The sequence below is a fragment of the Taurulus bubalis genome (assembly GCF_910589615.1).
Source record: "Taurulus bubalis genome assembly, chromosome: 2".
NCBI classification, from domain to species: domain Eukaryota; kingdom Metazoa; phylum Chordata; class Actinopteri; order Perciformes; family Cottidae; genus Taurulus; species Taurulus bubalis.
The window spans coordinates 1,022,044-1,094,132 of record NC_136590.1 but is presented as its reverse complement, the minus strand read 5'-3'; the positions used below and the strand labels follow the sequence as shown (position 1 = coordinate 1,094,132).

At 42.8% G+C, this 72,089-nt stretch overlaps 2 protein-coding genes and 1 long non-coding RNA gene across 3 annotated transcripts; 2 read left to right on the top strand and 1 right to left on the bottom strand.

The window, feature by feature from the left end:
• Window positions 1-17,665: 17,665 nt before the first annotated feature.
• Window positions 17,666-25,423, top strand: LOC306750807. Its single transcript, XR_013771202.1, has 6 exons — window positions 17,666-17,738; window positions 17,826-17,885; window positions 18,039-18,098; window positions 18,199-18,227; window positions 24,522-24,629; window positions 24,902-25,423. It is a non-coding gene; the product is annotated as an uncharacterized lncRNA (long non-coding RNA).
• A 292-nt stretch (window positions 25,424-25,715) lies between these two features.
• On the bottom strand, window positions 25,716-45,619 carry nup98 (nucleoporin 98 and 96 precursor; the record flags this gene model as incomplete). The annotated part of the gene is made up of 33 exons (XM_079237294.1): window positions 25,716-27,013; window positions 27,868-27,979; window positions 31,171-31,325; window positions 31,791-32,032; window positions 32,827-33,048; window positions 33,463-33,617; window positions 33,691-33,831; window positions 34,225-34,382; window positions 34,462-34,737; window positions 35,359-35,609; window positions 35,724-35,905; window positions 36,616-36,833; window positions 36,917-37,046; window positions 37,175-37,393; window positions 38,679-38,810; window positions 39,268-39,584; window positions 39,672-39,785; window positions 40,243-40,354; window positions 40,438-40,621; window positions 40,763-40,879; window positions 41,264-41,448; window positions 42,521-42,654; window positions 42,763-42,906; window positions 43,051-43,143; window positions 43,227-43,362; window positions 43,469-43,606; window positions 43,709-43,875; window positions 43,980-44,163; window positions 44,336-44,443; window positions 44,619-44,770; window positions 45,039-45,227; window positions 45,332-45,427; window positions 45,541-45,619. The coding sequence occupies 33 exons, from the start codon at window positions 45,617-45,619 to the stop codon at window positions 26,814-26,816; spliced, it is 5,442 nt and encodes a 1,813-aa protein (XP_079093420.1). The 3' UTR covers window positions 25,716-26,813.
• A 21,647-nt stretch (window positions 45,620-67,266) lies between these two features.
• LOC306753263 (odorant receptor 131-2-like) lies at window positions 67,267-68,217 on the top strand (the record flags this gene model as incomplete). The annotated part of the gene is made up of 1 exon (XM_079237130.1): window positions 67,267-68,217. The coding sequence occupies one exon, from the start codon at window positions 67,267-67,269 to the stop codon at window positions 68,215-68,217; it is 951 nt and encodes a 316-aa protein (XP_079093256.1).
• Window positions 68,218-72,089: the final 3,872 nt, after the last annotated feature.

Genomic DNA, 72,089 nt, shown 5'->3' with positions numbered 1-72,089 from the left:
CAGCAGGTCTCTTATGTCCAGAGAGCAAAAACAAATTTGAAAAATTGAGTTTATCACGCAGAACAGATTTAACCAGCGAGTTGAACAAAAAAGCTGAGTCATTTACGTTATATTCTCACACCGCCCCCTGCCGGCCTCGCCGTCGTCCAGTGTAGAGCCACGGGTCTCACACCGCCCAGCACCCCCTGTGGCGGACCACAGGCTCCCCACCTTCCCTTTGGCTCCAGTAATCTGTTTTACCAGATACTCATACTCTCATGTGGTCTGCATTTGGGTCCGCAACATTGTCCTCCCGTGACAGGTTCACACAAACACTCTCCATCCATCTGATACTGGCCCGCCCGTGTGTCAATTTTTTTTATTCAATGTGGCCCCTGAGCCAAAAAGTTTGCCCACCCCTGCTCTAAACCGTACCAGTCGGCCATTTTGGTTTTCTTCGTTAATTTTTTCCTATTTCTAGTTCAAATTGCCATAGTTTCCCAGTAGGTGGCGCTCTGACTATGAGTTAATATTGACATGCAGAAGTCTTCCAGCCATGCCTCTCATAAAGCATGTTAACTTTGGCCGTTCCATGAAACCTCAAGCTTTTGATCACTTTTCATACATATTTTTATCTGTATATATATTTATATACACATATATATAAATATGTGTGTATATATGTGTGCGTGTGTGTGTATATATATATATATATATATATATATATATATATATATATATATATATATATATATATATATATATATGTGTGTGCGCTATTTTTTAGGAAGTCTTTAAATGTTTAAAATAATTAAACACCTTCTTTAAGCAGCTGATATTTCAGACACTTTGAAATGTATATATATGTATATGTGTGTATGTCTTCCTCCTCTGACTGATGCTAAAGGATCAGCTCAACAACTGCCTTCAAGAAAATGTGCAGTTCATTTTGTATTTTTCCACACATGAAACTGAAAGTATGAGTTGTGTTCTCACTCGTGGGTTAAACCATTGTTCTCTAAAGGGGGGGGGGGGGGGGGGGGGGGGACTGTACTTTAGAAACTGGGAGTTTGATTGATCAACAGTCAAAGTTAAGTAAACATAAAAGCTGATGATGATAAATCCACATATATTGTAGGATAATTTGCAGACGAGGAGGGAAGTAAACAGGAAGTAAAACAGGCAGGAAGTTGGTTTCTGCCACATGAGTTCAGACTTTGTGTCTTCTGGTTACTAAAAACTGGTTAGCGGACAAAGAAGAGGAGAAGGTGAGCATTAATTAGAGGCTTTGCTGCTTATTTATTTATAGGTTTCTTCAATAACATTCCTTACAAAACTAAACGCTTCGATCAAAGGAAAAGGTAACGAATCCCAGAGGAGAGAAGCCACATGTTGTGTTTGTGCTTTCTATACATTTAACAAAGTGTTTATTTACTTGTTTAGTTGCGAAGTAGACCGTTGTTGATTAAAATAAGAGAATACTTCCTGAAATGTTTGTGCAGCTTTGTTCTTCCTTTTAGCCAAATATTGTTTCTATCTTCCTGTAAATTGTTCTGTGAGTTAAATTCATTGTATTTGTTCACATAAAGATGATTCTGATCCGAACAAAGCCTCAGAAATGGATTATATTTATATTGTCTTAAAGAATGTGAAGCTGGTTTATAGTTTTTTCTAAACTATATATCAGTTCACCAGTAAATATAAAGTATAACACGTTGTTATACATTCAATAAACGTGAAATGAATATCCGTTCATTTCTGCTTTCTTTGTACTTTTAGGGCGCTCTCAGCACCGATACCGAAAGTGCGCGAATAGATGCACAACAATCAGACCCCGACCCATCGTCCCGAGTCCGAACCCTCGCCCAGACCCCGACAACTTATCACCCCTACCTCTCGTTCTGACCCAGCTCCTCATCCAGACCCCGACCCAAACCATGGTCCCAATCCGACCCAACTCCTCGTCCCGACCCTTTGGCCCGACCCCTCGTCCCATCCAGAACCCCTTGTTCTGACCCCGACCCATCGTCCCGACATCTCGTCCCAACCCGACTCAACCCATCATCCCAACCCCGATCCCTTGCACCGACCCGACGCCTCGTCCAGACCCTGACCCAACCCATCATCCTGATCCGACCCCTCATGCCGACATTGTCCCGTCCCAACCAATCATCCCGACCCTACTCCTCGTCAAGATCCTTTTCCCCGACCCATCGTCCCGATTTGAACCCTTTGATCCCAGACCCCGAGTCCATACCCTACTCCTCGTCCAGACTCTGACCCATCATCCCGACCCAACCCCTCGTCCTGACCCCTCGTCCTGACCCCTTTTCCCATCCTGAGTCCAAACCCGACTCGCCTTGTCGCCCTCACTAGAACATTCATTGTTAATCATTAGTGAAAAATATCTTGATAAACTAAACCTGGAAGAATCATAAACGATTATTTTCTGCAGTAATCCAAAATCTCTTTGTTTACAGATGTCATTGCTGGCTTTAGAGACCAAGTGGAAAACAGTCCTGACCTCCATCCTGGAGGAGCTGACCCCATATCAAGTCAGGAAGTTGCTGTTCAAACTGGAAAAAATCCCTCAAGGTCTGAGGACTGAGAGGCACAGAGAAGAACTCCCTGATCTGATCATCCAGCACTACGGGACACAAGGGTCCATCTCTGTGATCGATAAAGAAATGAAGGTCTTAACGAGGAATGACGCTAAAGTCCAGGAGCCGCTGCAAAGCATTGTGGTTAAAATGAAAGAACTGAAGAAACGACAGGAAGCAAAGGGTGAGTTAATTTAGATCATCTCCTCCCTTGCTGGATTATTTTAACATGAAGTGAATAAAAGAGAATAAAAACATAATTGACTTCCAGAAACGGCAAAACAACCTGCAACTGCCTCAGGATCAGGGAAAAAGACAAAACCTGCAACTGGTACATATACACATATTCACGTACACATATATATACACACAAATACAACACACACACACACACAAATGTAATATATATATATATATATATATATATATATATATATATATATATATATAAAGTGTTGTACTTTTCAGGGACGACGAGCAAACCAGCATCTGCCTCTGGATCAGTGAAGACGCCAAAACCTGCAGCTGGTAGGTCAAAACAAACGAATGCAGAACAGTCAAAAAGTAAGAAATGTTTATGTGTTACCTGAAAACCATTAACAGTGTTTGTTTCTTTGTTTTTTTAAAGGTCAACCGAAGAGCTGCCAACCTTACATGGTGAGAATCAAAAGAGTTAACGATAAGCGCCCAAGTCTCGCCGTAACCGACTCTTATCTCTCGCTACAAGCGTCTTGGCGTTAACAACTCTTGCATTTAGCCGTAACCGACTCCTACGTCTCGCCGCAACCGACTCCTACGTCTCGCCGCAACCGACTCCTACGTCTCGCCGCAACCGACTCCTACGTCTCGCCGCAACCGACTCCTACGTCTCGCCGCAACCAACTCCTACGTCTCGCCGCAACCGACTCCTACGTCTCGCCGCAACCGACTCCTACGTCTCGCCGTCACCGACTCTCGTGTCTCGCCGCAACCGACTCCCGCGTCTCGCCGTAACCGACTCCCACGTCTCGCCGTAACCGACTCATACGTCTCGCCGTAACCGACTCCCACGTCTCGCCTTAACCAACTCCTATGTCTCGCCGTAAACGACTCTCGCTTCTCGACGTAACCGACTCCCACGTCTCGCCTTAACCAACTCCTACGTCTCGCCGTAAGCGACTCTCGCTTCTCGACGTAACCGACTCTCACGTCTCGCCGTAACCGACTCCTACGTCTCGCCGTAACAGACTCCTGCTTCTCGCCGTAACTGACTCCCACGTCTCGCTGTAACCAACTCCTACGTCTCGCCGTATCCGACTCCCACGTCTCGCCTTAACCGACTCCTACGTCTTGCCGTAACCGACTCCCACGTCTCGCCGTAACCGACTCCTACGTCTTGCCGTAACCGACTCCCACGTCTCGCCTTAACCAACTCCTACGTCTCGCCGTAACCGACTCCTACGTCTCGCCGTAACCGACTCCTACGTCTAGCCGTAAGCGACTCTCGCTTCTCGGCGTAACCGACTCTCACGTCTCTCCGTAGCTGACTCCTACGTCTAGCCGTAACCGACTCCTACGTCTAGCCGTAAGCGACTCTCGCTTCTCGGCGTAACCGACTCCTACGTCTCGCCGTAACAAATTTCCGCCTCGCGGCGTAACCGACTCCCGCGTCTCGCCGTAACCGACTCCCACGTCTTGCTGTAACCAACTCCTACGTCTCGCCGTAACCGACTCCCACGTCTCGCCGTCACCGACTCCTACATCTCGGCGTAACCGACTCCCACGTCTCGCCGTAACCGACTCCCAGGTCTCGTCGTACCCGACTCCTACGTCTTGCCGTAACCGATTCTCGCTTCTCGGCGTAACCGACTCTCACGTCTCGCCGTAGCTGACTCCTACGTCTAGCCGTAACCGACTCCCGCGTCTCGCCGTAACCGACTCCCACGTCTCGCTGTAACTAACTCCTACGTCTCGCCGTATCCGACTCCCACGTCTCGCCTTAACCGACTCCTACGTCTTGCCGTAACCGACTCCCACGTCTCGCCGTAACCGACTCCTACGTCTTGCCGTAACCGACTCCCACGTCTCGCCTTAACCAACTCCTACGTCTCGCCGTAACCGACTCCTACGTCTCGCCGTAACCGACTCCTACGTCTCGCCGTAAGCGACTCTCGCTTCTCGGCGTAACCGACTCTCACGTCTCGCCGTATCCGACTCCCACGTATCGCCGTAACAGACTCCTGCTTCTCGCCGTAACTGACTCCCACGTCTCGCTGTAACCAACTCCTACGTCTCGCCGTAACCGACTCCCACGTCTCGCCATAACCGACTCCCACGTCTCGCCATAACCGACTCCCACGTCTCGCCATAACCGACTCTCGCTTCTCGGCGTAACTGACTCCTACGTCTCGCCGTAACCGACTCCCACGTCTCGCCGTAACCGACTCCAAGTCTTGCCGTAACCGACTCCTATGTCTTGCCGTAACCGACTCCGACGTCTAGCCGTAACCGACTCCTACGTCTAGCCGTAAGCGACTCCTACGTCTAGCCGTAAGCGACTCTCGCTTCTCGGCGTAACCGACTCTCACGTCTCTCCGTAGCTGACTCCTACGTCTAGCCGTAACCGACTCCGACGTCTAGCCGTAACCGACTCCGACGTCTAGCCGTAACCGACTCCTACGTCTAGCCGTAAGCGACTCTCGCTTCTCGGCGTAACCGACTCTCACGTCTCTCCGTAGCTGACTCCTACGTCTAGCCGTAACCGACTCCTACGTCTAGCCGTAAGCGACTCTCGCTTCTCGGCGTAACCGACTCCTACGTCTCGCCGTAACAAATTTCCGCCTCGCGGCGTAACCGACTCCCGCGTCTCGCCGTAACCGACTCCCACGTCTCGCTGTAACCAACTCCTACGTCTCGCCGTAACCGACTCCCACGTCTCGCCGTCACCGACTCCTACATCTCGGCGTAACCGACTCCCACGTCTCGCCGTAACCGACTCCCAGGTCTCGTCGTACCCGACTCCTACGTCTTGCCGTAACCGATTCTCGCTTCTCGGCGTAACCGACTCTCACGTCTCGCCGTAACCGACTCCCACGTCTTGCTGTAACCGATTCTCGCCGTAACCGACTCTCACGTCTCGCCGTAACCGACTCCTACGTCTCGCCGTAGCAAATTTCCGCCTCTTGGCGTAACCGACTCCCGCGTCTCGCCGTAACCGACTCCCACGTCTCGCTGTAACCGATTCTCGCGTCTCGCCGTAACCGACTCCCACGTCTCGCCGTAACCAACTCCTACGTCTCGCCGTAACCGACTCTCGTTTCTCGGCGTCTACGACTCTCACGTCTCTCACGTCTCACCGTAACAAACTCCCACGTCTCGCCGTAACAAACTCCTACCTCTCGCCGTAACCGACTCCCACGTCTCGCCTTAACCAACTCCCACGTCTCGCCATAACCGACTCCTACGTCTCGCCGTAAAAAACTCCCGCCTCTCGGCGTAACTGACTCTCGCTTCTTGCTGTAACCGACTCCTACGTCTCGGCGTAACCGACTCCCACGTCTCGCTGTAACCAACTCCTACGTCTTGCCGTAACCGACTCTCGCTTCTCGGTGTAACCGACTCTCACGTCTCGCCGTAACTGACTCTCGCTTCTCGGCGTAAACAACTCTCACGTCTCGCCGTAACAAACTCCTACGTCTCGCCGTAACAAACTCCCGCCTCTCGCCGTAACCGACTCCCGCCTCTCGGCGTAACCGACTCTCACGTCTCGCCGTAACCGACTCCTAAGTCTTGCCGTAACCGACTCCCACGTCTCGCCTTAACCAACTCCTACGTCTCGCCGTAACCGACTCCCGCCTCTCGGCGTAACCGACTCCTACGTCTTGCCGTAACCGACTCCCGCTTCTTGCCATAACCGACTCCCACGTCTCGCCGTAACCGACTCCTACGTCTCGCCGTAACTGACTCCCGCCTCTCGGCGTAACCGACTCCTACGTCTTGCCGTAACCGACTCTCGCTTCTCGCCTTATCCGACTCCTACGTCTCGCCGTAAGCGACTCTCGCTTCTCGCCGTAACCGACTCCCACATCTCGCCGTAACCGACTCCTACGTCTTGCCGTAACCGACTCTCGCTTGTCGGCGTAACCCACTCCTACGTCTCGCCATAACCGACTCCTACGTGTCGCCGTAAAAAACTCCCGCCTCTCGGCGTAACTGACTCTCGCTTCTTGCTGTAACCGACTCCTACGTCTCGGCGTAACCGACTCCCACGTCTCGCTGTAACCAACTCCTACGTCTCGCTGTAACCGACTCCCACGTCTCACCGTAACCGACTCCTACGTCTTGCCGTAACCGACTCTCGCTTCTCGGTGTAACCGACTCTCACGTCTCGCCGTAACTGACTCTCGCTTCTCGGCGTAAACAACTCTCACGTCTCGCCGTAACCAACCCCTACGTCTCGCCGTAACAAACTCCTACGTCTCGCCGTAACAAACTCCCGCCTCTCGCCGTAGCCGACTCCCGCCTCTCGGCGTAACCGACTCTCACGTCTCGCCGTAACCGACTCCTAAGTCTTGCCATAACCGACTCCCACGTCTCGCCTTAACCAACTCCTACGTCTCGCCGTAACCGACTCCCGCCTCTCGGCGTAACCGACTCCTACGTCTTGCCGTAACCGACTCCCGCTTCTTGCCATAACCGACTCCCACGTCTCGCCGTAACCGACTCCTACGTCTCGCCGTAACTGACTCCTGCCTCTCGGCGTAACCGACTCCTACGTCTTGCCGTAACCGACTCTCGCTTCTCGCCTTAACCAACTCCTACGTCTCGCCTTATCCGACTCCTACGTCTCGCCGTAAGCGACTCTCGCTTCTCGCCGTAACCGACTCCCACATCTTGCCGTAACCGACTCCTACGTCTTGCCGTAACCGACTCTCGCTTGTCGGCGTAACCGACTCCCGCATCTCGCCGTAACCGACTCCCACGTCTTGCCGTAACCGACTTCTACGTCTTGCCGTAACCGACTCACACGTCTCGCCGTAAACGACTCCCACGTCTCGCCTTAACCAACTCCCGCCTCTCGCCGTAATCGACTCTCGCTTCTCGGCTTAACCGACTCCCACGTATTCGTCGTAACTGACTCCCGCCTCTCGCCGTAACCGACTCCCGTCTCTCGCCGTAACCGACTCCTACGTCTCGTCGTAACTGACTCCCGCCTCTCGCCGTAACAAACTTCCGCATCTCGCCGTAACCGACTCCTGCCTCTCGGCGTTACCGACTCTCACGTCTCGCCGTAACCGACTCCCACGTCTCGCCGTAACCGACTATCACGTCTCGCTGTAACCAACTCCTACGTCTCGCCGTAACCGACTCCCACGTCTCGCCGTAGCCGACTCCCACGTTTCGCCGTAACCGACTCCCGCTTCTTGCCATTACCGACTCTCACGTCTCGCCGTAACCGACTCCTACGTCTCGCCGTAACCGACTCCCACGTCTCGCCTTAACCAACTCTGTCTTGCCGTAACCGACTCTCGCTTGTTGGCGTAACCGACCCCCGCGTCTTGCCGTAGCCGACTCCTACGTCTCGCCGTAACCGACTCCCACGTCTCGCCTTAACCAACTCCCGCCTCTTGCCGTAACCGACTCTCGCTTTTCGGCGTAGCCGACTCCCACGTCTCGTCGTAACTGACTCCCGCCTCTCGCCGTAACCGACTCCTACGTCTCGTCGTCACTGACTCCCGCCTCTCGCCGTAACCGACTCCCACGTCTCGCCTTTACCAACTCCCGCCTCTTGCCGTAACCGACTCTCACGTCTCGCCGTAACCGACTCCCACCGTAACTACAGCGTCTCGCTGTAACCGACTTGACGTCGTCGTCTTTCTGAAATTTCCCCTAAACCATCCAAAATATTTTACAGACTTGATCATGATTCAGACCTCCAGATTATCTCCAACAGTGTTCATTAAGTATTTAAATACACACTTAGATGTAGTAGTTAAATAGTTCAGTGCTTATCAGAGTTCTGGTCCTAAACTCCACTATGAATGTCCATCTCTCTTTATTCAGGTTCCCAGTACAGCGGTCCAGACTGGGAGGATTAAAATAACGGGAATCAAATCGTCCAATAAGAGGAACACTCACCTGGAGGTCGAGTTCAACGGCGGGCTGCAGACGTTTTATGTGACAACTCGACTTCTTGCAGAGGCATTTGGCCTCAAAGCGGAGGATTTTACAGAAACGTTCTTTCTGTCAATCAAAGCAGACGCAAAAATACAAGGAAATAAGATTATAGAAATTAAAAAGTTATAACAAAAGAAATTACACTGTTTTGTGTAAGTCGAACGCCGTTGACGGCGGAGTGGACGGTGTGGTTGGTGGTTGTCTTTTTGCATTATCTTATTAATACATTCATTTGTTAATTACTTTAATGTTGCAGCTGATATAGGGCTTCGTTATTAATTCATTTTTACTCATCTCTTGCTCAGCTTGTGAATTCCACCGGGGATCAAAGTTATTTTAAATCTATTATACATGCTAATTTGTTTGTTGATTGTATTTTGGAGTTGAAGTATAAAGTATCAGATAACCATTGTTCTCTAAAGGGGAGGGGGGAGGCTGTACTTTAGAAACTGGGAGTTTGATTGATCAACAGTCAAAGTTAAGTAAACATAAATCCTGCTGATGATAAATCCACATATATTTTAAAATAACTTGCAGACGAGGAGAGAAGTAAACAGGAAGTAAAACAGGCTGGAAGTTGGTTTCTGCCATAAGCAAATTCAGAATTGTTTTCTGTTTACCGAACAGGAAAAACAGGTTAGCGGACGAAGAAGAGGAGAAGGTGAGCTTGAGGCTTTGCTGCTTTTTTCTTTATACGATTATTTAATAACATTCATTATAAAACAAAATGTTTCAATCAAAGGAAAAGATAACGAATCCCAGAGGAGACAAATGTTGTGTTTGTGATTCGGTTTCTATGGTGACGAATGCTTACTAGTCCTGTGGAAGCTTTTACCACTAAAGCAATTGCGTTCTGTGCATTTAACAAACTACACAACATGTTTGTTGTTTACTTGTTTTGTTGAGAAATATACCATTTTTAATTTGTTTGAATAGAAGAGGGACGTCCTGAAATGTTTGTGCAGCTTTGTTCTTCCTTTCAGCCAAATGTTGTTTCTATCTTCCTGTAAATTGTTCTGTGAGTTAAATTCATTGTATTTGTTCACATAAAGATGATTGTGATCCGAACAAAGCCTCAGAAATGGATTATATTCATAATGTCTTAAAGATTAGACGAATGCCTCAAAACCCATCAGTCTGCAGCAAACTGCCGGTGCCTTGTGGACACAGAACAGCACAAGGTTAGCACAGCAGCTATGAGTCGCCTTTTGGTTTAACCTCTCTCTGTGAATCAGCTTTTCTGACATGAACTTCAAGAAGAACAAACACAGAACGCCTCAGTACCATGGGTGCCCGAGCCTTCAGCTGCTCAGCACCCAGGCTCTGGAACTCCCTCCCCCCACACATAAGACAATCAGACTCCATCACATCATTCAAGTCTCAACTCAAAACTCATCTGTTCAAACTGGCATACACACTATAACTCTGAGGGGGCGGGGTTTATATCATATTGTATATAGTTTTTATTATATAGTTTATATTATATAGTTAATGTCATATTGTATATAGTTTATATTATATAGTTTATATTATATAGTTAATGTCATATTGTATATAGTTTATATTATATCGTTTATATTATATAGTTTATGTCATATATTATATAGTTTACGTCATATATTATATAGTTTGTGGTTAATGTCATATATGATATAGTTTACGTGGTATATTATATAGTTTATGTGGTATATTATATAGTTTATGTGGCATATTATATAGTTTATGTGGTATATTATATAGTTTATGTGGTATATTATATAGTTTACGTGGTATATTATATAGTTTATGTGGTATATTATATAGTTTATGTGGTATATTATATAGTTTATGTGGTACATTATATAGTTTACGTGGTATATTATATAGTTTATGTGGCATATTATATAGTTTACGTGGTATATTATATAGTTTACGTGGCATATTATATAGTTTATGTGGTATATTATATAGTTTATGTGGCATATTATATAGTTTATGTGGCATATTATATAGTTTATGTGGTATATTATATAGTTTATGTGGTATATTATATAGTTTACGTGGTATATTATATAGTTTATGTGGTATATTATATAGTTTATGTGGTACATTATATAGTTTATGTGGTACATTATATAGTTTACGTGGTATATTATATAGTTTATGTGGCATATTATATAGTTTACGTGGTATATTATATAGTTTACGTGGCATATTATATAGTTTATGTGGTATATTATATAGTTTATGTGGTATATTATATAGTTTACGTGGTATATTATATAGTTTATGTGGCATATTATATAGTTTACGTGGTATATTATATAGTTTACGTGGCATATTATATAGTTTATGTGGTATATTATATAGTTTATGTGGCATATTATATAGTTTATGTGGTATATTATATAGTTTATGTGGTATATTATATAGTTTATGTGGTATATTATATAGTTTACGTGGTATATTATATAGTTTACGTGGTATATTATATAGTTTATGTGGTATATTATATAGTTTACGTGGCATATTATATAGTTTACGTGGTATATTATATAGTTTACGTGGTATATTATATAGTTTACGTGGCATATTATATAGTTTACGTGGTATATTATATAGTTTACGTGGTATATTATATAGTTTACGTGGCATATTATATAGTTTACGTGGTATATTATATAGTTTATGTGGTATATTATATAGTTTACGTGGTATATTATATAGTTTACGTGGTATATTATATAGTTTACGTGGCATATTATATAGTTTATGTGGTATATTATATAGTTTATGTGGCATATTATATAGTTTATGTGGTATATTATATAGTTTATGTGGTATATTATATAGTTTATGTGGTATATTATATAGTTTACGTGGTATATTATATAGTTTACGTGGTATATTATATAGTTTATGTGGTATATTATATAGTTTACGTGGCATATTATATAGTTTACGTGGTATATTATATAGTTTACGTGGTATATTATATAGTTTATGTGGTATATTATATAGTTTACGTGGCATGTTATATAGTTTACGTGGTATATTATATAGTTTACGTGGTATATTATATAGTTTACGTGGCATATTATATAGTTTACGTGGTATATTATATAGTTTACGTGGTATATTATATAGTTTACGTGGCATATTATATAGTTTATGTGGTATATTATATAGTTTATGTGGTATATTATATAGTTTACGTGGTATATTATATAGTTTATGTGGTATATTATATAGTTTACGTGGTATATTATATAGTTTACGTGGTATATTATATAGTTTACGTGGCATATTATATAGTTTATGTGGTATATTATATAGTTTATGTGGCATATTATATAGTTTATGTGGTATATTATATAGTTTATGTGGTATATTATATAGTTTATGTGGTATATTATATAGTTTACGTGGTATATTATATAGTTTACGTGGTATATTATATAGTTTATGTGGTATATTATATAGTTTACGTGGCATATTATATAGTTTACGTGGTATATTATATAGTTTACGTGGTATATTATATAGTTTATGTGGTATATTATATAGTTTACGTGGCATGTTATATAGTTTACGTGGTATATTATATAGTTTACGTGGTATATTATATAGTTTACGTGGCATATTATATAGTTTACGTGGTATATTATATAGTTTACGTGGTATATTTTGTTGGTTCTTGGTGTTCATGAAGTGCAACAATGAGCTCAGAGCTGTTAGGAAGTTAAACATCATAATTAATCTGAGACGTATCGCTCAACTCAACCGCAGACACCAGATTTATCAAGGTGATCTCCAAGCCACACGTCGGCCATGTTTATAGTTCAGTATGTGTAAGGCCGTCAAGTGTTAAAAGGTAATTAATTTTTTCTGTCTTCATGCAGCTTCAAAGTGTCGGTGTCCAGACGTTGAGCATTGAGATTATAGGAATCAAGAAAGCCACAATGAAGGAGATCCAGCTGGAGGCCGAAGTCCAGCAACAGCTAGTGATGAGTCCTTTCGTGTCGAGGCTTCGATGCGCGTGACGAGTAACCAGGTAGATTTTGGTGAAGCGTATCGAGGCTTGTCTCGATGACGTATGTGGTGACGTTGGAAGCCTCTGAGCCGGCCGCACCACGTGACTGATTCAGAAAATGGTTCGTGGGTTTGCCGTGAGATTTGAAATATAAGAGGCAGAGAAACTCAATGGATTCCCTTCCTCTCTGTACAGCTTCATGTGTGTCTGTGAAAGGGTATTTTATAAAGCAGGAGAAATAGTCTCAAAAAGCCCAGCACTGTGGAAAAGTTCTTATTCTTACTTTAAAAAAATTGGACACATCAACAAGCGGAGCTGAGGCTCGAACCACCGATGCTCTGACTGAAAGTCATATTCTAACCACTGACCCACAGTCACATCACAACCCTCTCCCAATTTGTTTCGAGTTTTGATTTTGACCCCGCTAATATATCATAAAGATAGACACAATATTAATAAGTTAATAATTGATGTATTGGCATCACAAACATAATTTATTCAATTTAAAGCTTCACACACCAAAGCCATGGTGTCGTTATGATCACTCTGCCTGTTTTACATCTATTGTCCACTTGGTGGCGCAGCAGAGCAGATGAAGCTCCGTGAAGCTCCATGAAGCTCAATGAAGCTCAATGAAGCTTCGGTACATGAGCGAACCGATTGGATGGAAAGCTTCAAAGCTTCAGGAAGCTTCATCTCGCCATCACTAATATATATATATATATATATATATATATATATATATATATATATATATATATATATAGTTATATAAATAGTTAATTTCTGCACCAATAGAGGCACAACAAACACCAGCTCACTTGAGCCAATCCGGAGAAAGGACCCCTACGCCGACCCCTCACATATACATGTATATATACATACATGCATACATTTATTTATACATATACATATATATGTATAAATATAAATATATATATATATATATATATACATATACATACATAAATGTATGTCTTCCACCTCTGACTGATGCTAAAGGATCAGCTCAACAACTGCCTTCAAGAAAATGTGCAGTTCATTTTGTATTTTTCCACACATGAAACTGAAAGTATGAGTTGTGTTCTCACTCGTGGGTTAAACCATTGTTCTCTAAAGGGGGGGGGGGGGGGGGGGGGACTGTACTTTAGAAACTGGGAGTTTGATTGATCAACAGTCAAAGTTAAGTAAACATAAAAGCTGATGATGATAAATCCACATATATTGTAGGATAATTTGCAGACGAGGAGGGAAGTAAACAGGAAGTAAAACAGGCAGGAAGTTGGTTTCTGCCACATGAGTTCAGACTTTGTGTCTTCTGGTTACTAAAAACTGGTTAGCGGACAAAGAAGAGGAGAAGGTGAGCATTAATTAGAGGCTTTGCTGCTTATTTATTTATAGGTTTCTTCAATAACATTCCTTACAAAACTAAACGCTTCGATCAAAGGAAAAGGTAACGAAGGAGGGAAGTAAACAGGAAGTAAAACAGGCGGGAAGTTGGTTTCTGCCATAAGCAAATTCAGACTTCAGGCCTCTGTTTACCGAACAGGAAAAACATAATAACATAACATAAAGCGGACAAAGAAGAGGAGAAGGTGAACATTGATTATAGCAGGCCTGGCCAACCCGCGGCTCCCGAGCCGCATGCGGCTCTTTGCCTGGTTTCATGCGGCTCTTTGCCTGGTTTCATGCGGCTCTTTGCCTGGTTTCATGCGGCTCTTTGCCTGGTTTCATGCGGCTCTTTGCCTGGTTTCATGCGGCTCTTTGCCTGGTTTCATGCGGCTCTTTGCCTGGTTTCATGCGGCTCTTTGCCTGGTTTCATGCGGCTCTTGCATTCATATCGAAGTTTGTGTTTGTGTTTTTTTTTTTTTTTTTTTTAAATCTTTTTATTGATTTTGCAAATACTTTAGACCACTGGTGTCAAACTCAAGGCGCGACGGCTTGAAAGCCATGAAATCGTCTTTCGCGACCCGTTTTCAGTCCGTCAGGACGGTCATTTTACATGGCAAAAAAAACTGTCCTTTTATTTTGAAGGGATTTTTTAATGCGGCAGAGTGCAATTTATTCAATTTCAGTCATATTGAAGTAATGTGCTGTAACTCTGTTACGTTGTTCATTCTGGTCACATGACATCTATTCTTCTGTCCATCCAGGAGAGGGATCCTCCTCTGTTGCTCTGTGAAGGTTCTTCCTGTTTTCCCTGTGAAATGGTTTTTACTATCTTTATTTGGGGAGTTGTTCCTGATCTGATGTGAGGTCCCGGGACAGGATGTTATGTTACAGATTGCACATTTTAATTTGTGATTTTGGGCTATATAAAATGAACTGAATTGAATTGAATATTCACACACTCCTCAATGCTGCGTTCACAACACTTTACTTGCGTGAGTTTACACATCGGACTATTTGTGATAGTTTGCTTCATTCCCAACCTTTTTTTTGTTATGTTCAAAAAGGCTGAAGTTATAACATTATTATGTGTGTTGTATTACCTTGTATCCTTAAGAAGCACTTTTGGGTTTTTAATTGAGTGTGAAAGGGAATATTTCTGTTTGGCATACTGTGATACTATCTCAGGTTCAAACCTAGGCGCCATATTTTCATTAAATCAAATTGAGAAGTTGAAAATGTTCCTCGCTTTGGTCGCGGCTTGTCATTCAGGGAGATGGTGGGTCCTGCAGCCAGACCAGTTAAACCACTGCCCCAGACCACATGCATGTTCTTAGAGTTATGTCCTTCTCAACTGTGACAAAAAAGCTTTGAACAAAGTTAATATAATAACGTGTGTTTAATCTTTGACTTTGTTATTTTCATCTGTTTCATCTGGGGGGGAGAGGGGGGGGGATGATGTGGCTCTTAGTCTCTGACTGGTTGGTCACCCCTGGATTAGAGGCTTTGCTGCTTATTTATAAGATTATTCAATAACATTAATAAAAAAAAACCAACTAAACGCTTCGATCAAAGGAAAAGGTAACGAATCCCAGAGGAGAGAAGCAATATTCCCTCTAATTTTTTTCAGCACTGAGCAAATTTTTTTTTTCTGAGCGCACATTTCAGCACTGTGAGCAATTCTCAACCACGGGACCTGCTGAAAATAAACCACAAGCCTGCGTTAGCCATAGGGGATTCAAAGAGATGACAGCAAATGCATCAATATGTATACAAGGTTGATATTTATTCAATATCCTTTATAATGGCTGGACTTTGGGAACATTTTAATGATGGTGTTTTACCAGTCAGTTTAGTTGAACTTAAAGGATCTTTGTTGAACTTCAATAAGGGGAGGTTATGACTGGTTCACTGGTTATGACTGATAATGATATATTGTGGTGACCCACATACGGACTGTGAGAGACATTCACCTAAGGGCTACTGTGCCTTTAAGAGCTGGTGGGGTTTCCGGGGTCGGGGTTGGTGTTGTGGTTTTGGGTTTCCGGGAAGCGTGGGGTTTTGCGCTGCCGCTATAGTACTGCACAAGTATTGTACATTTTATGTGGAGAAAGAGTAAACTATCTCGACTGCAACTACGCCTACTGTCTCGCTGTTTCTCAACTCTACAATATATATATATATATATATATATATATATATATATATATATATATATATATATATATATATAAAATAAAAGTATCAAAGGTGTTTAGTCATTTCTCAGCAGGTACAACATTTAAGTGGAACTTCATTGAAAGAAAAATGCTAATGCAGTGCTTAACAATAATTATAGGCCTATTAAATTGACATGGAGTCATTTTTCCTAAAGGTAGCCCATATAAACAATTTAATAACTTCATGTTCTTCATATTTAAATATGTCTGAAAGTTTCATCCTACCTGTGTCAGTTTGGACTATTTCATCTAGCCCCTCATGTTGAACGTTAGGCAGACCTTTTTCTGGGGCGCCTGCTCTGCCTTTCTTTTCGCCATGGAGGCCTATAGCTGCTGGAGCAGGGCCCGCCAAGAGGAGCCTAAACAGCGCTGGTAAAGATGCACAACAATCAGACCCCGACCCATCGTCCCGAGTCCGAACCCTCGCCCAGACCCCGACAACTTATCACCCCTACCTCTCGTTCTGACCCAGCTCCTCATCCAGACCCCGACCCAAACCATGGTCCCAATCCGACCCAACTCCTCGTCCCGACCCTTTGGCCCGACCCCTCGTCCCATCCAGAACCCCTTGTTCTGACCCCGACCCATCGTCCCGACATCTCGTCCCAACCCGACTCAACCCATCATCCCAACCCCGATCCCTTGCACCGACCCGACGCCTCGTCCAGACCCTGACCCAACCCATCATCCTGATCCGACCCCTCATGCCGACATTGTCCCGTCCCAACCAATCATCCCGACCCTACTCCTCGTCAAGATCCTTTTCCCCGACCCAACGTCCCGATTTGAACCCTTTGATCCCAGACCCCGAGTCCATACCCTACTCCTCGTCCAGACTCTGACCCATCATCCCGACCCAACCCCTCGTCCTGACCCCTCGTCCTGACCCCTTTTCCCATCCTGAGTCCAAACCCGACCCCGAGTCATGTCGCCTTGTCGTCCTCACTAGAACATTCGTTCATTATTAGTTATTAGTTATCATTATTATAATCATTAGTGAAGATTATCTTGATAAACTAAACCTGGAAGAATCATAAACGATTATTTTCTGCAGTAATCCAAAATCTCTTTGTTTACAGATGTCATTGCTGGCTTTAGAGACCAAGTGGAAAACAGTCCTGACCTCCATCCTGGAGGAGCTGACCCCATATCAAGTCAGGAAGTTGCTGTTCAAACTGGAAAAAATCCCTCAAGGTCTGAGGACTGAGAGGCACAGAGAAGAACTCCCTGATCTGATCATCCAGCACTACGGGACAGAAAGGTCCATCTCTGTGATCGATAAAGAAATGAAGGTCTTTCCGAGGAATGACGCTAAAGTCCAGGAGCCGCTGCAAAGCATTGTGGTTAAAATGAAAGAACTGAAGAAACGACAGGAAGCAAAGGGTGAGTTAATTTAGATCATCTCCTCCCTTGCTGGATTATTTTAACATGAAGTGAATAAAAGAGAATAAAAACATAATTGACTTCCAGAAACGGCAAAACAACCTGCAACTGCCTCAGGATCAGGGAAAAAGACAAAACCTGCAACTGGTACATATACACATATTCACGTACACATATATATACACACAAATACAACACACACACACACACAAATGTAATATATATATATATATATATATATATATATATATATATATATATATATATATATATATATATATAAAGTGTTGTACTTTTCAGGGACGACGAGCAAACCAGCATCTGCCTCTGGATCAGTGAAGACGCCAAAACCTGCAGCTGGTAGGTCAAAACAAACGAATGCAGAACAGTCAAAAAGTAAGAAATGTTTATGTGTTACCTGAAAGCCATTAACAGTGTTTGTTTCTTTGTTTTTTTAAAGGTCAACCGAAGAGCTGCCAAACTTACATGGTGAGAATCAAAAGAGTTAACGATAAGCGCCCAAGTCTCGCCGTAACCGACTCTTATCTCTCGCTACAAGCGTCTTGGCGTTAACAGCTCTTGCATTTAGCCGTAACCGACTCCTACGTCTCGCCGCAACCGACTCCTACGTCTCGCCGCAACCGACTCCTACGTCTCGCCGCAACCGACTCCTACGTCTCGCCGCAACCGACTCCTACGTCTCGCCGCAACCAACTCCTACGTCTCGCCGCAACCGACTCCTACGTCTCGCCGCAACCGACTCCTACGTCTCGCCGTCACCGACTCTCGTGTCTCGCCGCAACCGACTCCCGCGTCTCGCCGTAACCGACTCCCACGTCTCGCCGTAACCGACTCATACGTCTCGCCGTAACCGACTCCCACGTCTCGCCTTAACCAACTCCTACGTCTCGCTGTAAGCGACTCTCGCTTCTCGACGTAACCGACTCCCACGTCTCGCCTTAACCAACTCCTACGTCTCGCCGTAAGCGACTCTCGCTTCTCGACGTAACCGACTCTCACGTCTCGCCGTAACCGACTCCTACGTCTCGCCGTAACAGACTCCCGCTTCTCGCCGTAACTGACTCCCACGTCTCGCTGTAACCAACTCCTACGTCTCGCCGTATCCGACTCCCACGTCTCGCCTTAACCGACTCCTACGTCTTGCCGTAACCGACTCCCACGTCTCGCCGTAACCGACTCCTACGTCTTGCCGTAACCGACTCCCACGTCTCGCCTTAACCAACTCCTACGTCTCGCCGTAACCGACTCCTACGTCTCGCCGTAACCGACTCCTACGTCTAGCCGTAAGCGACTCTCGCTTCTCGGCGTAACCGACTCTCACGTCTCTCCGTAGCTGACTCCTACGTCTAGCCGTAACCGACTCCTACGTCTAGCCGTAAGCGACTCTCGCTTCTCGGCGTAACCGACTCCTACGTCTCGCCGTAACAAATTTCCGCCTCGCGGCGTAACCGACTCCCGCGTCTCGCCGTAACCGACTCCCACGTCTCGCTGTAACCAACTCCTACGTCTCGCCGTAACCGACTCCCACGTCTCGCCGTCACCGACTCCTACATCTCGGCGTAACCGACTCCCACGTCTCGCCGTAACCGACTCCCAGGTCTCGTCGTACCCGACTCCTACGTCTTGCCGTAACCGATTCTCGCTTCTCGGCGTAACCGACTCTCACGTCTCGCCGTAGCTGACTCCTACGTCTAGCCGTAACCGACTCCCGCGTCTCGCCGTAACCGACTCCCACGTCTCGCTGTAACTAACTCCTACGTCTCGCCGTATCCGACTCCCACGTCTCGCCTTAACCGACTCCTACGTCTTGCCGTAACCGACTCCCACGTCTCGCCGTAACCGACTCCTACGTCTTGCCGTAACCGACTCCCACGTCTCGCCTTAACCAACTCCTACGTCTCGCCGTAACCGACTCCTACGTCTCGCCGTAACCGACTCCTACGTCTCGCCGTAAGCGACTCTCGCTTCTCGGCGTAACCGACTCTCACGTCTCGCCGTATCCGACTCCCACGTATCGCCGTAACAGACTCCTGCTTCTCGCCGTAACTGACTCCCACGTCTCGCTGTAACCAACTCCTACGTCTCGCCGTAACCGACTCCCACGTCTCGCCATAACCGACTCCCACGTCTCGCCATAACCGACTCCCATGTCTCGCCATAACCGACTCTCGCTTCTCGGCGTAACTGACTCCTACGTCTCGCCGTAACCGACTCCCACGTCTCGCCGTAACCGACTCCAAGTCTTGCCGTAACCGACTCCTATGTCTTGCCGTAACCGACTCCGACGTCTAGCCGTAAGCGACTCCTACGTCTAGCCGTAAGCGACTCTCGCTTCTCGGCGTAACCGACTCTCACGTCTCTCCGTAGCTGACTCCTACGTCTAGCCGTAACCGACTCCGACGTCTAGCCGTAACCGACTCCGACGTCTAGCCGTAACCGACTCCTACGTCTAGCCGTAACCGACTCCGACGTCTAGCCGTAACCGACTCCGACGTCTAGCCGTAACCGACTCCGACGTCTAGCCGTAACCGACTCCTACGTCTAGCCGTAAGCGACTCTCGCTTCTCGGCGTAACCGACTCCTACGTCTCGCCGTAACAAATTTCCGTCTCGCGGCGTAACCGACTCCCGCGTCTCGCCGTAACCGACTCCCACGTCTCGCTGTAACCAACTCCTACGTCTCGCCGTAACCGACTCCCACGTCTCGCCGTCACCGACTCCTACATCTCGGCGTAACCGACTCCCACGTCTCGCCGTAACCGACTCCCAGGTCTCGTCGTACCCGACTCCTACGTCTTGCCGTAACCGATTCTCGCTTCTCGGCGTAACCGACTCTCACGTCTCGCCGTAACCGACTCCCACGTCTTGCTGTAACCGATTCTCGCTTCTCGCCGTAACCGACTCTCACGTCTCGCCGTAACCGACTCCTACGTCTCGCCGTAGCAAATTTCCGCCTCTTGGCGTAACCGACTCCCGCGTCTCGCCGTAACCGACTCCCACGTCTCGCTGTAACCGATTCTCGCGTCTCGCCGTAACCGACTCCCACGTCTCGCCGTAACCGACTCCTACGTCTCGCCGTAACCGACTCTCGTTTCTCGGCGTCTACGACTCTCACGTCTCTCACGTCTCACCGTAACAAACTCCCACGTCTCGCCGTAACAAACTCCTACCTCTCGCCGTAACCGACTCCCACGTCTCGCCTTAACCAACTCCCACGTCTCGCCATAACCGACTCCTACGTCTCGCCGTAAAAAACTCCCGCCTCTCGGCGTAACTGACTCTCGCTTCTTGCTGTAACCGACTCCTACGTCTCGGCGTAACCGACTCCCACGTCTCGCTGGAACCAACTCCTACGTCTTGCCGTAACCGACTCTCGCTTCTCGGTGTAACCGACTCTCACGTCTCGCCGTAACTGACTCTCGCTTCTCGGCGTAAACAACTCTCACGTCTCGCCGTAACAAACTCCTACGTCTCGCCGTAACAAACTCCCGCCTCTCGCCGTAACCGACTCCCGCCTCTCGGCGTAACCGACTCTCACGTCTCGCCGTAACCGACTCCTAAGTCTTGCCGTAACCGACTCCCACGTCTCGCCTTAACCAACTCCTACGTCTCGCCGTAACCGACTCCCGCCTCTCGGCGTAACCGACTCCTACGTCTTGCCGTAACCGACTCCCGCTTCTTGCCATAACCGACTCCCACGTCTCGCCGTAACTGACTCCCGCCTCTCGGCGTAACCGACTCCTACGTCTTGCCGTAACCGACTCTCGCTTCTCGCCTTATCCGACTCCTACGTCTCGCCGTAAGCGACTCTCGCTTCTCGCCGTAACCGACTCCCACATCTCGCCGTAACCGACTCCTACGTCTTGCCGTAACCGACTCTCGCTTGTCGGCGTAACCCACTCCTACGTCTCGCCATAACCGACTCCTACGTGTCGCCGTAAAAAACTCCCGCCTCTCGGCGTAACTGACTCTCGCTTCTTGCTGTAACCGACTCCTACGTCTCGGCGTAACCGACTCCCACGTCTCGCTGTAACCAACTCCTACGTCTCGCTGTAACCGACTCCCACGTCTCACCGTAACCGACTCCTACGTCTTGCCGTAACCGACTCTCGCTTCTCGGTGTAACCGACTCTCACGTCTCGCCGTAACTGACTCTCGCTTCTCGGCGTAAACAACTCTCACGTCTCGCCGTAACCAACCCCTACGTCTCGCCGTAACAAACTCCTACGTCTCGCCGTAACAAACTCCCGCCTCTCGCCGTAACCGACTCCCGCCTCTCGCCGTAACCGACTCTCACGTCTCGCCGTAACCGACTCCTAAGTCTTGCCATAACCGACTCCCACGTCTCGCCTTAACCAACTCCTACGTCTCGCCGTAACCGACTCCCGCCTCTCGGCGTAACCGACTCCTACGTCTTGCCGTAACCGACTCCCGCTTCTTGCCATAACCGACTCCCACGTCTCGCCGTAACCGACTCCTACGTCTCGCCGTAACTGACTCCTGCCTCTCGGCGTAACCGACTCCTACGTCTTGCCGTAACCGACTCTCGCTTCTCGCCTTAACCAACTCCTACGTCTCGCCTTATCCGACTCCTACGTCTCGCCGTAAGCGACTCTCGCTTCTCGCCGTAACCGACTCCCACATCTTGCCGTAACCGACTCCTACGTCTTGCCGTAACCGACTCTCGCTTGTCGGCGTAACCGACTCCCGCATCTCGCCGTAACCGACTCCCACGTCTTGCCGTAACCGACTTCTACGTCTTGCCGTAACCGACTCACACGTCTCGCCGTAAACGACTCCCACGTCTCGCCTTAACCAACTCCCGCCTCTCGCCGTAATCGACTCTCGCTTCTCGGCTTAACCGACTCCCACGTATTCGTCGTAACTGACTCCCACGTATTCGTCGTAACTGACTCCCGCCTCTCGCCGTAACCGACTCCCGTCTCTCGCCGTAACCGACTCCTACGTCTCGTCGTAACTGACTCCCGCCTCTCGCCGTAACAAACTTCCGCATCTCGCCGTAACCGACTCCCGCCTCTCGGCGTTACCGACTCCCACGTCTCGCCGTAACCGACTATCACGTCTCGCTGTAACCAACTCCTACGTCTCGCCGTAACCGACTCCCACGTCTCGCCGTAACCGACTCCCACGTTTCGCCGTAACCGACTCCCGCTTCTTGCCATTACCGACTCTCACGTCTCGCCGTAACCGACTCCTACGTCTCGCCGTAACCGACTCCCACGTCTCGCCTTAACCAACTCTGTCTTGCCGTAACCGACTCTCGCTTGTCGGCGTAACCGACCCCCGCGTCTTGCCGTAACAAACTCCTACGTCTCGCCGTAACAAACTCCCGCCTCTCGCCGTAACCGACTCCCGCCTCTCGGCGTAACCGACTCTCACGTCTCGCCGTAACCGACTCCTAAGTCTTGCCGTAACCGACTCCCACGTCTCGCCTTAACCAACTCCTACGTCTCGCCGTAACCGACTCCCGCCTCTCGGCGTAACCGACTCCTACGTCTTGCCGCAACCGACTCCCGCTTCTTGCCATAACCGACTCCCACGTCTCGCCGTAACTGACTCCCGCCTCTCGGCGTAACCGACTCCTACGTCTTGCCGTAACCGACTCTCGCTTCTCGCCTTATCCGACTCCTACGTCTCGCCGTAAGCGACTCTCGCTTCTCGCCGTAACCGACTCCCACATCTCGCCGTAACCGACTCCTACGTCTTGCCGTAACCGACTCTCGCTTGTCGGCGTAACCCACTCCTACGTCTCGCCATAACCGACTCCTACGTGTCGCCGTAAAAAACTCCCGCCTCTCGGCGTAACTGACTCTCGCTTCTTGCTGTAACCGACTCCTACGTCTCGGCGTAACCGACTCCCACGTCTCGCTGTAACCAACTCCTACGTCTCGCTGTAACCGACTCCCACGTCTCACCGTAACCGACTCCTACGTCTTGCCGTAACCGACTCTCGCTTCTCGGTGTAACCGACTCTCACGTCTCGCCGTAACTGACTCTCGCTTCTCGGCGTAAACAACTCTCACGTCTCGCCGTAACCAACCCCTACGTCTCGCCGTAACAAACTCCTACGTCTCGCCGTAACAAACTCCCGCCTCTCGGCGTAACCGACTCTCACGTCTCGCCGTAACCGACTCCTAAGTCTTGCCATAACCGACTCCCACGTCTCGCCTTAACCAACTCCTACGTCTCGCCGTAACCGACTCCCGCCTCTCGGCGTAACCGACTCCTACGTCTTGCCGTAACCGACTCCCGCTTCTTGCCATAACCGACTCCCACGTCTCGCCGTAACCGACTCCTACGTCTCGCCGTAACTGACTCCTGCCTCTCGGCGTAACCGACTCCTACGTCTTGCCGTAACCGACTCTCGCTTCTCGCCTTAACCAACTCCTACGTCTCGCCTTATCCGACTCCTACGTCTCGCCGTAAGCGACTCTCGCTTCTCGCCGTAACCGACTCCCACATCTTGCCGTAACCGACTCCTACGTCTTGCCGTAACCGACTCTCGCTTGTCGGCGTAACCGACTCCCGCATCTCGCCGTAACCGACTCCCACGTCTTGCCGTAACCGACTTCTACGTCTTGCCGTAACCGACTCACACGTCTTGCATTGCCAACGTCTTGCATCGCCAACGTCTTGCATCGCCAACGTCTTGCATCGCCTACGTCTTGCATCGCCTACGTCTCGTCTTGCATCGCCTACGTCTCATCATAACCGTAGTAATGTTTTATTGTTGTTTGTTCAGATGGATCCTGTTGGAGCAAAGAAGCCCAAACAGAAGAAAAAGCAGAAAGAATCTCTGAATCTTTCTTCTCCGTCTCTGAAAGCAGCTCAACACACCAAAACTTCCAAGGTAGCTGTAGACGTCTTTGTTCCGTCAAACACTTTTGAATTGTTTTGCATTAAACATTCAATTATTGCCAAAACATTTTCAATGAATGTTCCATAATAAGGTTGAAGACACTCAGATGTTTCTCTGGTCTTTAATCAGCTGTTAAATACTGTGTGATCCACGTGTTCATTAAGTCTTTAAATACACACTTAGATGTAGTAGTTAAATAGTTCAGTGCTTATCAGAGTTCTGGTCCTAAACTCCACTATGAATGTCCATCTCTCTTTATTCAGGTTCCCAGTACAGCGGTCCAGACTTGGAGGATTAAAATAACGGGAATAAAATCGTCCAATAAGAGGAACACTCACCTGGAGGTCGAGTTCAACGGCAGGCAGCGGAAGTTTTATGTGACAACTCGACTTCTTGCAGACGCATTTGGCATCAAAGCGGAGAAAGATTTTAGAGAAATCTTCTTTTATCTGATGCCGATCAACGCAGAAGCACAAATACAAGGAAAAAAGATTATAGGAATACAAAATCACACTTATCTGTAGAAGTCCAACGTCGTAAACGCCGGATTGGACGGGTGAGGGTGGTGTGTGCAGTTGGGTGGTGGTCACCTCACCGGCCTGATGAGACCGGTGAGACCTTTATCAAGGAACTCTCAATGGTTTGATTGGTTAAGACGCGTCGACTCGCCGCAGTGCGTCCGGTAACAGATCTGTGTTAAATCAACAAATGAAACCAAATGCGTAGCGTTTAAAAATATTCTTGATTGACGTATCAACGGTTAACGTCCCTCGTCCTGATAGATAGATAGATATATATAGATATATATATATATATATAGATATATATATATATATATATATATATATATATATATATTTATATATATTGTTGGAAGACATGCATTTTGTGTTGCGGTCGGTCCTTTATGTATTAAACTATGAACCATTCTTGGTTTTGGTGAAATGACATCACTCCGGTGCTGAAGTCCTTCCCCAAAACTCCACCAGCGTCACCTGTCAGCAGGTAACGTTTCCTTTGTGTTCCAGTTCTGTCTCAATATTCATCCTGACAACCAAAGAAACACGAGAACAAACATCATTTCTACTCGACTTTATTAAAAAATAGTATCAACAAAAAAATCATCAGGAAGCTCGTGCACACACACACACACACACACACACAGGCTAAACATTTTGTTGAAACAGATTTTACGTCAAAGAAAAACGTTTTCTACAACAATCGATCGATCAAGTGGAGAGTTTCCTTCCAAAATACTTTGCATCCAATTTATTAATAATTAAAGGTGGAGAATAAAAATGACCTGATATTCCCTGCTTTGATTTTCCAAAAATATACAATATTTATATAATTACATGCAGTGAAATCTCTGACCGGCAGCTCGATTCTGGAAGGAAACTTTTCACTTGGGATCAGACGGAGTGCTGATGAATGATAGCGCACACACACACACACACACACACACACACACCTACAAAAATAGACCATCAGGCATTTTCATGTTGAACTTTCCTCCAAAACAAAATTGAACGACGTCACCGCTCGACTTTAATGTCAAGAGAATCGACTTTATTCACATATCGACAGATGAACACTATGCTAAGCTAAGCTATGCTAACGGCTGCTTTTTGTTCGCGTTCATTATAAAAAAACAACCCGACGGCTCTTTTCTTCAGTCGACATGAATCGACATGGCGGCTCTTTCTTTGGGTCAGAGGTCAAACGAGGGTCACATGACCGCTCACATGCGGCGCCGCTACGAAGACGCTACAAAAAAACTGTTCAAGAGAAAGAAGTCCGTTTTCTGGGGAGAACTTCAAAAACACAACATTTTAAACGTTATACCACAAGGTGTGTGTACTGTGTGTACTGTGTGTACTTTGTTTGTGCGTCGCATTAAAACGTTTATAAAAGTTTAAACGGATTAGAGTAAATTATTTCAGCTCTGACTGGAAACCAGTGGACACTGGGAGCACTGGGACCGGTTCCACAAAGAGAATGTTTTACTCTCATCTTTCTAAATTCTCCCCTGAAGACGACGAGGAATGTTACTTTCATTTCTTCTTCGGAGTCGAGCCGCCGAGCCGGTCCCTCTCCTCGGAAACCGGCGACTCGTCCGTTGGTTTCGTGACGTTCGAGCAGCCGGCGGTTCGATGCCGCCCGCGTCCCGCGCTCTCATTGGCCGACGACGAGCTGCCGCAGGTAGGCCTGCGTGAGGCCGCGCAGCTCCTCCAGCGTGTAATCCTCCGGCATCGGCAGCCGGCTGATGTGCGGCGCCAGCAGCGCCAGCGGCACGCCGAGCGCGTCGGAGGCGTCGCCGCCCTGCTGGAGGCGCAGCACCACGCGCAGGATGTTGGCCACGCGCTTCGCCATCTCTGAGGGGGCGGGGTCACAAATACATATTAATGTTCTTTAGATTAAAACATACATATTATTTAGATAAAATACATATTCTTTAGATTAATATACATATTATTTAGATTGAAAAATATATATTTTTTTAAATCTAAATATGATTACAAAATATATATTGTTTGGGTTTAAAGAAAATATATTATAATTAAGGTTAAAAAAATACATATATTATTTAGGTAAAGAAAATACATATTCTTTAGATTAAAACATATACATATTATTCTCTAGATTAAAGATACATATTATTTAGATTGAAAAATACATATATATTTTTTAATCTAAATATATAATTTTAATCTAAATAATATAGATTTTCTTATCTAAAAAATATATTTTTTTTAATCATATTTAGATCAGAAAATCTATATTATTTAGATTAAAAATTATATATTTAGATTACAAAAATATATATGTATTTTTCAATCTAAATAATTGAAAATATATTTATTTAATATTTATTATCTCTTTAATCTAGAGAATAATATGTATATTTTTTAATCTAAAGAATATGTATTTTTTAACCTTAATAATTATAATATATTTTCTTTTAACCCAAATAATATGTATATTCTTTATCTAAATATGATTAAAATTATATAGATTATTTTTTAGATAGCTCAGAGTTCTGGAACTGCAGTTCCCATAATGCTTTGGGTGGAGGGGTTTAATCAGGAAGTAACGTGTTGCCTCCATTCGTCCACAGTCAAAGTACATCACATATTTCTACATATATCTCTAGGTTGCTGCAGTTCTTTGTCACGCTCCACCGCCAAGACGTCGGCCAATCAGAGGCCAGCGGGCGCTCGGGTCTCACCTGATTGGGCGAGCCGGTCGCGGGCGGAGCCGCAGGGCAGCAGCTCGATCCTGCTGCACAGAGACGTCACGTCGCCATAGAGACGCTCCAGCTCGTAGCCCGAGGTCTCCACCTGGTGGTATATTACATAGTTTATATACAGTTTATGTGGTATATTACATAGTTTATACAGTTTATGTGGTATATTATACAGTTTATGTGGTATATTATACAGTTTATGTGGTATATTATACAGTTTATGTGGTATATTATACAGTTTATGTGGTATATTACATAGTTTATGTGGTATATTATATATCTATGTGGTATATTACACAGTTTATGTGGTATATTACACAGTTTATGTGGTATATTATACAGTTTATGTGGTATATTATACAGTTTATGTGGTATATTACATAGTTTATACAGTTTATGTGGTATATTATACAGTTTATGTGGTATATTATACAGTTTATGTGGTATATTATACAGTTTATGTGGTATATTATACAGTTTATGTGGTATATTATACAGTTTATGTGGTATATTATACAGTTCATGTGGTATATTATACAGTTTATGTGGTATATTACATATCTATGTGGTATATTACATAGTTTATGTGGTATATTATACAGTTTATGTGGTATATTATATATCTATGTGGTATATTACATAGTTTATGTGGTATATTATACAGTTTATGTGGTATATTATACAGTTTATGTGGTATATTATACAGTTTATGTGGTATATTATATATCTATGTGGTATATTACACAGTTTATGTGGTATATTACACAGTTTATGTGGTATATTATACAGTTTATGTGGTATATTATACAGTTTATGTGGTATATTACATAGTTTATACAGTTTATGTGGTATATTATATATCTATGTGGTATATTACATAGTTTATGTGGTATATTATACAGTTCATGTGGTATATTATACAGTTCATGTGGTATATTATACAGTTCATGTGGTATATTATACAGTTTATGTGGTATATTATACAGTTTATGTGGTATATTATACAGTTTATGTGGTATATTATACAGTTTATGTGGTATATTACACAGTTTATGTGGTATATTATACAGTTTATGTGGTATATTATACAGTTTATGTGGTATATTACATAGTTTATACAGTTTATGTGGTATATTATATATCTATGTGGTATATTACATAGTTTATGTGGTATATTATACAGTTCATGTGGTATATTATACAGTTCATGTGGTATATTATACAGTTCATGTGGTATATTATACAGTTTATGTGGTATATTACATAGTCTATGTGGTATATTATACAGTTTATGTGGTATATTATACAGTTTATGTGGTATATTATACAGTTTATGTGGTATATTACATAGTTTATACAGTTTATGTGGTATATTATATATCTATGTGGTATATTACATAGTTTATGTGGTATATTATACAGTTCATGTGGTATATTATACAGTTCATGTGGTATATTATACAGTTCATGTGGTATATTATACAGTTTATGTGGTATATTACATAGTCTATGTGGTATATTATACAGTTTATGTGGTATAGTATATAGTTTATGTGGTATAGTATACAGTTTACGTGGTATATTATACAGTTTACGTGGTATATTATACAGTTTACGTGGTATAGTATATATCTATGTGGTATAGTATATATCTATGTGGTATATTATATATCTATGTGGTATATTACATAGTTTATGTGGTATATTATACAGTTTATGTGGTATAGTATATAGTTAATGTGGTATAGTATACAGTTTACGTGGTATATTATACAGTTTACGTGGTATAGTATATATCTATGTGGTATAGTATATAGTTAATGTGGTATATTATACAGTTTATGTGGTATATTATACAGTTTATGTGGTATATTATACAGTTTATGTGGTATATTATATAGTTTATGTGGTATATTATATATCTATGTGGTATATTATATATCTATGTGGTATATTACATAGTTTATGTGGTATATTATACAGTTTATGTGGTATATTACATAGTTTATGTGGTATATTATACAGTTCATGTGGTATATTATACAGTTCATGTGGTATATTATACAGTTCATGTGGTATATTATACAGTCTATGTGGTATATTATACAGTTTATGTGGTATAGTATATAGTTTATGTGGTATAGTATACAGTTTACGTGGTATATTATACAGTTTACGTGGTATATTATACAGTTTACGTGGTATAGTATATATCTATGTGGTATAGTATATATCTATGTGGTATATTATATATCTATGTGGTATATTACATAGTTTATGTGATATATTATACAGTTTATGTGGTATAGTATATAGTTAATGTGGTATAGTATACAGTTTACGTGGTATAGTATATATCTATGTGGTATAGTATATAGTTAATGTGGTATATTATACAGTTTACGTGGTATAGTATATATCTATGTGGTATAGTATATAGTTAATGTGGTATATTATACAGTTTATGTGGTATATTATACAGTTTATGTGGTATATTATACAGTTTTTGTGGTATATTATATAGTTTATGTGGTATATTATATATCTATGTGGTATATTATATATCTATGTGGTATATTATATATCTATGTGGTATATTACATAGTTTATGTGGTATATTATACAGTTTATGTGGTATATTACATAGTTTATGTGGTATATTATACAGTTTATGTGGTATATTACATAGTTTATGTGGTATATTATACAGTTTATGTGGTATATTACATAGTTTATGTGGTATATTATACAGTTTATGCGGTATATTATACAGTTTATGCGGTATATTATACAGTTTATGTGGTATATTATACAGTTTATGTGGTATATTATACAGTTTATGTGGTATATTACATAGTTTATGTGGTATAGTATACAGTTTATGTGGTATATTATACAGTTTATGTGGTATAGTATATATCTATGTGGTATAGTATATATCTATGTGGTATAGTATATATCTATGTGGTATAGTATATATCTATGTGGTATATTATACAGTTTATGTGGTATATTATACAGTTTATGTGGTATATTATATATCTATGTGGTATATTATACAGTTCATGTGGTATATTATATATCTATGTGGTATATTATACAGTTCATGTGGTATATTATATATCTATGTGGTATATTATACAGTTCATGTGGTATATTATATATCTATGTGGTATATTATACAGTTCATGTGGTATATTATATATCTATGTGGTATATTACATAGTCTAAGTGGTATATTACATAGTCTAAGTGGTATATTACATATATCTGTGAGAGCTCTACCTGCTGGATGTCCTGCAGGGTCTTGATGACCCGGACATAGTCCAGGTAAACGCGCCCCGCCGTGTCCCAGTCCTGGATGGTGGCGCTGTGTTCAGGGACCGCCAGCCCCTCCAGGAACTCCAGCAGGTAGTCGTGGTTGTCGTTGATGATGCAATCTACGGCAGGACCGGAGGGACAAGCTTAAAGCAAACACTGAACCACTGACCTGCAGATCCAGAGGCTCCTCCTTCACGTGAGTAACAAACACATTATGATGATGATCATTTCTCCAACTTTGGGACATTTCCAGATTCAAAAAAAAAACAAAACCACAATAAATAATATTATTGTTATAACATATAATCATCTTATTTATTTGAGTGCTCATATTTTTAAATTAAGTTTAATAATCACATTACTGCTAAATTTTATTAAATAAAACTGTTCACTTTATTTTTTTAAATCTTTTTTCCTCCTTTAAATTTGATATAAAAATTTTTTTACCTGCTTGATCCGTCTTTGTTGGAAGAGTACGGTTTAATTATTATTATTACTAAGAAATATATACTTTTTAGATTAATTAATAAATGACTGTTTCTCTTTCTTAAAGGGCTGAGCCTCTTAAAGCGACAGTAACACACCTGAGGCCAGGTGCTGGATGAGCAGCCGGTGACACTGGCTCCAGCTCCCGGCGCGGTACAGGTGCAGCGCCTCCCGGTGGCGGTCGCCGTCGCGGCGCGCCCGGGTGGCCTTGGCCTCGTGGAGCCACTGGTCCGGGATCAGCAGCCGCTCCGTCAGGAAGCGCTCACGCCGCAGAGACTCGTCCGTCTCCTGCAGGCGGCAGTGAAGGGTTAACATCGCCCTCACCGCCCGCTCACGCTGACTGGAGACACAGACAAGAGACACCAGAGGAGGAGGAGGAGGAGAGGATGAGGAAGAGGAAGAGGAAAAGACAAAGGAGAAGGAGGAGGAGATGAAGAAAAAAGATGAAGATGAGAAGAAGGAAGAGAAAGAGGAGGAAGAAGAGGAAGAGACAGAAGAAGAAAAAAAGAGTAGAAGAAGAGGAAAGGAGAAGAGTATGGGGAGGATGAAGAAGAGGAAAAGACGAAGAAGAGGAAGATTCAAAAAAAATAAGACGAGGAAGGAGATGAGGAAGAAAGAGACGAGGAAGAAGACGAAGAAGGAGACGAGGAAGAAGGAGTCGAACAAGGAGAGGAAGAAGGAGACGAGGAAGGAGACGAGGGAGAAGGAGTCGAACAAGGAGAGGAAGAAGGAGACGAGGAAGAAGGAGACGAGGGAGAAGGAGACGAGGGAGAAGGAGACGAGGGAGAAGGAGACGAGGGAGAAGGAGACGAGGGAGAAGGAGACGAGGGAGAAGGAGAGGAAGAAGGAGACGAGGAAGAAGGAGATGAAGAAGGAGAGGAAGAAGGAGACGAGGAAGAAGGAGAAGAAGAAGGAGAAGAAGAAGGAGATGAGGGAGAAGGAGACGAGGGAGAAGGAGACGAACAAGGAGAAGAAGAAGGAGACGAGGAAGGAGAAGAATGAAGAATGAAGAATGAGAAGACAAAGAGGAGAAGTTGTATTTTGACACATTTAAACTTCCTGGAGGAAACCAGCGGAACGCAAACAGAACCCGTCGGTTCTCTCGGTCCTCCGGCGCCCGCAGAGGAGACCTACGTGTGGTCGGGGATGTGCAGCAGGACGAAGACGGCCATGTGCCACAGCCCGCGGCGCTCCAGCAGCGCGGCGTAGCCGGCGTGCAGCAGCCCCTGCCGCGCCGCGCTCAGCTGGCCGTAGTGCAGCGCCTGCAGGACGCTCCACAGGTGCCACGCCAGCCGGTAGTCCAGCCGGCGCCAGGTGGCGGCCAGCGGGTCCAGCAGCTGCTGCAGGCTGTAGTGTCTGCAGGCGGCCACAGGGGGCGGTGCGGAGCGTTAGCGTCAGAGGAGTCTTACACACATGCGAGGGAATATAAACCACATCTAATATTTTACAGGAGATTCAACCTATTTCTTTATAATTCATTTAAAAACGAGACTCGTTTGTTTCAAGGTAATAAAGGACTTTATGAATATGAGATATGAGTTTACAGATCATTATAATGCCTAATGGCGTTTTAAATCTTAACCTTTCGGATTCAATGCGTATTCGTTGGCGTTCAGCGTTAACACAATAGTTTGTTTTCTATTGCGTCACTCAAAAAACATCAAGAGAATCTTTGAATGTAAATAATCTCATTTAAATGAATTCATTTAATAACAACACTTAAAGGGGTAAAGTATTAATAATAATAATAATAATAATAATAATGTAAACCTGTCGCTGTAGAGTTTGAGCAGGTGGAAGCAGATGTCGTGCAGCGGCCGTTTAGGCTCCTCCTCCTCCTCCTCCTCCATCATCATGTCCGGATGCTCCGCCTCCAGGTACGGAGGCAGCGGGGCGCAGGCGTACTTGCCGCCCTCGCACGAGCCCTGCAGGACAAACAACCACAACGATGAGCGTCCTGAAACAACAACAAGCAGCAGCCAGAGGGCCGGCGCTCACCTGGAAGGCAGCTTCATATCTGGCGAGGGCGTCGGCCACGGAGGCCGTGGGCGGCAGCATGAACCAGAGGTGCACCGCCACGCAGCGCTTCCAGTCCAGCTCGGAGCAGACGTTCACCACGGAGTCGGAGGACTGCCACACCTGCAGGGGGCGGGGCAAGAGTCAGGGGGCGGGGCAAGAGTCGCGGGGCAAGAGTCAGGGGGCAAGAGTCAGGGGGCGGGGCAGGAAACAGTTCAGAGGACAAAAACACCAAAGACGCTAAAAAGAGCTGCTTTGTTTTCAAAGACTGTCACACTTATTTTTATAATAATATAATATAAATATAAATATATAAATATAAATATAAATATATATATATATATATATATATATATATATTCCGTTCCTAACTCGTCTACTGGCATAAAAACAGGAAGTCAGAGGTAAAGTAGTAAAGCCCCTCCTGCTGGATACGATTAAAAGCTCTCCAATAAAGCCTGAGGGGTAGATTATGCCTCCACCACATTCACAGAAACAAGCTGAAGGCGTCCGTACGGGTTTCCCGGAGAGCAGCGTGAAGATGCGCAGCCGCTCCTCGGGCAGGTAGCTGTCGGTCTGCATGCGGTTCCAGTCCGCGAGCTGCAGGGCCAGCAGGTCCCGGCTGTGCTGCGAGCCGGCGGCCTGAGACAGCAGCAGGGCCAGGCGGTGGTCTCCTGGGGACGAGCGGCGGACGTCAGCGGGTTCTCTCGGGTTGTTAAATACAATAAAAAGATGGCGGCTCAGACTCCTCACCTTCCTTCTGCGCCAGCTGACACGCCTCGCTGACGCGGTTCCCCGTCAGGTAGCTGAAGACGGCGTCGGCGTGGCGACCCTTCGCCGCCAGCGCCACCTCCTCCTCCACCCGGCGGGCGGCGCCGCGGGACAGCCAGGCCGAGAAGGCCCGCCTCCTCTCCAGCTGCTGCTCGTAGGCGCCGGGCGGCTCGGCGCCGGGCTCCGGGTCGGCGGGGCCCAGCCGGCCCCACAGGGCCTCGCACAGGGTCCACACCTCGGACCAGTAGCCCAGGAGGGCTGCAGGGGTCAGAGGTCAACCAATCAATTCCGTCAATTAGTACAAATATCCTCTAAAGAGCTGCAGCGAACCAGCCAATGACGAGTCTTGTTCAGGTCACGTGATCATTAACAGGAAGTGACGCTGAAGACACAGCTGGTGAAGCCAAGAAGATATTTTTGAAGTCATTTATGTGTTAACTACATTAATGTTGCAGCAAAGGTGGAGCTCATTTTAATGTTTTGATATAGTATTATATATTATTATTAGGAGCTTTAGTTATTAAATACATGTAGTGCAGTAAAAAGTACAATATTTCCCTCTGAGATGTATTAGAGTTAAAATGTGAAGCACATAAGTACCTCTAATGTGCACTTATGTGCAGGACTTGAGTAAATGTATTAGTAACAGAAGTACCGTAGGATCCAAATGTACTTATATTAAATATGAATCCTTATTTGATCATTTTGTTTTCTGAATTAAAGCTTTTTCCTTTTCATCTCTTTCGCCCGTCAGTTAATTGAAGTAATAATCAAAGCGGCGCCCGTCTCTTTAAGGCGCGCCCCTCCGTCTCTTTAAGGCGCGCCCCTCCGTCTCTTTAAGGCGCCTTAAAGAGACAGACGCCCGTCTCTTTAACTCACGGTGGGCGTCGCCCTGCCGGTCGCTCAGCTCGAGGATCCACTCGGCGTACTCGTGCAGCGCCGCCACGCCGGGCTGCGGCCGCACCAGCGGGCAGGCGGAGGCGTCGCTGGTGTCCACGATGCAGTGCTGCAGGCAGATCTCCAGGGGGCGCTGCAGCACCGACTGGCTCTGCTCCTCTTCCTCCTCCTCCTCGCCGGGCTCCAGACCCGCCAGCTGCTCCAGCACCACCTTGTATGGGCTCTCGATCAGCCTGAGGACGTGTATCATTGCATTAAGACTTTACTACCGCTGGATTACTCATTTATTGGACTTGTTCGTCTTCTTTGCTGCTGTAATACTCATTCAAGTCGGGGGCGGGGCTTACGGTTTGCTCCTGGCGGGCTTCGGCAGGAAGCTGAAGTCCGTCTTGGTGAGTTCGTGGCGGTCGAGCCGTCCGGCCGGCAGCGAGCTGAGCGGCTGGCCGCAGTGAGCCAGCGTCCAGCCGGGACCCCATCCGACCCGGAAGGAGCGGCCCGCGAACAGCCCGGCGTCCATCAGCAGAGCGCCCTGAACGCAGCACAGCAGGGGGCTTTTAATATCTCAAGGAAACACTGAACAAAAACCTCACTATAGTCAGAGTTCCCTCTTTCCGACGGTCCTTGAACACATCGTGTGCTACAAACGCTTCTGTCAACGCGTCAGTTTTATTATGTTATTTGTTTAGTATTATGTTTACGTGGCACGCAAACAAGCCTCTACAACGTTAGCTTAGCACCGATTGAACCAGACTCCATTCAGAAAACGAGCGTTTTAAAAGTTGTTTACTATCAGAGAAAAACAACAAAACATGAATTCAGACTTTATGAATCTGCATCATTATGAACTTATTCTTTTTTTGCGACTAAAATCACAACTGAATTGTTTATTTTGGGTTCTTACAGATGCAGGAACCAGCCAGTGACGAGTCTGGTTCCGGTCATGTGATCAACAGGAAGTGACGGCTGATGAAGTACTAGAATATATATATATATATATATATATATATATATATATATATATATATATATATATATATATATATATATATATATATATATAATATTTTACTCAAGTAAAAGTACTAATACTACGTGTAACAATAAGTCAAACAGTAAAAGTTCTCATTACGCAGAAATTGACATATTATCGATTATTAGTTGGTATCATATTTTGTTGTTATTAATATTAGTAACTTTAGTTATTGATGACGCAGATAACCGGTATAAATCCAAACTAACCTTCCCCTGCGTGACCGACTCCTTGAGGGCCACGGGGCCGCCCAGCCGCCGGACGCCGACCGTCCGGACCGAGGGCTCCGGGGTCCGGGCCGGCAGCAGGAAGGAGGCGGGGCCCGAGCGGGCCGGAGACCCGCGAGACAGAGGAGGAGGAGGACGAGGAGAGTCCGGCAGCTGGGAGAAGAGGCCAGAGGTGAAGCGAGCCTGGAGGAGCCCGCCGACTGCAGAGAGAAGATCATCATCATCATCATCAATGCATTAGTCATAAAGGAAACAGGAAGTGCACGGCGGTCTGGTTTGGTACCGGAGGGTCGGCTCTGAGCTCCCGGCACGACGACGCGAGGGGACGAGACGTCGACCTTCATCGCTCGCTGGTCCTGCATCACGTCGCTCTCCTCCTCCTCATCCTCAGCGAACAGAGACGCCTTCATGATCTGAGCGACAAAAGAACGAGTTCAAATCCGTTTGAATGCAGCCTGACGAGTGCTTCCCGTCTGTGTGCTTCCCGTCTGTGTGCTTCCCGTCTGTGTGCTTCCCGTCTGTGTGCTTCCCGTCTGTGTACCTGCAGTGTGTGTGGGTTGATGCCCAGCGAGGACGCCATGTGGCCGGACACGGAGACGCCTTCGTGCTCCTCGGGGATCAAACCGCCGAGGTTCCCGCCCGTCCAGTCCGGCAGGTCGTCGTCTCCCAGCATGCTCTCTGTCGGGAAGCTCTGGGTGATGTCGGCCATGTCGCTGTCCAGCCCGGCCACGACGCCCGGAAGCTCCACAGCAACAGCAGACTGGAGAGAGACACACACACACACACACACACACACACACACACACACACAGTCACCTTTATGTTGTAATGTCATTTATCTAAAGTTCTTAGATGTTGTGATTTCTCCTTTTCTTTTAAACTTTGTACTAGAATCGTTTCACCACCTTGAGATTATTATTATTATTGTAAGGTTCTCTTTCCTGCTTTGTATACGTGTTTATCAAAGGGTTCATTCTTATAGAATTACTAAAGAAACGGTTTATTATTTACAATAACTCTGATAAAGTAATTTGTGTATTTTTGGTTTTATCAAAAACAAACATTGTCAATAAACATGAACTGAAAGTAAAATTCTAATAATGAAAAACCAACTCTGGACGTCCGACTTCACAAAAGAAACGTTTGATTTAATAACTGCAGATTATTAAAACAAACTTTACAGACCAAAGATTAAAAGTATTCTTCATAAACTTTATTTAATTTTCATTAAATGCATAAAAATCACAACTTTAAAAAGGAACTCATAATAGTCATATTATAATAATATCAAAAATACGTTAACGTTTGATCAGAAGTTTGAGTATTAATACAAAATAATAAACCCAACAGATCATAAGCAGTTTGTAATTAAAGTAAGTCACTCTTTATAAAAAAATAAATCACATCCATTTTTAAGAAGTATAAAGCGTGTTTGTAAATGGAGGCGGAGCTTGTTTCTGCCCTGAATGTTGAGCTTTTATTATCATTATTTTCAAAGACTTCCTTTGATGATTGTGGTGCAAAACAACAACAACAACAACAACTAAGTAAACATGTAACAGCGTGAGATGAAGTCGTTGATGTTATTTTTATACGCATGTATGATATTTAGTATCTACAACTAAAACTAATAAAAGCAGAATTTTTTTAATCAATAATGAATTGTTTTAACCAGAGGAACATTAAAATGCTCCAAAAAAAAAGAAAAAAGTATTGACTGATAAAATGTAAAAATCTGTAAAAAAAGAAAATAAAGCCGTCTTGGTGTCCTTTCAAAATAAAATACCTTAAGTTTAGCATTCTGAAAAGCGTCATTAAAGAATCTTTGAGGATCACACGGCTCTGGGGATATACAAAGTATACAGAGGAGGCCGGCGTCTGAACTTTGAGTCGCGTGTCAACGAAAACGTTTATAAAATAGTTTACAGGAAAAAAGTTTTATTGAAAACGACCTGCTGTCGTCAAAGGACAGAAACGCTCCTTCATCCTCAGGTGTGTCAGTGAGGATGAGGAGGAGGGGTGAGGAGGGGAGCAGGCTGCTCTACCTGAGCCTGTGGCGCCACCTGCTGCTGCCTGGCGGGAGGAGACATCGTCTTCAGCTTCTTGGGGTCGGCTTCGAGAGGGACGTCCTCCTCCTCGTCTGAGTCCTTCAGGCCATATTTAGAGAAATGAGCCACCTGGGGAGAGAAAGGGGAGGAGTCAGTTACACCTGAGAGAGACAGGGGAGGAGTCACTCACACCTGAGGGGGACAGGGGGAGGAGTCACTCACACCTGAGGGGGACAGGGGGAGGAGTCACTCACACCTGAGGGGGACAGGGGGAGGAGTCACTCACACCTGAGGGGGACAGGGGGAGGAGTCAGCTACACCTGAGGGGGACAGGGGGAGGAGTCAGCTACACCTGAGGGGGGCAGGGGGAGGAGTCACTCACACCTGAGGGGGACAGGGGGAGGAGTCAGCTACACCTGAGGGGGACAGGGGGAGGAGTCACTCACACCTGAGGGGCACAGGGGGAGGAGTCACTCACACCTGAGGGGGACAGGGGGAGGAGTCAGCTACACCTGAGGGGGACAGGGGGAGGAGTCAGCTACACCTGAGGGGGACAGAGGGAGGAGTCACTCCTCTCAGATCTCACCTCGAACACCCAGGACCCGGTCTCCGCTCGGTACTCCAGGAAGCGAGCGCCCTGCTTGCGCGAGGCCTTCTCCAGCCGGCCCTCGTAGTTCATCTCCGTGAGCCGCCCGGGGCTCCGGATCTGCGTGCAGGCCGTCTTGTCGTTCGGCCAGACGCCGTCCAGCGTCACCTCGGCCCGCCGGTTAAGCCCCTCCCCCTCCACGGGCTTGTTTTTGTCGTCCGGGTACACAATGACTTCTTTGCGCCTGAAGTGCACGATCTCGTCGACGTTCAGCGCCGTCACGTTCACCTCGCCGGGGAAGAAGATGGACCCGTAGCCTGTGAGGGCCAATCAGAGCGGTTAGATCCCTCTCGCGCGCCCAGAACCACGACGCCGATTCTACAGCGTCAAAACGTTGGCGTTACCTTTCCTGCCGACGGTGAAGTTGTCCACCACGCACGTGCCGTTATCGTCCACCATCTCGGCGAGGTCGTCCAGGGAGGGGATGGTGTAGTAACCCACACGGTTCAGAACGATACCTGAAACACAGGAAGCGATGACGCGGGTTAGAGATGGTGAACGTTCACTCAAGGTCATCAAGGTCAACAGGAAGTAAGCAGCTCTTTTTTCCTGTCTCCCGAAAATGAGAATTGTGTTTTCTCAAAACTAAAACGGTGCATCTCCTCACCCACAGTTCCGATTTAATTCATTTAAATTGCTAAAGTACCGTAACCCTTGTGAGAAGAGACGTTACAATATTTTTTTTAAAAGATAGTTAAATTTGAATAATTCCGTAAAATCCTTAAAATGACGAAGCGATGATAAAGTTTCACTCAAACATTCCCTTGCGTCAAAGACATCCTGCAACCTCCGGGCCTGTGGGAGTCTAATACATAATCTAGATCATTCTGACCAGTATAAGTGTCAAGCTGTAGAACTAGGGTCATGAATAAGGGGGCCTAGGGTCAACGGGCTGAAGGGCGTTTTGTATCCGACCTGCCGGGTGAGGAGGCTGCTGGATCTCCTGCAGCTCTTCCTCCTCCTCTTCCTCTCGGTCCACCTGCAGAGACTCGTCCCCCGGAGACGCCATCACGTCCTCGCTGCTCAGCTGACGGGGAACAACAACATAAGCGTTCAGCTCCTCGGTGATGAAGCGCCATCGAACACAGACAGAGACAGATCACCGCTGACCTCCAGGCCGCCGTTCCGGGCCAGTTTGTGCATGTTGAGGTCGCTGATGGTGTCCTGCAGGCTGGGCTGCACGCGGCCCTGCGGGACGGGCTTGGCGATGGGGTTGACGTAGAAGTGGGAGACTTCGGGGTCGTCGTCCGGCCGGCTGCTGGGACCCGGCATCGCCTCCTCCTCCTCCATGTGGCTGCACACGACAACAAGGGGGCTTAACACTACAGGACCTAAATTACAACACATTACTGAAGTACATGTACTCAGTTGTGGAGTTCCACAGGGCTCAAGTGTAGGTCCCCTGTTGTTTTCTATCTATATGCTGTGTGCAGACCTGTGTCCGTTCTGTGGATACTCTGGAGGAGAAGCGAGGTCGTCCGTCTCTTTGTTGATTGGACTGTTGTACTGACTGCTGTTCAGGTTCTTCAGCACGAGCTTCTTGATGCTCTTCCTGAGAACAAAAACGGTTTCTGGTAACGTCACTTTGTTTTTTCAGATGGTTCATCTAATAAGGAGACAGTTTACATTATTAAAAACATTTGTTAAATGTGCCAAGAGGCTATTTTCCATCTGTAGTCCCGCGAGGCAGATGTTAAAAAAAAGGTAAAACAACCCGAAATAAGATTAAATATACATGATTATAAAAGGTTGACTCTTACAATGCAGCCAGACACAGGTAAACAACAATAAAACACATGCAGGTAGATGATGGTCGACAGACAGAGGGAAAATACAAAAAAGGCAAATGCCACCCTTTAGTTTCTTTATTTGCATTCATATTATTTATATCAACCATTGCCCCCCTCTTAATATTGGGTAGAGGAGGACGGGGTACCTGGGTATGAAGGCTCCGTTCGTGAGCGACGGCTCGTCGTCGTCCAGGCCGTCGAACAGCTGCGACTTGGAGGCGCCGGACGACAGCGCCTTGGGGCGCACCCTGGTGGCCGGGCGAGGGGTCAGCTTGTAGTGGGTGGGCGTGGTCAGAGCCTTCTGGGCCGTCGGATTGGTCGGTTTCAGGCGCTGTCGGGACACAAGAGAGGTCGTAATGGGAGGCTCCAGAAATGAAGGTTTTGATGCTAAAACCAGCGGAACTACGCCTCCTTTTTCCAAACGAGTCTGAACTGTGACGGAACTTTAACGCCAACACACAACCCAAACACGTTAGCGGAGAAAGAGGAGATTAAATCTACACGCTGTAACGATGCAGGCTACGATCCTCGTGTTCAACTGGCCATCAACGCAAATAAGAGCCACTTAAATGAATACAGTTATACGAAGGTTTTACAACATCTTACATCTTTATATGAAATACATTTTTTAGGAAAACAATAATATTAATACTATGGAATGAAACGTCACAAAGGGCTGAATTCTAATAATATAGAGAAATAAATCAGCTGGATTTTAACTTATTTTCCACGTGGAAGCGATCAACAAGAATAAATTATCTTTAAATCTACAGCGAGTCATTTGTTCCAGTGGTGCCAACTGGTTTCCTCCCACAGATGATGATGATGATGATGAAGAGTAAAGGGATGTGTCTTTATCTCGATGATGAAACGGCTCTTTCAGCTGATTCCTATGATGATATATATGGGTGGATAGAGCGTTGTGATTATTAAATGCTTAAAGACGCATTTGTTTTCTCTAAATGAGATTGAAAAGGTTCCTTTCCATTTTATCCCTTTTCAATTAAATGACATCTGTGTGGCATCATGTTAAAGGAGACGCTACGTTAGCTTAGCATCGATCCAACCAGACTCCATTCAGAAAACGAGCGTTTTAAAAGTCGTCGTCTTGTGGAGAGAAATAACGAAACATGAATTCAGACTTTTTTTTTACAATTCTGCATCATCACGTCGTTATTTCTGCATCTTTTGTATTGCTCAACTCCCAGCTAAATGTTTATTTGGGTTCATAAAGCGGCTGTGAACCAGTGACCTGCCGAGTGAATAAACAGATCAAACCCCTGAGCAGCGCGACGCCTCGCATGTTTACACTTTGTTATATATTATTCGTCTCTCTGTCCGTCGAGGAGGAACAGAAGCTGCATTAACGAGAGCGCCTGCTCCATCAGCTGCGTGACGCTCACCTCCTCCTTCTTCTTGGGGTCCGTCAGCGGGTTCCTGAACAGCGGAGAGTCTCCGTACGGCGAGTACGCCAACACGCTGAGCTGCTGCTGGAGCAAAGCATGCTGGGAGGCCGTCCCACTGGGGTCTGTGAGCGCTGGAGGGGGAGTGAGAGAGACAGAGAGAGAGAGGGGTTAGATGGAGAACCCAGATGATGGACAGGGACTGCATAAGGGGACGGACCAGACAGACGGGTGCTGCTCACCGATTGGCTGCTGTGGAGCTCCAAAGCCGAGGGTGCTGGCGCCGGTGTTGAACGCGGTCGCTCCGAAGGTTCCCATCGTTCCCAGTGTGGCGCCCAGTTTGCTCTGGTTGCTCCCAAACAGAGACGTCTGACCCGCTCCCACTGCTGGACAATAAATATATTAATGAACGTTTCAGCTCTTAGGTTCTACGTGATTATTATTATTTTACACACGTTTACAACCTGGAACCAGAATCTCCATCAAATATAAAGTTTGAATAGTTTCCTATATGGTGGCCCTCCCAGTACCTGCTCCGAAGCTGGTTCCCAGTGCCGTCCCGAGGCCCCCGGCGGCCGGCTTGTTCCCAAACAGACTCCCGGCGGCCGGGTTAGCGCCGAAGCCTGCAGCCAAGAGGGAAGAAACACTCGTCAGTTACGGAAAGTCCTGAAATGAACGACTCCGCGCTGAACGCCAGCCGGCTCACCGAAGGTGGAGGCGTTGGCTCCGGCCCCCAGCGTGAGGGCCGGCTTGTTGCCGAAGAGCCCGGTGCCGGTGCCGAAGGACGGGGCGCTGGTGGTGGTGGTGCCGAAGCCGGCCGCCTTGTTGCCGAACAGACTCTGCTGCAAAACACCAAACATTGAGAGGACGTTTATTTTACCAGAGCACACTGAACGCACCATGACGTCGTCGCCTCAGTCGGAAGCTTTTATTAAAGTCATGGCGTACCTGCGTGCCGACGTTTCCAAATCCGGTGTTGGTTTGTCCGAACAGCCCGGTGGGCGCCCCGAAGCCGGCCGCGGTGCTGGGCTGCGCCGCGCCGAACAAACCGCCCGCCTGCGGCGCCGCCGCGTTGCCGAACAGACCCTGAAGCACAGGAAGCAACCACTTAAACAAACCACTCAACCGGTTCTTCTTCTGTCCGGCTACGAGGGTAAAACTATGTTTGATCTCATGCACGCTCTTCACCATAGTGCTGGTGTTGGCCTGCCCCATGGTGTTGGTGTTGCCGAAGGAGAAGCCGGTGCTCGGCGCCGTGGTGGTCTGGCCGAAGGGCTTGAAGAGGCTGCTGGCCGGTTGGGCGGCCGGCTGGCCGAACAGACCGCCGGCCGTGGCGCCGAAACCGCCGGCGGCCGCTGAAGAGAAACGAGACGTTTGACTTTGAGGGAAGCGGAGCGAGTCTCCCTGATGATGAAGATGATTATGATGAAAAAGAGCGACTGTCGGCGTGGTTACTTACGCGCTGCGCCAAAGGTGGTCTTGTTCTGCCCGAAGGAGAAGTTGGTGTTGGGCGCCGTGGCGCCGAACAGGCCGGTGGCGGCGCTGGCCGGTGCTGCGGTGGCGCCGAACAGACCGCCGGTCGGCGCCACCATCGGGTTGGTCGGGCCCTTCCTGCCGGCCTGGTAGTCCTCCAGCCTCAACTCCTGCAGGGAGACACGAGGGAACGAGTGAGGGAACAAGAGAGGCAACGAGCGAGGGAACAAGAGAGGCAACGAGCGAGGGAACAAGAGAGGCAACGAGCGAGGGAACAAGAGAGGCAACGAGCGAGGGAACCACACAACAAGCGACTGCGCTCTAAATCTCATGCAGACTCGCCTCCAGGGACTTGTTCTCGTACTCCTTCATGGCCGTGATGCACTGGTGCTTGGTGTTGATGCTCGTTGTCACGCCGGCTTTCACCATCGTGTCGGTTCCTGTTGGAGGCTGAAACAAACGGACCACCCAGTCGGTGTCAGTGTCATCATTTACATGTCTGGATCTTCATGTCTCTGGTTAGTTTAAAGTTAAACACAAATCAAGACTTTACTCTGTAGGAACTTCCTGTTCGTCTTTACATTCAGTACTCACGTTGTTACATTAAGTACTACATTAAACTCACGTTGAATTTCACGGTGGTTCCCGGCTGCTGCTGCGCGGCGGTGAAGCCCGCGCCTCCAAACAGGGAGGCGACGCCGCCTCCACCGAAAGGGTTGGAGGCGGCGGTGTTGGTGGACCCAAACAGCCCGCCGCTGGTGGTGCTCGTCCCAAAGCCTGGAGGACACGATGGGAGGGAGACTTCTTCAAAGCGTTCAGACGTTTCATAAGATAAACAAATCAAAACGACAACGGGACTGAGCAGTTTGCAAACACAAGCGGACCGCTGGATTTTTGGCATTTTAACGTTTTGTTAGTGGCAACTTTTTGGAGGAAAAAACAAACAAAAAAAAAAAAAAAAACACACGACACACGTCCAGCGGTTCAGACTCGTCATGTCGGGTCGACCCGGAGACCCTAAATGCGGCGCGAGGAGGGTTCTCACTTCCAAACGTGGTGGGCTTGTTGGCTCCGAATGCATTGCTGGGCTGGGAGAAGAGACCGCCGCTGGCGCCCGTTCCGGTGTTCCCGAACAGGCTGGTCGTGGTGCCGGTGGCCGCGCCAAAACCAAAGCCGGTGTTGGCGGCGGTCGCCGCCGGCTGCTGGGTGAACGTACTGGCCCCGAACAGGCCGCCTGAAAGAGACGGATCTGGATTTTAAAGTTGAATAAAGAATAAATGTTAATACGATTTCCAGCAGGAGAAACATGGCGTCCCCAGACAGGAAGTGCGGACGCACCCGGTTTATTCTGCGCGGGACCGAACAGTCCTCCGGTGTTGGCGGTGGCCCCGAACGCCGACGCCCCGAAGCCTCCCGCGGCCCCAAAGGCCGTGTCTGCAGGTCATGTGAGGAGAGACGACACGGACGAGCGCGTTAAATCACCGGGTAGAGAGAAACAGACAGAAACGCTCTCCGGGAGTTTGAACAAACAAATAAAAATAACTCACTTGGTTGTCCGAAGGTGGACGAGGTGCCGAACCCCCCCGCCCCCCCGCCGAAGGGAGTGCCGAATGACTTGTTGAACATCTTGCTCTGCTAGCAGGACCGCATAGGTCTTCTGTGTGGAGACAGACAGAAAGACTCTTGAAGACACACGGGATCTTTGCATTGTAACTCCTTTACATCCTGTTGGATGGTTTGATCTCCATCAACGCGTCATATTCTATATAATAGTATATGTTTATAGCGTCCTCCAATCTCTACGAAGAACGGCCCGTTTTCAGATCTGTGACGGCGCTTTTTAAAGAGTTTCTCAACACTTAGTACACTCATCCTTTAGTTAATCAAACATTTATCATCACAAATGAACACCTCAAAGTACAACAAGTACACTATTTACTTCTGAGACGTAGTACATTGAAAAGTACAATATTTACCTAGGAGACGTAGTAAATTGAAAAGTACACCATTTATCTCTGAGGTGTGTAGTACATTGAGAAGTACACTATTTGTGTACTTAGCGCAGTAACCTGAGTAAAGTTGGTTGTTGAAGCTAACTTGAACTTTGGTTCAAATCCAACCTGAATGGACTTCCGGCTGCACGTGCACGAGCCGGCAGGTAAACCGCGTTCCCGGGACCAACGGACACCCGTTAGGGTCAACTGTCATCACCGAGTGACGTCTTATTAAATAGTTCTAACTACACAAACCAGGAAGCTAACACTCACATAGCATCGTTATCGCGTGACGTCATATGAAATAACCGCGCACACACACACACACACACACACGCAGACACGCAAAGCGCGCTACACGCTCCTCCTCAGTAACCATCATCTCATTTAAATTAATATAAACAATACTGCTGTTACGAGGTAGAACTCACGTGCGCCTAGCTAACGTTAGCAAGCGAGATAGCTTAGCGTCATTAGCTAACGTAGCGTTAGCAAAACAAAAGGAAGACGGACAAAGAACACGAATATTTACCTGTAATGACGTGGTTCTGGGTGTTCGGGTCTCCGTCGAGTTTCCTCTGTCGCACAGGTGAAGCAGCGGCGCGCGGACAGGTGAACGATGTGCGCGTCTTTAGTTAATCATCGGCGTTAGCCGGGTAGCTTCTTCAACGAGGAGGGAAAACTGACGGACACAGCGAACCGTCGCTACGCACTTTCATACGTCATGACGTCGTGACGGCGACGTCTTCTTCCCCTTTTCTGTGCTGTAACGGCTCATTGCGGCCTGTTGGTCTCACTACTGCCCCCTCTGGTTCCAGTCCGTTCCTACAGACACAGACACTTCCCCATCAGTCCCGTTACTGCCGTCACGTAGCCAAAAGGTACTAGTTACTATGTAATAGTTACTATATAATATATAATAGTTACTAGTTAATATATAACAGTGACTAGTTAATATATAATAGTTAAAAGGTAATAGATTATAGATACAAGGTAATATATAATAGATAATAGATAAAAGGTAATATATATACAGTATTATCTATTATATAATAGATAATAAATCACAGATCATAGATCATAAATAATTGATAAAAGATAATAGATATTAGATCATATGTAATAGTTCATATATAATTGTTAAAAGGTAATAGATAAAAGGTAACAGATAATATATATATATATATATATATATATATATATAAAATAATATATATTATATAATAGGTAATAGATAAAAGGTAATAGATATTAGATAATAGATCATATATGATAGATCATAGATATCAGATAATATATAATAGATATTATAAATTAGATAGTAGCTAATAGATAATATATATTAGATAATAGGTAATAGATAATATATAATATATAATAGATATTATAGATTAGATAAAAGGTAATAGATAATATATATTAGATCAAAGGTAACATATATTAGATAAAAGATAATAGATCATATATAATAGATAATAGATATTAGATAATAGATCATATATAATAGATAATAGTTCATAGTTCTAGCTAATAGTTAATATATAATTGTTAATAGATAATATATATATATATATATTATGCAATATCAGAATCAGAATCAGAATCAGAATCAGAAAAACTTTATTTATCCCCGAGGGGTAATTAAGAAGGCAAAGAGCGGCATATAAAGAGATTAAGAAACAAATAAAGAAATTAAGAAACAAACAATAATGGATGAAGACAAGGATAGGAAAGAATTATACACACACGCAAAGATGAGGAGGTTCTATGATAAATAAAAGGTGCAGGTGAATGATAAGGTGCAAGTAAATATAAGTGAAAAAAATAAAAATAAAAATACAGTTATATATTTCAATAACAAATAGTAAAGAATAAACAAATAAATATATACATATGTTATAGAATTGTGTTATTTATACTAATACGGTGGCAGACCAGCTGCTAGATGCTAAGTGAGGGAGTAAGTGTGGTTATGTTAACCCTGTAGTATTTAGGAGGAGAACAGCTCTAGGGATGAATGTGGACTTGCTTCTCTGGGTTTTACACGCTGGACAGCGTAACCTACGTCCTGATGGGAGTCGCTCTAAGGATGAGTGCAGCACATGTGATGAATCACGGAGAATACGGCGGGCCAAGCCACATGTCTGCTGCTCATACACAAAACTAAGATGACGTGTAGGAAGTCCGATGACCTTGGAACACACTTTAACAATGTTATGCAGGCGGTTCCTGTCCTGTAGTGTGATGGAGTGATACCAGCAGCAGATGGAGAAAGAAAGAATACTTTCAAAAATATATAATAATAATAATAATAATATATAATAGGTAATAGTTAGTATATAATAATTCATAGTTAATATATAATAATAATATAATAGTTCATATGCACTAGTTATAGTTATTTAGTTAACAGTAACCTGGTGTAAACAGGAAGTAGATCACTTAGTTACAGACAATATGAGTGTTTTAGTTTTTAATAATAACAAGTTGTGATACTTTCAGCGGTTCTCAACCTATGTTTTATATGTTTAATATCTAATGTTTTAGATGTTTAATATGTCATGTTTTATATGTTTAATATGTAATGTTTTAGATGTTTAATATGTCATGTTTTAGATGTTTAATATCTAATGTTTTAGATGTTTAATATGTCATGTTTTATATGTTTAATATCTAATGTTTTAGATGTTTAATATGTCATGTTTTAGATGTTTAATATCTAATGTTTTAGATGTTTAATATGTCATGTTTTATATGTTTAATATCTAATGTTTTAGATGTTTAATATGTCATGTTTTATATGTTTAATATGTAATGTTTTAGATGTTTAATATGTCATGTTTTAGATGTTTAATATATAATGTGAAATATGTTTAATATCTAATGTTTTAGATGTTTAATATGTCATGTTTTATATGTTTAATATCTAATGTTTTAGATGTTTAATATGTCATGTTTTATATGTTTAATATCTAATGTTTTATATGTTTAATATGTCATGTTTTATATGTTTAATATCTAATGTTTTATATGTTTAATATCTAATGTTTTAGATGTTTAATATGTCATGTTTTAGATGTTTAATATGTAATGTTTTAGATGTTTAATATGTCATGTTTTAGATGTTTAATATGTAATGTTTTAGATGTTTAATATGTCATGTTTTAGATGTTTAATATCTAATGTTTTAGATGTTTAATATGTCATGTTTTAGATGTTTAATATATAATGTGAATGTTTAATATATAATGTGAAATATGTTTAATGTCTAATGTTTTAGATGTTTAATATATAATGTTTTAGATGTTTAATATATAATGTGAAATATGTTTAATATGTAATGTGAATATGTTTAATATGTCATGTTTTAGATGTTTAATATGTCATGTGAAATATGTTTAATATATAATGTTTTAGATGTTTAATATGTCATGTTTTAGATGTTTAATATGTAATGTGAAATATGTTTAATATATAATGTTTTAGATGTTTAATATGTCATGTTTTAGATGTTTAATATGTAATGTGAATGTTTAATATATAATATGAATGTTTAATATATAATGGGAAATATGTTTAATGTATAATGTGAAATATGTTTAATATATAATGTGAAATATGTTTAATATATAATGTGAAATATGTTTAATGTATAATGTTTTATATGTTTAATATGTAATGTTTTAGATGTTTAATATATAATGTTTTATATGTTTAATATGTCATGTTTTAGATGTTTAATATGTAATGTGAAATATGTTTAATATATAATGTGAATGTTTAATATATAATGTTTTATATGTTTAATATATAATTTGAATGTTTAATATATAATGTGAAATATGTTTAATATGTAATTTGAATGTTTAATATATAATGTTTTATATGTTTAATATATAATTTGAATGTTTAATATATAATGTTTTATATGTTTAATATATAATTTGAATGTTTAATATATAATGTTTTATATGTTTAATATGTAATTTGAATGTTTAATATATAATGTTTTATATGTTTAATATATAATTTGAATGTTTAATATATAATGTGAAATATGTTTAATATGTAATGTTTTAGATGTTTAATATGTCATGTTTTATATGTTTAATATCTAATGTTTTATATGTTTAATATGTCATGTTTTATATGTTTAATATCTAATGTTTTATATGTTTAATATCTAATGTTTTAGATGTTTAATATGTCATGTTTTAGATGTTTAATATGTAATGTTTTAGATGTTTAATATGTCATGTTTTAGATGTTTAATATGTAATGTTTTAGATGTTTAATATGTAATGTTTTAGATGTTTAATATGTAATGTTTTAGATGTTTAATATGTCATGTTTTAGATGTTTAATATATAATGTGAATGTTTAATATATAATGTGAAATATGTTTAATGTCTAATGTTTTAGATGTTTAATATATAATGTTTTAGATGTTTAATATATAATGTGAAATATGTTTAATATGTAATGTGAATATGTTTAATATGTCATGTTTTAGATGTTTAATATGTCATGTGAAATATGTTTAATATATAATGTTTTAGATGTTTAATATGTCATGTTTTAGATGTTTAATATGTAATGTGAAATATGTTTAATATATAATGTTTTAGATGTTTAATATGTCATGTTTTAGATGTTTAATATGTAATGTGAATGTTTAATATATAATATGAATGTTTAATATATAATGGGAAATATGTTTAATGTATAATGTGAAATATGTTTAATATATAATGTGAAATATGTTTAATATATAATGTGAAATATGTTTAATGTATAATGTTTTATATGTTTAATATGTAATGTTTTAGATGTTTAATATATAATGTTTTATATGTTTAATATGTCATGTTTTAGATGTTTAATATGTAATGTGAAATATGTTTAATATATAATGTGAATGTTTAATATATAATGTTTTATATGTTTAATATATAATTTGAATGTTTAATATATAATGTGAAATATGTTTAATATGTAATTTGAATGTTTAATATATAATGTTTTATATGTTTAATATATAATTTGAATGTTTAATATATAATGTTTTATATGTTTAATATATAATTTGAATGTTTAATATATAATGTTTTATATGTTTAATATGTAATTTGAATGTTTAATATATAATGTTTTATATGTTTAATATATAATTTGAATGTTTAATATATAATGTGAAATATGTTTAATATGTAATGTTTTAGATGTTTAATATATAATGTGAATGTTTAATATATAATGTTTTATATGTTTAATATATAATGTTTTATATGTTTAATATATAATGTTTTATATGTTTAATATATAATGTGAAATATGTTTAATATCTAATGTGAATATGTTTAATATGTAATGTGAATATGTTTAATATGTAATGTTTAATATGTAATGTTTTATATGTTTAATATGTAATGTTTAATATGTTTAATATGTAATGTTTTAGATGTTTGATATGTAATGTTTTATATGTTTAATATCTAATGTTTTAGATGTTTAATATATAATGTTTTAGATGTTTAATATGTCATGTTTTAGATGTTTAATATATAATGTGAATGTTTAATATATAATATGAATGTTTAATATATAATGTGAAATATGTTTAATATATAATGTGAAATATGTTTAATATATAATGTGAAATATGTTTAATGTATAATGTTTTATATGTTTAATATGTAATGTTTTAGATGTTTAATATATAATGTGAAATATGTTTAATATATAATGTGAATGTTTAATATATAATGTGAAATATGTTTAATATATAATTTGAATGTTTAATATATAATGTGAAATATGTTTAATATGTCATGTGAAATATGTTTAATATCTAATGTTTTAGATGTTTAATATGTAATGTTTTAGATGTTTAATATGTAATGTTTTAGATGTTTAATATATAATGTGAAATATGTTTAATATCTAATGTTTAATATGTTTAATATCTAATGTTTTAGATGTTTAATATGTAATGTTTTAGATGTTTAATATGTAATGTTTTAGATGTTTAATATATAATGTGAAATATGTTTAATATCTAATGTTTAATATGTTTAATATGTAATGTTTTAGATGTTTAATATGTAATGTTTTAGATGTTTAATATATAATGTGAAATATGTTTAATATCTAATGTTTTAGATGTTTAATATGTCATGTTTTAGATGTTTAATATATAATGTGAATGTTTAATATATAATATGAATGTTTAATATATAATGGGAAATATGTTTAATGTATAATGTGAAATATGTTTAATATATAATGTGAAATATGTTTAATATATAATGTGAAATATGTTTAATGTATAATGTTTTATATGTTTAATATGTAATGTTTTAGATGTTTAATATATAATGTTTTATATGTTTAATATGTCATGTTTTAGATGTTTAATATGTAATGTTTTAGATGTTTAATATATAATGTTTTATATGTTTAATATGTCATGTTTTAGATGTTTAATATATAATGTGAAATATGTTTAATATATAATGTGAATGTTTAATATATAATGTGAAATATGTTTAATATATAATTTGAATGTTTAATATATAATGTGAAATATGTTTAATATGTAATGTTTTAGATGTTTAATATATAATGTGAATGTTTAATATATAATGTTTTATATGTTTAATATATAATGTTTTATATGTTTAATATATAATGTTTTATATGTTTAATATATAATGTGAAATATGTTTAATATCTAGTGTGAATATGTTTAATATGTAATGTGAATATGTTTAATATGTAATGTTTAATATGTAATGTTTTATATGTTTAATATGTAATGTTTTAGATGTTTAATATATAATGTGAATGTTTAATATATAATATGAATGTTTAATATATAATGGGAAATATGTTTAATGTATAATGTGAAATATGTTTAATATATAATGTGAAATATGTTTAATATATAATGTGAAATATGTTTAATGTATAATGTTTTATATGTTTAATATGTAATGTTTTATATGTTTAATATGTAATGTTTTAGATGTTTAATATGTCATGTTTTAGATGTTTAATATATAATGTGAAATATGTTTAATATATAATGTGAATGTTTAATATATAATGTGAAATATGTTTAATATATAATTTGAATGTTTAATATATAATGTGAAATATGTTTAATATGTAATGTGAATATGTTTAATATGTAATGTTTTAGATGTTTAATATGTAATGTTTAATATATAATGTTTTATATGTTTAATATGTCATGTTTTAGATGTTTAATATATAATGTGAAATATGTTTAATATATAATGTGAATGTTTAATATATAATGTTTTATATGTTTAATATATAATTTGAATGTTTAATATATAATGTTTTATATGTTTAATATGTAATTTGAATGTTTAATATATAATGTGAAATATGTTTAATATATAATTTGAATGTTTAATATATAATGTGAAATATGTTTAATATGTAATGTTTTAGATGTTTAATATATAATGTGAATGTTTAATATATAATGTTTTATATGTTTAATATATAATGTTTTATATGTTTAATATATAATGTTTTATATGTTTAATATATAATGTGAAATATGTTTAATATCTAATGTGAATATGTTTAATATGTAATGTGAATATGTTTAATATGTAATGTTTAATATGTAATGTTTTATATGTTTAATATGTAATGTTTTAGATGTTTAATATATAATGTGAATGTTTAATATATAATATGAATGTTTAATATATAATGGGAAATATGTTTAATGTATAATGTGAAATATGTTTAATATATAATGTGAAATATGTTTAATATATAATGTGAAATATGTTTAATGTATAATGTTTTATATGTTTAATATGTAATGTTTTATATGTTTAATATGTAATGTTTTAGATGTTTAATATGTCATGTTTTAGATGTTTAATATATAATGTGAAATATGTTTAATATATAATGTGAATGTTTAATATATAATGTGAAATATGTTTAATATATAATTTGAATGTTTAATATATAATGTGAAATATGTTTAATATGTAATGTGAATATGTTTAATATGTAATGTTTTAGATGTTTAATATGTAATGTTTAATATATAATGTTTTATATGTTTAATATGTCATGTTTTAGATGTTTAATATATAATGTGAAATATGTTTAATATATAATGTGAATGTTTAATATATAATGTTTTATATGTTTAATATATAATTTGAATGTTTAATATATAATGTGAAATATGTTTAGTATGTAATTTGAATGTTTAATATATAATGTTTTATATGTTTATGGGGCGTGATTGGGAGGAACGGCTTGCCCGATCTGAACCCGAATGGTGTTTTGTTGTTGGACTTCTGTGCTAGCCACAGTTTGTCCATAACAAACACCATGTTCGAGCATAAGGTGGCTCATCAGTGTACCTGGTACCAGAACACCTTAGGCCGGAGATCAATGATCGACTTTGTAGTCGTATCATCTGATCTGCGGCCGTATGTCTTGGACACTCGGGTGAAGAGAGGAGCAGAGCTGTCAACTGATCACCACCTGGTGGTGAGTTGGATCAGATGGCGGGGGAGTCGGCTAGAAAGACCTGGCAAGCCCAAACGTGTAGTGAGGGTGAACTGGGAACGTCTGGCGGAGGACCCTGTCCGGGAGGTCTTCAACTCCCACCTCCGGAAGAACTTCTCACAAATCCCAAGGGAGGCTGGGGACATGGAACCCGAGTGGACCATGTTCAAAGCCTCTATTGTGGACGCGGCTGCTCGGAGCTGTGGCCAGAAGGTCATCGGTGCCTGTCGTGGCGGCAACCCGAGAACCCGGTGGTGGACACCGGGAGGTGAGGGAAGCCGTCAAACTGAAGAAGGAGGCCTTTCGGGCCTGGCTGGCCCAGGGGTCTCCTGAAGCAGCTGACGGGTACCGGCAGGCCAGAAGGGCTGCAGCTGCGATGGTCGCGGATGCTAAAACTCGGGCATGGGAGGAGTTCGGGGAGGCCATGGAGAAGGACTTTCGGTTGGCCTCAAGGAAGTTCTGGCAAACCATCCGACGGCTCAGGAAGGGAAAGCAGGGCCTACCCCAGGCTGTTCTCAGCAGGGGGGGGGGGACTACTGACCCGGACTGGGGACATCGTCGGGCGGTGGAAAGAGCACTTTGAGGAACTCCTAAACCCGGCTAACATGTCCCCCGGAGAGGGGGCAGCGCCGGAAGTCTTTGGGGTGGTTTCTCCCATATCCCTGGCAGAGGTCGCTAAGGTAGTCAAAAAGCTCCTTGGTGGCAAGGCGCCAGGGGTGGATGAGATCCGCCCTGAGATGCTGAAAGCGCTGGACATTGTTGGGCTGTCTTGGTTGACACGCCTTTTCAGTGTCGCATGGGGGTCGGGAACAGTGCCCATGGACTGGCAGACCGGGGTGGTGGTTCCCATCTTCAAGAAGGGGGACCGGAGAGTGTGCTCAAACTATCGTGGCATCACACTGCTCAGCCTCCCGGGAAAAGCTTATGCCAGGGTGCTGGAAGGGAGGCTCCGACCGCTTGTCGAACCTCAGATTCAAGACGAGCAGTGCGGATTCCGTCCCGGTCGTGGAACAGTGGACCAGCTCTTTACCCTTGCAAGACTACTGGAGGGGTCCTGGGAGTTTGCCCAACCAGTCTACATGTGCTTTGTGGACTTGGAGAAGGCTTTCGACCGGGTCCCTCGGGGGTTTTTGTGGGGGGTGCTGCGGGAGTATGGGGTGCCGGACCCGTTGGCACGGGCTATCCGGTCTTTGTACGCCTGCAGTAGGAGCTGTGTTCGTATCCTCGGTAGTAAGTCAGACACGTTCCCGGTGGGTGTTGGCCTCCGCCAGGGCTGCCCTTTATCACCGGTCCTGTTCGTGACTTTCATGGACAGGATATCTAGGCGCAGCCAGGGGGCGGAGAGGATCCGGTTCGGGAGTCTCGGGATCGCCTCTCTGCTGTTCGCGGATGATGTGGTCCTGTTTGCCTCCTCGGACTGTGACCTCCAGCATTCACTGGGGCGTTTTGCAGCCGAGTGTGAAGCGGCAGGGATGAGAGTTAGCGCCTCCAAATCTGAGGCCATGGTGCTCTGCCGGAAACCGGTGGATTGCTCCCTCCAGGTGGGGACAAACTGCCTACCCCAAGCAAAGGAGTTCAAGTATCTCGGGGTCTTGTTCACGAGTGAGGGTAAGGTGGAGCGGGAGATCGACAGACGGATCGGTGCGGCTGCAGCAATAAAACAGGCGCTGTACCGGTCCGTCCTGGTGAAGAGGAGCTGAGCCGGAAGGCGAAGCTCTCCATTTACTGGTCGGTCTATGTTCCAACCCTCACCTATGGTCACGAACTCTGGGTCGTGACCGAAAGAACGAGATCTCGAATACAAGCGGCCGAAATGAGCTTCCTCCGCAGGGTGGCCGGGCTCACCCTTAGAGATGGGGTAAGGAGCTCGGACATCAGGAGGGAGCTTGGAGTCGAGTCGCTGCTCCTTCGTGTCGAAAGGAGTCAGCTGAGGTGGTTCATCTAGTCAGGATGCCTCCTGGACGCCTCCCATTAGAGGTTTTCCAGGCACGTCCAACTGGTAGGAGACCCCGGGGAAGACCGAGGACACGCTGGAGGGATTATATCTCCCGGCTGGCCTTGGAACGCCTCGGGATCCCCCAGAATGAGCTGGAAAGTGTTGCGGGTGAGAGGGAGGCCTGGGTCGGCCTGATGAACCTGCTGCCACCGCGACCCGACCCCGGATAAGCGGCTGATAATGGATGGATGGATGTTTAATATATAATTTGAATGTTTAATATATAATGTGAAATATGTTTAATATGTAATGTTTTAGATGTTTAATATATAATGTGAATGTTTAATATATAATGTTTTATATGTTTAATATATAATGTTTTATATGTTTAATATCTAATGTGAATATGTTTAATATGTAATGTTTAATATGTTTAATATGTAATGTTTTATATGTTTAATATGTAATGTTTTAGATGTTTAATATATAATGTGAATATGTTTAATATGTAATGTTTAATATGTTTAATATGTAATGTTTAATATGTTTAATATGTAATGTTTTATATGTTTAATATGTAATGTGAAATATGTTTAATATGCCATGTGAATATGTTTAATATATAATGTTTTATATGTTTAATATCTAATGTTTTAGATGTTTAATATCTAATGTTTTAGATGTTTAATATGTAATGTGAATATGTTTAATATGTAATGTGAATATGTTTAATATGTAATGTTTAATATGTTTAATATGTAATGTGAAATATGTTTAATATGTAATGTTTTATATGTTTAATATGTAATGTTTAATATGTTTAATATGTAATGTTTTATATGTTTAATATGTAATGTGAAATATGTTTAATATGTAATGTTTTATATGTTTAATATGTAATGTTTTAGATGTTTAATATATAATGTGAAATATGTTTAATATATAATGTGAATGTTTAATATATAATGTGAAATATGTTTAATATATAATGTGAAATATGTTTAATATATAATGTGAATGTTTAATATATAATGTGAAATATGTTTAATGTATAATGTTTAATATGTTTAATATGTAATGTTTTAGATGTTTAATATGTAATGTGAAATATGTTTAATATGTAATGTTTTATATGTTTAATATGTAATGTTTTAGATGTTTAATATGTAATGTTTTAGATGTTTAATATATAATGTGAAATATGTTTAATATATAATGTGAAATATGTTTAATGTATAATGTTTTATATGTTTAATATGTAATGTTTTAGATGTTTAATATATAATGTGAAATATGTTCAATATATAATGTGAAATATGTTTAATATGTAATGTTTTAGATGTTTAGATGTCTTCCCCTCGGCCCCCATCCTCACTCTGCCAGACCCTCGACGACAGTTCGTGGTAGAGGTGGACGCCTCCAACGAAGGGGTCGGGGCCATCCTCTCCCAGCGGTCAGAGCAGGATGGTAAGGTGCATCCTTGTGCCTTCCTGTCACGGCGGCTATCCAAGGCGGAGCGGAACTACGACGTTGGTAACCGGGAGTTGCTGGCGGTCAAACTCGCGCTGGAGGAGTGGAGGCACTGGCTCGAGGGGGCGGACCATCCGTTCATTGTCTGGACTGATCATAAGAATCTAGAATATATCAAGAAAGCCAAAAGACTCAATTCTCGCCAGGCCAGGTGGGCGCTATTTTTTTAACCGATTCTCCTTTTCTCTTTCATACAGGACGGGGTCTTGAAACGTCAAGCCAGACGCCCTGTCTCGTCTGTTCGACCCCGAGCCTGTTGCCAAGGACCCAGAAACAATCCTCCCACGTACCTGTGTGGTTGGAGCACTGACTTGGCAGATAGAAAATGAGGTTAAGCTAATGGTGAGGCTCTGTCACCTAGTGGGTGCCCAGAGAACTGCTTGTTTGTCCCGGTTGATTTGCGCCCACAGGTGATCCACTGGGCCCACACCTCACTGCTTTCCTGCCATCCGGGAGTTCGAAGAACGATGTTCGCTATCGCCCGGAGGTTCTGGTGGCCCTCCATGGAGCCGGAGGTCCGGGAGTACGTAGAGGCATGTTCGGTCTGCGCTCAAAACAAGACGTGCTCCGGGTCACGCATGGGTCTCTTGCAGCCACTTCCCATCCCCTCCAGACCGTGGTCCGACATCTCAGTGGATTTCGTCACGGGGCTTCCGGCCTCTCAAGGTAACACCACTGTCCTCACAGTGGTGGACACATTTTCCAAGATGGCTAGATTCATCGCTCTGCCAAAACTGCCCTCCGCCAAAGAAACGGCGCAGATCATGATGATCAATATTTTTAAGGTTCACGGATTTCCCAAAGACATTGTCTCGGACCGGGGTCCCCAGTTCGTCTCCCGGTTCTGGAGGGAGTTCTGCCGGCTCATCGGAGCTAAGGCCAGCCTGACCTCGGGTTATCACCCAGAAGCCAATGGCCAGACCGAACGTCTCAACCAGCAACTGGAAACGGGCCTCCGGTGTCTGGTGTCTCAGAATCCCTCGACATGGAGCAAACACCTGGTCTGGGTCGAGTATGCCCACAACCTACTGCCCACCTCGGCCACAGGTATGTCGCCGTTCAAGTGTGTGTTTGGTTACCAGCCCCCTGTTTTCGCAGACAACGAGCCAGAGGTGTCTGTACCCTCCGCCCATGCCATGGGAGGGGGGGGGGGGGGGGGGGGGGGGGGGGGGTACTGTCACACCGCGGTGAGGGCTGTCTTGGGTTTTTTGTCTCGTAACTTCCTGTTTTATTTTGAAGCCTGACTCTCCTCTCGTTTCAGGTCACTTGCCCTTCCTCATGTGTCACTGGTCTGATTGTCTCCCCTGATCCCTGAGTGGTTCCACCTGTTCCCCATTACCCTCATGTGCTTATAGTCTGCGTCTTCCCTCTGTCCTGTGCCAAAGTGTTTTGCCTTGTCCATGCACCAAAGCCCGCGTCCACAGTCATAGTTAGATTGTGCGCAAAAGTTTTTGTGCGTAAGTTGTTTTTTGTTCCCTGTTTTTCTTCCTCCTTCGGGAGCGCTTTATGTTCAACGGATTAGTGAGAGAGTAGTTTTTGGATCAAAGGAAACAATAAAGTGCGCCGGTACGAATATCCCCTGCATCTGGGTCCTCCTTTCAGTCCAGGCCTGACAAATGTTTAATATGTAATGTGAAATATGTTTAATATGTAATGTGAATATAATAATGTAATGAATGTAGTACACAGCGCTGTGCCACCATTGTCTGATTTAATATAGAATATATGTTTATGAACTTACACTTATAGTCTATTGAATATTTATTAAATAACCATCTGTATAGGATTTTTGAATGAATGCTCATTTTAAATATATCAATCTCACGTACCCCCATGTGAGAACCACTGCTTTAGATCTTCCTCTATGAAAAATAAAGTTTTAATTTTCAAACTCCGTCACTTTAAAATGAACATAGATCAAAGTACTGATTCCAGGTCCACACGTCTCTGGTTTCCTACAGCTGTGTTACACATGTTCATGTACTACATGTTTCATCATTATTATTATTAATAACAGAGGGGTATTCCTCGTACCTGGTTCAACAAAGTCGCAAATATATCAAGTTAAATGCATCAGTGTTGGGAAAATGTATCGGCTAATATTAAGTGCCTCATCAACCAAATCAATCAGATTATATTTATTTAAATGTGCCTGCTGGTGAATTAATAAATACTTATGTGGATATATGTACTGTATGCACGTATGTATCATATATGTATATATTCATGTATGTGTAGATTACCATATAATAGGAGTTTGAATATGTGTATGGGCGGATCAGTACCGTAATCATGTTCTACAATAATGATTTGTATGGTGTACTAATAACACTGTCATATAATTATGAGTGCTTTAACACATCCATAAGTTTCTTAAGCGCTAAATAAACTTTATGAACAGCACGGTATGCAGCGGCTTTCCCGATGTTCTCCACATCGCAGACACTGTACAAACATGGACCACTCGCAAAAAAACTCAAGGCTGTGATCCAGTCTGCATACATTATGTGATCCAGTCTGCATACAGTATGTGATCCAGTCTGCATACAGTATGTGATCCAGTCTGCATACAGTATGTGATCCAGTCTAGGGCTGCAACTAACGATTTTAATAATCAATTAATCGGTTGATTATTTTTTCGATTAATCGATGAATCGGATAAAAAAAAATGTTTTTATCAAAAAAGCGTTCATTTTCAACCCTTTATTCAAAAACAGAAGTGACAGTGCAAAACATCTTGAACATCCCTGAGCTGTTAATTAAAACAACAAAATGGACTAACACTAAAAACATACACATGTATGCTTTACATCTGCCAAATGTGAGCCCTTTTTACTGTAATTGATCCCTCCAGAGGCTGCATTTACATACCCTGCTTTATCAATATGTATGAAATACTGGACAGAGGGAAGCTGTACTGCTCCATATAGAGCGTCCTCTTCCTTAAACTCTTTCATTCTGGGTCTCCTATGACCACGACGTCACGTTGTTGGCTAAGCCCAACGACGTGATTTGCTTCATTCTACTTTGAGTAAAAAAAAAAAAAAACCTGCAGCCAGATCCTCCGGTGAGCCGGTTTAACGTTAACAAGTGACAGCGTGAACTGAACCAGACCGGGGGGTGACGGCATGTTTCATCACGTTACGTTTTTTTACAAGCAAGACTGAACTGTAACGGAACATAACGCAACTTTAACGACAATACACAACCAAACACGTTAGCTAACGCGATAGCAAGCTGACTAGTAGCTTCCATTAAAAACAAGTTTGAGGAACATGAAGACGCTGACTGGCCAAGACTCGACTTGTCAAAGATCTTCTATTTTTGAGAACATCACGACCTCAGCTTTTCTCGTGTCTCACTCCAATCTCAGAAACGCTGGCCGGCCAGTTGCTCTGCTCCACTTTTTTTCTTCTTCTCCGCAACTTATTGCCGGCGTAATAATCGCGCGACACAACGAATCGATAATGAAATTCGTTGCCAACACGTTTGTTAATCGATTTTTATCGATTTTATCGATTCGTTGTTGCAGCCCTAATCCAGTCTGCATACAGTATGTGATCCAGTCTGCATACAGTATGTGATCCAGTCTATGCATACAGTATGTGAGACGAGCGATGCTCTGCTGTGGTGTTTAATGTACGACTCAAGGAGGTCTCGGCAGAATCTATAGCGCTCGTACAGGAAGTCATCATGATGATGTGAGCTCATACAGGAAGTCATGATGATGTGAGCTCATACAGGAAGTCATCATGATGATGTGAGCTCGTACAGGAAGTCATCATGATGATGTGAGCTCGTACAGGAAGTCATCATGATGATGTGAGCTTGTACAGGAAGTCATCATGATGATGTGAGCTCATACAGGAAGTCATCATGATGTAAGCTCGTACAGGAAGTCATGATGATGTGAGCTCGTACAGGAAGTCATCATGATGATGTGAGCTTGTACAGGAAGTCATCATGATGATGTGAGCTCATACAGGAAGTCATCATGATGTAAGCTCGTACAGGAAGTCATGATGATGTGAGCTCGTACAGGAAGTCATCATGATGTGAGCTCATACAGGAAGTCATGATGATGTGAGCTTGTACAGGAAGTCATCATGATGATGTGAGCTCATACAGGAAGTCATCATGATGTAAGCTCGTACAGGAAGTCATGATGATGTGAGCTCGTACAGGAAGTCATCATGATGATGTGAGCTCGTACAGGAAGTCATCATGATGATGTGAGCTCGTACAGGAAGTCATCATGATGATGTGAGCTCGTACAGGAAGTCATCATGATGTGAGCTCGTACAGGAAGTCATCATGATGATGTGAGCTCGTACAGGAAGTCATCATGATGATGTGAGCTCGTACAGGAAGTCATCATGATGTGAGCTCGTACAGGAAGTCATCATGATGATGTGAGCTCGTACAGGAAGTCATGATGATGTGAGCTCATACAGGAAGTCATCATGATGATGTGAGCTCATACAGGAAGTCATCATGATGATGTGAGCTCGTACAGGAAGTCATAAGCTCACATCATGAGCTTGATCGATCGATCTACCTACCTACCTGTCTATCTATCTATCTATCTATCTATCTATCTATCTATGTAATTTTCATATCGCGACCCAAATAACATCTACTGCGACCCAACTGTGGGTCCCGACCCAGTGTTTGGGAAAGACTGCTTTCTATTACTGCAGACAGAGATTAAAGTCTTGTTTTGCTCTTTTTACTTTGGACTTTTCTTAACTTAACTTAGTTAAACTGTTCCGTTCTTCGTCTCTGTGAAGACTCCTTCAAGATGAACTCCCTTAGGACCCATTAGTCATGTCAATATTGACTGAACACATTAATGAGTAGTGTGTTAATATTTAATGAGTCTTGATGAGTGTCAGGAGACCATGTCTCAGGGAGGACTTCTCTCTGTGACAGCAACATTCAACATTACACTCAGGATTCAGCTGAATGCACCTGAACAGTAAGAAAACCTCCAAAACAACACAACAAGGACTCTGAACTTGGCAGGTGTTGTTTGAAGATGAATGAACTACTGACATCTTCATTTTGGGAGGGAGAAAAATACTTATTTAGCATTTAAATATTCTATTAATTAATATACAGTTTCAGTATCCATTGCTTAAAAGAGCATCTGCAGCATTCAGTGGATATTTGAATACAGAGCTGTTACCTTCATCTCCTCAGAATCATTCTCATGCAAGGAATGTGACAGGACTGATATGTACATAAAAACAATATTGTTTACATCAACATAATATAAATATATATGATATATAACCACCAACAATCAAATAAGAAATAAAACATCTATGCACAAGTCAACCTCTACAAGTTATAAACAATACAAATAGTGCAAAGAAATAAATACTGGAACCATATTGATGGACTGGACAATTATGTACGATATATAAACATGTACAACCTATGCATACATGTATGCATAGGTTGTACATACATGTATGCATACATTGTATCGTTTTTTGACTGAAACTCCTTGGTAAGAGATAAGATAAGAGATAAGATAATCCTGTATTAGTCCCTCAGTGGGGAAATTGCGGGATTACAGCAGCCTTGCATACAATTGAGACACATAATAAAAAAACAATCAAGTAATATAAATAAAATAACAATAAACAGTAGTAAAACAGTAAGAAGAATACAGTATCAATTTCCAATTAAATATACAGACAGAATAAGAGTATATATATATATAAAAGTACTTAAATGTATTTATATTGCACCAGCTGAGTACAATTAAAGTGACACCCCAGTGCTTTGTTTTATTGCGATTTATCTTTACAAAGTGGGGTCTTAAACTCTGTAGGTTGTTGTTTAGGCCTTGAAGCATCTGGAAAAACTCGTGGCGGCTCGATAAGGCCTTTTTGGGAAATCTTGCTCATATCATGCTGGATGTTCATAGTTATGATCAAAATATGTTATAAAAGTGATTTCTTTTTGAAAATATACATCTTTTTCACAGATAAATTCTGAAAAAAATATATAAAATAACACAAGTATTAGAAGTAATTTGGGGTTTATACCACAACTTGAACAGGCTTCACTACGGCCTCTAGGGCTTCTCACACACCAAAGCCTGTCCACTTGGTGGCGCAAGTAAAGCCCCATGAAGCTTCGGCCCATGAGCCAACCAATTGGATGGAAAGTTTCAATGCTTCAGGAAGCTTCATCTCGCCATCACTAGCATTTAGGGCATTAAGGGTGTGAACGCGTCTGTCGTGAAGTCATTATTATCTTATGGCTCTTAAGTTTTTGACACAAAGAGTTCACTGTCCAGCAGCTTTGGTTCGCAGGCCGTCTTTCATTTATTTATTCAATAGCCATCTTCAGTCAAACATAACTGAAAACATTCTAGATATTTGGGCTTTTGGGAACCAGTAGTCAGTCCATCTTTTGATGCAGTCTACAAAGAGTTAGAGCCTTAGGTTGCAGAGCCTTTCTGCGATGTTATTGTACAGGATCTTCTGCATGAGTAACAAGTTATGAAGACATATGCCCAGAATTCCCTAAAAAGGACGTACAAAACCTATAGCTTAAAGTTTAATTACCAAACCCTACCAAAGCAGCATTTCACTTGAAGGCTTTGTGTACCCTTATGTACCTTTTTCTCAGAATAACACACATGCTTTGCATCACTTCGGAGCGTAAACCGAACTCTGCACGACTGTTTGTTGTCTCGGGCCAAGACAGCAGAGAGGTTGGTATCTGGTTCAGCCCGGCTTTAGGCTTGGAGAACAGTTTTCACAATAAAACAACGTAAAGTCAGCTTTACATTATTTACATAATATGTATACATTTATTTACTACTTCCTATTTGTGAATGAATATGAGTTCAGCCTTTTAATTTAACTTCTGAGAACAGACATTGAAGATTGAAGTTTGCTCCAATTACTTACTTTGGACTTGTTAGCCACTCAAGGCAATAATCGTATAAATATTTAATGAAGACGGGACGAGTAAGGGTTTGGATATTTAATGTGTCTAAATTAGTCATCAAGGGAATGGGTTCGCTGTGGGGATTTCTCTCTGTGATACCTCAGAGTAATTCACCAAACTAAAGACAATAGTTTCATCACAACAACATACTATTGGATTATGTGGAAAAGTTATCAGAAGTCAAACTTTTACTGACGTGCAACTTCGCCGCCTATCCACGTTCCCCCCAACTCCTGACAGCGATCTTCGAACTATTCCAAAGATCCCGACTCAGCATCTTAGGGACGTCGTCCTTCCCCGACGCCGCTCTCCCAACTGGTCGAGATCCAGACGGCCGAAACCAACGCGACCCTTCTCCTTCATGCCGACTCTCCGATGGGCCCCACACATCCCACATTTCCGTGTCGACAGTCTACCAGCCAAAGAACACACTCATCCAGTGCAACATCCACTTCCCGCAGTTCACCTACTCCTTCTCTCTGTACCGCAATGTCATCTGCACTGCCCTCCCTGACCGCAGGCCCGAGCTGGGCGATTACTTAACTTTGATCCTCGACCTTGCCGTGTGGTTCGGTAGCAACGCGTTCTACACATACCACATGTATGCTGCTGTGTGCAGCAGTTCAACCAGGGCCCGTGCTGGGTAACACTCAACCCAAAATTAGACTGCAAAGTCTTCGCAGCTCTACCTTCCCTCAACTGCAAGCTGTGTGCACCATCCCATCCGGCCGCCAGTCTCCCTTCACAGACTAAACATTAGAGTCCATGTTCCTGCTGCTTTCTTCGACTTCCTGCGCTGCTCGGAGTTCACCGTCCCAAGTTCTTACCACTGTTCCACCACCACTTCTGCCATATTTTACACAGATACGGAATACCCCCGTAGTCGTACTCTGGCCATTCATTCCACATCGGTGCCGCCTCATCCAGGTCCCCTCTACCCTCCTCTTTCTTTCTCATCCACTACCCCATTCCTTCACTTCCTCCCTCAACCCCCATCCCTACATCCCTTCTGCCCTTGAACCTCATCCATATACCCCATCCTCCCTCGACCCCATCCCTACAGCCCTTCCTCCCTCGAATCCTATCCCTACATCTCCTTGAACCCCATCCCTACATCCCTTCCTCCCTCGACCCTCGACACCCATCCCTTTCTCCCATGACCCCATCCCTACACCCCTTCCTCCCTCAACCCACATCCCTACATCTCTTCCTCACTTGACCCCCATCCCTACATCTTTTCCTCCCATAACCCCATCCTTACAAACCTTCCTCCCTTGACACCAGCCCTACACCCCTCCTCCCTCAAACCCCATCCCTACATCCCTTCCTCCCTTGACCCCTATCCCCACATCCCTTCCTCCCTTGACCTCTATCCCCACATCCCTTGACCCCTATCCCCACATCCCTTCCTACCTTGACCTCTATCCCCACATCCCTTGACACCTATCCCCACATCCATTGACCCCCATCCCCACATCCCTTCCTCCCTTGATCCCTACATGCCTACATTTATTTCTTGCTCAGTTACCTTAATGTACCTGCAACTGTTGTTGGCCGACTCAACATAATTGCCTTTCTATTCTTTGGTAATGTTGGGCCTGAATTCTGTCCATTATTAAAACAGCACTCTACGTTTGTCTTGCAAACCAATAGGTATTTAGATTCTAAGCATTGCTGGCTTCATGAGCACATCTCATGTGTTTGTCCATTACAAAGGACAGGGACACAAGTTCTGTCATGTTCAAGATAATTGTGCCTTCATTCAGGTCACACATTATCATATACAGGGCTTTTTCCACTTCTGTAGTGCAATTTTTGGTTCAAACTAATATTTAAAGCCAATGCCAACATGTCTATATTTACCATGATAAAAAAACAAAAAACAATGCTGCACTTCCTTAAAGTTCACGTCTATCATTTTGGATAAATGCTGTTGTCATGGTCATTAAGGAATGCATGAGGGGGTAGAGGACTTACATCACCAGGTAATATATATATAAACAAATGTGATAGTATCAAATGAAGTGGGCTGTGAGGACTGAGCTCACGTGCAACCCTTTCACCCAATGTGGAACTGCTTGCATGGAAACAGACATGGCTTCTAGCCCAACTGTCTGCACAGGATGTCTTTTTGTTTTGTGAACTAACTCTGCATCCCGACCTTCGAACTGAATGGATGGACACAAACTGAACACGGTTATTGTGCTTTTGGGCTCCAATGGCGTCACCAGGTTTATATATTTGATTTAATGAAATGCTTCTCTATGATGTTATCTGTAAATCAGTCTCAAACAAACAGCACTGCTGGTCTGCAGTATCAGGGGTTACTGGAAAAGGTGATCCTGACCACTCTGACAACATTATCATGCTGTGTGTTTCTCTTCATTAACATCACCATGCTGTTCACCTTGAGGAGTAAAGCGGTGTTTCGTGAGACCTCCCGTTACGTTCTCCTGTTTAACCTCCTCTGTGCAGACACCATGCAGATGGCACTGAGTCAGTTACTGTACCTACTGGCTATTTCTATAATAAGGCTGACGTATCCTGTATGTGGCGTTCTCGCCATGCTCACTGATCTAATGAATGAAATCTCCCCTCTCACACTGGTGGTGATGTCTCTGGAGAGATATGTGGCTGTGTGCTTCCCACTGAGGCACACGGCCATCATCACCATGAAGAACACAGCAGTGGCTGTCGTTGCTGTTTGGACCTTCAGTTCCCTGAATATCCTCATACGAGTTATTCTGCTGTTAGATTTCCCATTTAAAGACCTGGAGAGTCTGCAGATGAAAGATTTTTGCAGTGACATATCTATGTTTCTTGGGCCAATGTCTGGTGTTTATGATACAGCCTACACTTATTTTCTGTTTCTGTCAGCGAGTGTTGTGGTCACGTCCACCTACATCGGTGTGATGATAGCAGCCAGGTCCGCCTCCACAGACACAGCTTCAGCCCAAAAGGCTCGTAACACACTGCTGCTGCATCTGGTGCAGCTGGGCCTCAGTCTGTCCTCCACGATTTACAACCCCATCCTCATCGCTCTTTACAGAATTGTAACGAGGATAGTATTTGTGCGCGTCCAGAATGTTTTGTATGTGTGTATTTTCATCTTTCCCAGATGTCTGTGTTCTCTCATCTATGGAATCAGAGACAAGACCATCAGACTTGTGCTCCTAAACAACCTTTGCTGTCAGTGGAGACGCTCACGTTTACTATGATGCATCTGCCTGTAATAGACCTTTTATTCTATTGTTGTTTGAGAGATGTAAAAAAACTCACTCATATTACCTGTATGTGCATATTTGAGCAATAAAGGGGATTCTGAAAATGTTAACAGAGTATAATAGTGAGCCTGGAATTATTGTTGCCATTGTACAGTCATGTCTATCTGTCTCACGGTAACGATGTCATCGCCCTGCAACAGTAGCTTGCTAAACCACTACATCTCCCTTGATTTGAAAAAGATGGACGATACAAAATGAAATCACACACACACACACACACACAACACAGGTGGTGAGGCATTTCCTACAGAACCCTCAACCTTTTCTTGCATAGATCAAAAGAAACATTAAACATAAAAAATAAAATGGAAATGATCGGGCTGTGATCCACACGACTGATGGAGGTGCTCTGCATTATTATTATTTGTATTCTAGACCAGCTTTAGCCTTTAAAATAGTTATTATTAAAGCCATGGAGGGGGGAAATAAATCATTACACTATTGCAATATTATTGAAAAATACAACTTTCAGTATTTTCTGTTCATGACCAATGTTTGTTTATTATATATTTATTATATATCTAAAAAATATGGTTTTGCTCCCCAGCTCTTAAACAATGTATTCTAACAGCTTTAAATAAGACATCAACAAGGGAAGATTGTAAATATATTGCCCCACAAAGTGTGCTCAAACTAATAGTTCAGTGGAATGACTTCCCTATAATAATTAAAGTGAGAAATAATTAAAAACGGTCATGTTGTATTTCTTTCCGTCTCCCCACGACAGGCCCTTCTGGAGCTTTCTAACTCCAGAGATAACTCCAAGTTCCAATTAATATACGGTACATATACCATTATCATAATGTACATTTGTGCTTTGAATATTAATAAAAAACGGTAATAAGTCAGACACGTTCCCGGTGGGTGTTGGCCTCCATCACGGCTGCCCTTTATCACCGGTCCTGTTCGTGACTTTCACAGGCCAGCGGCTAAATGAGTTTCCTCTGTAGGGTGGCCGGGCTCAGCCTTAGAGAGAGAGTAAGGAGATGAGTTTCCTATGTAGGGCTCAGCCTTAGAGATAGAGTAAGGAGATGAGTTTCCTATGTAGGGCTCAGCCTTAGATATAGAGTAAGGAGATGAGTTTCATCTGTAGGGCTCAGCCTTAGAGATAGAGTAAGGAGATGAGTTTCATCTGTAGGGCTCAGCCTTAGAGATAGAGTAAGGAGATGAGTTTCCTATGTAGGACTCAGCCTTAGAGATAGAGTAAGGAGATGAGTTTCATCTGTAGGGCTCAGCCGTAGAGATAGAGTAAGGAGATGAGTTTCATCTGTAGGGCTCAGCCCTAGAGATAGAGTAAGGAGCTCGGACATCAGGAGGGAGCTTGGAGTTGAGCCGCTGCTCCTTCGTGTCGAAAGGTCAGCTGAGGTGGTTCGGGCATCTAGTCAGGATGCCTCCTGGACACCTCCATTAGAGGTTTTCGGGCACGTCCAACTGGTAGGAGACCCCGGGGAAGACCGAGGACACGCTGGAGGGATTATATCTCCAGGCTGGCCTTGGAACGACTCGAGATCCCCTGGAATGAGCTGTAAAGTGTTGTGGGTGAGTGGGAAGACTGGGTCGGTCTGCTGAACCTGCTGCCACCGTGACCCGACCCAGATAAGCAGCTGATAATGGATGGATGGATGGAATTAATCAAAAATATCCAACAATAAGGAAATAAGGTCCTCTTGTCAACCAGGCCGAGGAGCTGCTATCACCCAACTATCGCACTAATATTTGAAGTGTAATTAAAACATTTCAACAGATGAACAAAAACTGGAAAACATTTTACATTTAAAATGACACTAAATAAATAAAAACGTAAAGACATGAAAGTGTTTAAAAAAGTGAAAGAACACACACTTGAATAAAGATGAGAAAAATGCTCCATATCAGTGGGTCTTCTTGGGAAGACTACAAGAAGCTGTTGATGTTCTTTAGTGCAAATGGATGATTGACCATATGTTCAATTAATCATCAAATCTGTGGCCGTATGTGGCCTCGGAGCAGCACTATCAACTGACCTAATACAAAACCAAAATGTGGAGTGATGATGAACTGGGAATGTCGAGCTGATGTCCAAGAATCTTTCATGCTTATCGCGTTGATAATCCATTGTTGAAGCTCTATTGTCAAAGCAGTTGCAAGGAGTTGTGGTTGGAAGGTGTGGCAGCAACCTAGGAACCCTTTGGTGTAAACCAGCAGTGAAGGAGGCTTTTCAGGCTTGCTTGGCCAATGGGGTCTCCGGAAATAGCAAACATGTACCAGTTGGCCTGAAGGGCTATGAATGTGGCAATCACCAAAGAAAAAACCTATGAATGGAACTTTGAAGAAGGACTTTCAGAAGTTCTGGTAAACCGTCAAGACGACTGAGAAAGGGAAAGCAGGGCTTCACTCAGGCTGTATTCAGCATGGAAAGAGAACAGACTTGGACTGAAGATATTGTTGAGAGGTGGAAAGAGCACTTTGAGGAACTCCTGAACCCAATTATCGAGCTAACAAGCGTTTACTTGAGAGTCCTGGACTGATTGTGGAATCTCAGATCCAGGAGGAGTGTCCTCCCCCTGCCGCTCGGCCATTGTTAGCAAGGTAACGCTGTCATATATATACTTTATATATATATATATATATATATATATATATATATATATATATATATATATATATATATATATATACTAAAACAAAGTAAAATGGAATTAAATAAATAAATGGAAATTAAATAAATAAATAAAAATAAGTAATACATTCCCCCCCATCGTGATCCTTGGACTATTCTAAAGATCTCGACTCCGCCGTCTTAGGGAAATCGTGCTTCCGCGACAGCGTTCTCCAAACCGGTCGCGATCCAGAGGACAAAACCAACACGACCCTTCTCCTTCATGCCGACTCTCCGATGGGCCCCACATTTCCGAGTGGACAGTCTACCAGCCAAAGAACACACTCATCCAGCGCAACACCCCCTTCCACAAGTTAAACTACTCCTTCTCTCTGTACCGCAATGTCATCTGCACTGCCCTCCCCGACCGCAGGCCCGAGCTGGACGATTACTTAACTTTGATCCTCGACCTTGCCTTGTGGTTCGGCAGCAATGGGTTCATATCACATACATGACATTTGGGATTTTTTTTATTTATTTAATAGCCTTTATTTTACCAGGTCGGTCCCGTTGAGATAAAATTATCTCTTTTCCAAGGGAAGCCTGGCCAAGATAGCAGCATAGACAAAGTTTTAACATACACAAGACACACAGAAATCACATAAAACAGATAAAAGACATTAAAAGATAAAGCAACAGGACTAAAACTCCGGATTTATACCAAAACAAGAACAAGTGCAGTATGAAGCCGCTCTAATTTCCCTCACATGAGTCTTAAAAGTTTCGAGGTTGATAAGCTCCTTCAACTTTAAAGTTTTTTGCAATGCGTTCCAAGCAGCAGGTGCAGCGAACTTAAAACAGTGCTTACCAAATTCAGAATGAACTTTGGGTATAATTAATAAATAAAACTCATTGGAACGTAAGCAGTAATTGCTCTGGTATTTAGAGATGTAGTTGCATAAATAGTGGGGGAGCAGACCCAAGATAGCTTTATAAATAAAAATATGCCAGTGTAAAAGGCGGCGTGCTGCCAGAGATGGCCACTCAACTCGAGCATATAAGATGCAGTGGTGAGTGAGGGCTTTACAATCAGTGACAAACCTTAAGGCACCATGATATACAGTGTATATATATAGCTGGGGCATTCATATATAAGAGATCACTGTAATCAAGTACAGGGAGGAAAGTGGTAGCAACCAATTTTTTTCTGGTAAAAAAAGAAAAATAA